This window comes from Kogia breviceps, chromosome 4 (assembly GCF_026419965.1).
Source record: "Kogia breviceps isolate mKogBre1 chromosome 4, mKogBre1 haplotype 1, whole genome shotgun sequence".
NCBI classification, from domain to species: Eukaryota; Metazoa; Chordata; class Mammalia; order Artiodactyla; family Physeteridae; genus Kogia; species Kogia breviceps.
This window is the reverse complement of record NC_081313.1, coordinates 42662148-42734236: the sequence shown is the minus strand read 5'-3', so window position 1 is coordinate 42734236 and position 72089 is coordinate 42662148. Positions and strand designations below refer to the sequence as shown.

The 72089-nt window shown below is 43.2% G+C and overlaps 1 protein-coding gene across 1 annotated transcript; it reads right to left on the bottom strand.

Moving 5' to 3' along the window:
- Positions 1 to 38213: 38213 nt before the first annotated feature.
- Positions 38214 to 64211, bottom strand: IL31RA (interleukin 31 receptor A). Its single transcript, XM_059062336.2, is given in 13 exon segments — positions 38214 to 38398; positions 38401 to 38662; positions 40223 to 40304; positions 41482 to 41575; positions 42917 to 43057; positions 44882 to 44955; positions 44957 to 45026; positions 45972 to 46073; positions 47078 to 47260; positions 52919 to 53026; positions 53029 to 53134; positions 54995 to 55074; positions 64157 to 64211. Coding segments are annotated over 13 exon segments (1542 nt in total).
- Between the last annotated feature and the right edge of the window lie 7878 nt (positions 64212 to 72089).

Here is a 72089-nt window from a genome sequence, read left to right as displayed (position 1 = left end):
CTGAAAGTAAGGGGATGGAAAAAGATATTCCATGCAAATGGAAATCAGAAGAAAGCTGGAGTAGCAATTCTCATATCAGACAAAATAGACTTTAAAATAAAAACTATTACAAGAGACAAAGAAGGACACTACATAATGATCAAGGGATCGATCCATGAAGAAGATATAACAATTGTAAATATTTATGCATCCAACATAGGCGCACCTCAATACATAAGGCAAATACTAACAGCCATAAAAGGGAAAATCGACAGTAACACAATCATAGTAGGGGACTTTAACACCCCACTGTCACCAATGGACAGATCATCCAACATGAAAATAAATAAGGAAACACAAGCTTTAAATTATACACTACACAAGATGGATTTACTTGATATTTATAGGACATTCCATCCAAAAACAACAGAATACACATTTTTCTCAAGTGCCCATGGAACATTCTCCAGGATAGATCATATCTTGGGTCACAAATCTAGTCTTGGCAAATTTAAGAAAATTGAAATCGTATCAAGTATCTTTTCTGATCACAATGGTATGAGACTAGATATCAACTACAGGAAAAGATCTGTAAAAAATACAAACACATGGAGGCTAAACAATACACTACTTAATAACGAAGTGATCACTGAAGAAATCAAAGAGGAAATCAAAAAGTACTTAGAAACAAATGACAACAGAGACACGACGACCCAAAACCTATGGGATACAGCAAAAGCAGTTCTAAGAGGGAAGTTTATAGCAATACAATCATACCTTAAGAAACAGGAAGCATCTCGAATAAACAACCTAACTTTGCACCTAAAGCAATTAGAGAAGGAAGAACAAAAAAACCCCAAATTTAGCAGAAGGAAAGAAATCATAAAGACCAGATCAGAAATAAATGAAAAAGAAATGAAGGAAACAATAGCAAAGATCAATAAAAGTAAAAGCTGGTTCTTTGAGAAGATAAATAAAATTGATAAACCATTAGCCAGACTCATTAAGAAAAAAAGGGAGAAGACTCAAATCAATAGAACTAGAAATGAAAAAGGAGATGTAACAACTGACTCTGCAGAAATACAAAAGATTATTAGAGATTACTACAAGCAACTCTATGCCAATAAAATGGACAACCTGGAAGACATGGACAAATTCTTAGAAATGCACAAGCTGCCGATACTGAACCAGGAAGAAATAGAAAATATGAACAGACCAATCACAAGCACTGAAATTGAAACTGTGATTCAAAATCTTCCAACAAACAAAAGCCCAGGACCAGATGGCTACACAGGCGAATTCTATCAAACATTTAGAGAAGAGCTAACACCTATCCTTCTCAAAGTCTTCCAAAAGATAGCAGAGGGAGGAACACTCCCAAACTCATTCTATGAGGCTACCATCACCCTGATACCAAAACCAGACAAAGACGTCACAAAGAGAGAAAACCACAGGCCAATATCACTGATGAACATAGATGCAAAAATACTCAACAAAATACTAGCAAACAGAATCCAACAGCACATTAAAAGGGTCACACACCATGATCAAGTGGGGTTTATTCCAGGAATGCAAGGATTCTTCAATATATGCAAATCAATCAACGTGATACACCATATCAACAAACTGAAGGAGAAAAACCATATGATCATCTCAATAGATGCAGAGAAAGCTTTTGACAAAATTCAACACCCATTTATGATAAAAACACTGCAGAAAGTAGGCATAGACGGAACTTTCCTCAATATAATAAAGGCCATATATGACAAACCCACAGCCAGCATTATTCTCAATGGTGAAAAACTGAAACCATTTCCACTAAGATCAGGAACAAGACAAGGTTGCCCACTCTCACCACTCTTATTCAACCTAGTTTTGGAAGTTCTAGCCACAGCAATCAGAGAAAATAAAGAAATAAAAGGAATCCAAATAGGAAAAGAAGAAGTAAAGCTGTCACTGTTTGCAGATGACATGATACTATACATAGAGAATACTAAGGATGCTACCAGAAAACTACTAGAACTAATCAATGAATTTGGTAAAGTAGCAGGATACAAAATTAATGCACAGAAATCTCTGGCATTCTTATACACTAATGATGAAAAATCTGTGAGTGAAATTAAGAAAACACTCCCATTTACCATTGCAACAAAAAGAATAAAATATCTAGGAATAAACCTACCTAAGGAGACAAAAGACTTGTATGCAGAAAACTATAAGACACTGATGAAAGAAATTAAAGATGATACAAATAGGTGGAGAAATATACCATGTTCTTGGATTGGAAGAATCAACATTGTGAAAATGACTCTATTACCCAAAGCAATCTACAGATTCAATGCAATCCCTATCAAATTACCACTGGCATTTTTTACAGAACTAGAACAAAAATTTCACAATTTGTATGGGAACACAAAAGACCCCGAATAGCCAAAGCAATCTTGAGAACGAAAAATGGAGCTGGAGGAATCAGGCTCCCTGACTTCAGACTATACTACAAGGCCACAGTAATCAAGACAGTATGATACTGGCACAAAAACAGAAATAGAGATCAATGGAACAGGATAGAAAGCCCAGAGATAAACCCACACACATATGGTCACCTTATCTTTGATAAAGGAGGGAAGGATATACAGTGGAGAAAAGACAGCCTCTTCAATAAGTGGTGCTGGGAAAACTGGACAGCTACATGTAAAAGTATGAATTAGAACACTCCCTAACACCACACACAAAAATCAACTCAAAATGGGTTAAAGACCAAAATGTAAGGTCAGACCCAACAAACTCTTAGAGGAAAACATAGGCAGAACACTCTATGACATCAATCATAGCAAGATCCTTTTTGACCCATCTCCTAGAGAAATGGAAATAAAAACAAAAATAAACAAATGGGACCTAATGAAACTTAAAAGCTTTTGCACAGCAAAGGATACCATAAACAAGACCAAAAGACAACCCTCAGAATGGGAGAAAATAGTTGCAAATGAAGCAACTGACAAAGGATTAATATCCAAAATTTATAAGCAACTCAGGCAGCTCAATAACAAAAAAACAAACAACCCAATCCAAAAATGGGCAGAAGAACTAAATAGACATTTCTCCAAAGAACAGATACAGATTGCCAACAAACACATGAAAGATGCTCAACATCATTAATCATTAGAGAAATGCAAATCAAAACTACAGTGAGATATCATCTCACACCGGTCAGATTGGCTATCATCAAAAACTCTAGAAACAATAAATGCTGGAGAGGGTGTGGAGAAAAGGGAACCCTCTTGCACTGCTGGTGGGGAATGTAAATTGATACAGCCACTATGGAGAACAGTATGGAGGTTCCTTAAAAAACTACAAATAGAACTACCATATGACCCCGCAATCCCATTACTAGGCATATACCCTGAGAAAACCATAATTCAAAAAGAGTCAGGTACCAAAATGTTTATTGCAGCTCTATTTACAATAGCCAGGACATGAAAGCAACCTAAGTGTCCATCAACAGATGAATGGATAAAGAAGATGTGGCACATATATACAATGGAATATTACTCAGCCATAAAAAGAAATGAAACTGAGTTATTTGTATTGAGGTGGATAGACCTGGAGTCTGTCATACAGAGTGAAGTAAGTCAGAAGGAGAAAAACAAATACCGTATGCTAACACATACAAATGGAATCTAAGGGAAAAAAATGTCATGAAGAGATTAGTGGTAGGATGGGAATAAAACACAGACCTACTAGAGCATGGACTTGAGGATATGGGGAGGGGGAAGGGTAAGCTGTGACGATGTGAGAGAGTGGCAGGGAGATATACACACTACCAAATGTAAATTAGATAGCTAGTGGGAAGCTGCCGCATAGCACAGGGAGTTCACCTCTGTGCTTTGTGACCACCTAGAGGGGTGGGATAGGGAGGGTGGGAGGGAGGGTGAGGCAAGAGGGAAGAGATATGGGAACATATGTATATGTATAACGATTCACTTTGTTGTAAAGGAGAAACTAACACACTATTGTAAAAGAGTTATGCTCAAATAAAGATGTTAAAAAAAAAGAAATAAATGAAGTAGAAATGAAGAAAACAATAGCAAACACCAATGAAACTAAAAGCTGGTTTTTTGAAAAAATAAACAAAATTGATAAACCTCTAGCCAGACTCATCAAGAAAATAAAGGGAGAGGGCTGAAATCAATAAAATTAGGAATGAAAAAGGAGAAGTTACAACAGACATTGCAGAAATACAAAGGATCATAAGAGACTACTACAAACAACTATATGCCAATAAAATGGACAACCTAAAAGAAATGGACAGGGCTTCCCTGGTGGCACAGTGGTTAAGAATCTGCCTGTCAATGCAGGGGACATGGGTTTGAGCCCTGGCCTGGGAAGATCCCACGTGCCACAGAGCAACTAAGCCTGTGCGCCACAACTACTGAGCCTGTGCTCTAGAGCCTGCAAGCCACAACTACTGAAGCACTCGCAACCAGAGCCTGTGCTTTGCAACAAGAGAAGCCACAACAATGAGAAGCCCACACACCGCAATGAAGAGTAGCCCCCGCTCACCACAACTAGAGAAAGCCCGGGCACAGCAATGAAGACCCAAAACAGCCAAAAATAAAAAAATAAATTTATAAAAATTTAAAAAAGAAATGGACAAATTCTTAGAAAGGTACAATCTTCCAAGTCTGAACCAGGAAGAAATAGAAAATATGAACAGACAAATTACAAATACTGAAATCAAAACTGATTTTAAAACTTCCAACAAACAAAAGTCCACGACCAGATGGCTTCACAGGTGAATGCTAGAGAAGAAACACCTTAGAGAAACACTTAGAGAAGAAACACCTATCTTTCTGAAAGTCTTCCAAAAAATTGCAGAGGAAGGAAAACCCAAATTCATTCTATGAGGCCACCATCAACCTGATACCAAAGCCAGACAAAGATATCACAAAAAAGAAAATTACAGGCCAATATCACTGATGAATATAGATGCAAAACTCCTCAACAAAATACTAGCAAACAGAATCCAACAACACATTAAAAGGATCATACACCATGATCAAGTGGGACTTATCCCAAGGATGCAAAGATTTTTCAATATACACAAATCATTCAGTGTGATACAGTACATCAACATATTGAAGAATAAAAACTATATAATCATTTCAATAGATGCAGAAAAAGCTTTTGACAAAATTCAACATCAATTTATGATAAAAACTTTCCAGAAAGTGGGCATAGTGGGAACTTACCTCAATATAATAAAGGTCATATACGACAAATCCACAACTAACATCATACTCAATGGTGAAAAACTGAAAGCATTTCCTCTAAGATCAGGAACAAGACAAGGATACCCACTCTTGCCACTTTTATTCAACATAGTTTTGGAAGTCCTAGACATGGCAATCAGAGAAGAAAAGGAAATAAAAGGAATACAAATTGGAAAAGAAGAAGTAAAACTGTCACTGTTTGCAGGTGACATGATACTATACATAGAGAATCCTAAAGATGCAACCAGAGGGGCCAGGGGAGAAGATGGCGGAAGAGTAAGACGCAGGGATCACCTTCCTCCTCACAGATACATCAGAAATACATCTACACGTGGAACTTCTCCTATAGAACACCCACCGAACGCTGGCAGAAGACCTCAGACCTCCCAAAAGGCAAGAAACTCCCCACGTACCTGGGTAGGGCAAAAGAAAAAAGAATAAACAGAGACAAAAGAATAGGGACGGGACCTGCACCAGTGGGAGGGAGCCGTGAAGGAGGAAAGGTTCCCACACACTAAAAGCCCCTTCGCGGGCGGAGACTGCGGGTGGCGGAGGGGGAAGCTTCAGAGCCGTGGAGGAGAGCGCAGCAACAGGGTGCGGAGGGCAAAGCGGACAGATTCCGCAGAGGATCGATGCCGATCAGCACTCACCAGCCCGAGAGGCTTGTCTGCTCACCCGCCGCGGCGGGCGGGGCTGGGAACAGAGCCTCGGGCGGATCCCAGGGAAAGGTCTGGAGTTGGCAGAGCGAAAACAGCCTGAAGGGGTTAGCACACCACGGCTGGCCGGGAGGGAGTTCTGGAGAAGTCTGGAGCTGCCGAAGAGGCAAGAGACCTTTTCGTCCCTCTTTACCTCCTGCTGCGCGAGGAGAAGGGTTTAAGCGCGCCACTTAAAGGAGCTCCAGAAACGGGCATGGAGCTGCCGAAGAGACAAGAGACTTTTTCTTGCCTCTTCGCTTCCTGGGGCGAGAGGAAAGGGAATTAAGGGCACCACGTAAAGGAGCTCCAGAAACGGGCGCGAGCTGCGGCTGTCGGCACGGACAACGAGACGGGTGTGGGACGCTAGGGTTGCTACTGCCGCCACCAAGAGGCCTGTGTGCGAGCACAGGTCACTCTCCACACCGGCCCTCCCGGGAGCCTGTGCAGCCCGTCACCGCCGGGGTCCCGGGATCCAGGGACTGCTTCCCCGGGAAAATGCGCGGTGCGCCTTGGGTCTGTGCAGCGTCACGCCAGGCTCTGCGGCCGCGGACTCACCCCACATCCGTGCCCCACCCCCCTGCCTGAGTGAGCCAGAGCCCACGAATCAGCTGCTCCGTTAACGCTGCTCCTTTGACCCCGCCCTCTCTGAACGAAGGGCGGACGCCCTCGGATGTCCTGCGCACAGAGGCGGGGCCAGGTCCAGGGCTGAGCCCCAGGAGCTGTGCGAACAAAGAGAGGGGGAGGTCCCTCCCAGCAGCCTCAGAAAAAGCGGGTTAAAGCTCCACAGTCAGCCTGAAGTGCCCTGCATCTGTGGAAAACCTGAATAGACAGCGAAATATCCCAGGTTGAGGAGGTGGACTTTGGGAGCAAGATATACTATTATTTTCCCCTTTTTTCTTTTTGTGAGTGTGTATGTGGGTGCTGCTGTGTGAGATTCTGTCTGTGTAGCTTTGTTTTCACCATTTATCCTGGGGTTAGACCGACCCCCCTTTTTTTTCTTTAATAGAAATTTTTCTTCTTAATAATTATTTTTTTATTTTAATAACTGTATTTTACCCTACTTTATTTTGTCTTCTCCCTTTCTTTTTTCCTTTCTTCCCTCCTTTCTTTCCTATTTCCCTCCTTCCTTCTTTCCTCCCTTCCTTCCTTTATTCCCTCCTTCCTTCCTCCCTCCCTTCGTTTCTTTATTCCCTCCTTCCTTCCTCCCTTCCTTTCTTTCTCCCTCCCTTCCTTTCTTCCTTCCTTCCCTCCCTTCCTTCCTTTCTTGCCTTTCTATTTTTTTTCTCCCTTTTGTTCTGAGCCGTGTGGATTAAAGGCTCTTGGCACTCCAGCCAGGTGTCAAGGCTGTGTCTCTGAGGTTGGAGAACTAACTTCAGGACACTGGTCCACAAAAGACCTCCCAGCTCCACGTAATATCAAACAGCGAAAATCTCCCAGAGATCTCCATCTCAACACCAAGACCCAGCTTCACTCAAGGACCAGCAACGAACAGTGCTGGACACCCTATACCCAACAAAGAGCAAGACAGGTCTACAGCCCCATCCATTAGCAGAGAGGCTGCCTAGAATCATAGTAAGGCTACCAACATCCCCAAACACACCACGAGACGTGGACCTGCCCGCCAGGGAGACGGGATCCAGCCTCATCCACCAGAACAGGGGCACTGGTCCCCCTAACCAGGAAACCTGCTTAACCCACTGAACCAACCTCAGCCACTGGGGACAGCCACCAAAAACAGAGGGAACTACGAACCTGCAGCCTGCAAAAGGGAGACCCCAAACACAGTAAGATAAGCAAAATGAGAAGACAGAAAAACACACAGCAGATGAAGGAGCAAGATAAAAACACACCAGACCTAACAAATGAAGAGGTAATAGCCAGTCTACCTGAAAGAGAATTCAGAATAATGATGGTGAAGATGATTCAAAATCTTGGAAATAGAATAGACAAATTGCAAGAAACAGTTAACAAGGACCTAGAAGAAATAAAGAGGAAGCAAGTAACGATGAGCAACACAATAAATGAAATGAAAAATACTCTAGATGGGATCAGTAGCAGAATAACTGAGGCAGAAGGACGGATAAGTGACCTGGAAGATAAAATAGTGGAAATAACTACTGCAGAGCAGAAGAAAGAAAAAAGAATGAAAAGAACTGAGGACAGTCTCAGAGATCTCTGGGACAACATTAAACACACCAACATTCAAATCATAGGGGTTCCAGAAGAAGAAGAGAAAAAGAAAGGGACTGAGAAAATATTTGAAGAGATTATAGTTGAAAACTTCCCTAATATAGGAAAGGAAATAGTCAATCAAGTCCAGGAAGCACAGAGAGTCCCATACAGGATAAACCCAAGAATAAACATGCCAAGACACATAATAATCAAACTGTCAAAAATTAAATACAAAGAAAACATATTAAAAGCAGCAAGGGAAAAACAACAAATAACACACAAGGGAATCCCCATAAGGCTAACATCTGATCTTTCAGCAGAAACACTACAAGCCAGAAGGGAGTGGCAGGATATATTTACAGTGATGAAGGAGAAAAACCTACAACCAAGATTACTCTACCCAGCAAGGATCTCATTCAGATTTGATGGAGAAATTAAAACCTTGACAGACAAGCAAAAGCTGAGAGAGTTCAGCACCACCAAACCAGCTTTACAGCAAATGCTAAAGGAACTTCTCTAAGCAAGAAACATAAGAGAAGGAAAAGACCTACAAGAACAACCCGAAACAATTAAGTAAATGGTAATAGGAACGCACATATCAATAATTACCTTAAATGTAAATGGATTAAATGCTCCCACCAAAAGACACAGATTGGCTGAATGGATACAAAAACAGGACCCATATATATGCTGTCTACAAGAGACCCACTTCAGACCTAGGGACACTTACAGGCTGAAAGTAAGGGGATGGAAAAAGATATTCCATGCAAATGGAAATCAGAAGAAAGCTGGAGTAGCAATTCTCATATCAGACAAAATAGACTTTAAAATAAAAACTATTACAAGAGACAAAGAAGGACACTACATAATGATCAAGGGATCGATCCATGAAGAAGATATAACAATTGTAAATATTTATGCATCCAACATAGGCGCACCTCAATACATAAGGCAAATACTAACAGCCATAAAAGGGAAAATCGACAGTAACACAATCATAGTAGGGGACTTTAACACCCCACTGTCACCAATGGACAGATCATCCAACATGAAAATAAATAAGGAAACACAAGCTTTAAATTATACACTACACAAGATGGATTTACTTGATATTTATAGGACATTCCATCCAAAAACAACAGAATACACATTTTTCTCAAGTGCCCATGGAACATTCTCCAGGATAGATCATATCTTGGGTCACAAATCTAGTCTTGGCAAATTTAAGAAAATTGAAATCGTATCAAGTATCTTTTCTGATCACAATGGTATGAGACTAGATATCAACTACAGGAAAAGATCTGTAAAAAATACAAACACATGGAGGCTAAACAATACACTACTTAATAACGAAGTGATCACTGAAGAAATCAAAGAGGAAATCAAAAAGTACTTAGAAACAAATGACAACGGAGACACGACGACCCAAAACCTATGGGATACAGCAAAAGCAGTTCTAAGAGGGAAGTTTATAGCAATACAATCATACCTTAAGAAACAGGAAGCATCTCGAATAAACAACCTAACTTTGCACCTAAAGCAATTAGAGAAGGAAGAACAAAAAAACCCCAAATTTAGCAGAAGGAAAGAAATCATAAAGACCAGATCAGAAATAAATGAAAAAGAAATGAAGGAAACAATAGCAAAGATCAATAAAAGTAAAAGCTGGTTCTTTGAGAAGATAAATAAAATTGATAAACCATTATCCAGACTCATCAAGAAAAAAAGGGAGAAGACTCAAATCAATAGAACTAGAAATGAAAAAGGAGATGTAACAACTGACTCTGCAGAAATACAAAAGATTATTAGAGATTACTACAAGCAACTCTATGCCAATAAAATGGACAACCTGGAAGACATGGACAAATTCTTAGAAATGCACAAGCTGCCGATACTGAACCAGGAAGAAATAGAAAATATGAACAGACCAATCACAAGCACTGAAATTGAAACTGTGATTCAAAATCTTCCAACAAACAAAAGCCCAGGACCAGATGGCTACACAGGCGAATTCTATCAAACATTTAGAGAAGAGCTAACACCTATCCTTCTCAAAGTCTTCCAAAAGATAGCAGAGGGAGGAACACTCCCAAACTCATTCTATGAGGCTACCATCACCCTGATACCAAAACCAGACAAAGACGTCACAAAGAGAGAAAACCACAGGCCAATATCACTGATGAACATAGATGCAAAAATACTCAACAAAATACTAGCAAACAGAATCCAACAGCACATTAAAAGGGTCACACACCATGATCAAGTGGGGTTTATTCCAGGAATGCAAGGATTCTTCAATATATGCAAATCAATCAACGTGATACACCATATCAACAAACTGAAGGAGAAAAACCATATGATCATCTCAATAGATGCAGAGAAAGCTTTTGACAAAATTCAACACCCATTTATGATAAAAACACTGCAGAAAGTAGGCATAGACGGAACTTTCCTCAATATAATAAAGGCCATATATGACAAACCCACAGCCAGCATTATTCTCAATGGTGAAAAACTGAAACCATTTCCACTAAGATCAGGAACAAGACAAGGTTGCCCACTCTCACCACTCTTATTCAACCTAGTTTTGGAAGTTCTAGCCACAGCAATCAGAGAAAATAAAGAAATAAAAGGAATCCAAATAGGAAAAGAAGAAGTAAAGCTGTCACTGTTTGCAGATGACATGATACTATACATAGAGAATACTAAGGATGCTACCAGAAAACTACTAGAACTAATCAATGAATTTGGTAAAGTAGCAGGATACAAAATTAATGCACAGAAATCTCTGGCATTCTTATACACTAATGATGAAAAATCTGTGAGTGAAATTAAGAAAACACTCCCATTTACCATTGCAACAAAAAGAATAAAATATCTAGGAATAAACCTACCTAAGGAGACAAAAGACTTGTATGCAGAAAACTATAAGACACTGATGAAAGAAATTAAAGATGATACAAATAGGTGGAGAAATATACCATGTTCTTGGATTGGAAGAATCAACATTGTGAAAATGACTCTATTACCCAAAGCAATCTACAGATTCAATGCAATCCCTATCAAATTACCACTGGCATTTTTTACAGAACTAGAACAAAAATTTCACAATTTGTATGGGAACACAAAAGACCCCGAATAGCCAAAGCAATCTTGAGAACGAAAAATGGAGCTGGAGGAATCAGGCTCCCTGACTTCAGACTATACTACAAGGCCACAGTAATCAAGACAGTATGATACTGGCACAAAAACAGAAATAGAGATCAATGGAACAGGATAGAAAGCCCAGAGATAAACCCACACACATATGGTCACCTTATCTTTGATAAAGGAGGGAAGGATATACAGTGGAGAAAAGACAGCCTCTTCAATAAGTGGTGCTGGGAAAACTGGACAGCTACATGTAAAAGTATGAATTAGAACACTCCCTAACACCACACACAAAAATCAACTCAAAATGGGTTAAAGACCAAAATGTAAGGTCAGACCCAACAAACTCTTAGAGGAAAACATAGGCAGAACACTCTATGACATCAATCATAGCAAGATCCTTTTTGACCCATCTCCTAGAGAAATGGAAATAAAAACAAAAATAAACAAATGGGACCTAATGAAACTTAAAAGCTTTTGCACAGCAAAGGATACCATAAACAAGACCAAAAGACAACCCTCAGAATGGGAGAAAATAGTTGCAAATGAAGCAACTGACAAAGGATTAATATCCAAAATTTATAAGCAACTCAGGCAGCTCAATAACAAAAAAACAAACAACCCAATCCAAAAATGGGCAGAAGAACTAAATAGACATTTCTCCAAAGAACAGATACAGATTGCCAACAAACACATGAAAGATGCTCAACATCATTAATCATTAGAGAAATGCAAATCAAAACTACAGTGAGATATCATCTCACACCGGTCAGATTGGCTATCATCAAAAACTCTAGAAACAATAAATGCTGGAGAGGGTGTGGAGAAAAGGGAACCCTCTTGCACTGCTGGTGGGGAATGTAAATTGATACAGCCACTATGGAGAACAGTATGGAGGTTCCTTAAAAAACTACAAATAGAACTACCATATGACCCCGCAATCCCATTACTAGGCATATACCCTGAGAAAACCATAATTCAAAAAGAGTCAGGTACCAAAATGTTTATTGCAGCTCTATTTACAATAGCCAGGACATGAAAGCAACCTAAGTGTCCATCAACAGATGAATGGATAAAGAAGATGTGGCACATATATACAATGGAATATTACTCAGCCATAAAAAGAAATGAAACTGAGTTATTTGTATTGAGGTGGATAGACCTGGAGTCTGTCATACAGAGTGAAGTAAGTCAGAAGGAGAAAAACAAATACCGTATGCTAACACATACAAATGGAATCTAAGGGAAAAAAATGTCATGAAGAGATTAGTGGTAGGATGGGAATAAAACACAGACCTACTAGAGCATGGACTTGAGGATATGGGGAGGGGGAAGGGTAAGCTGTGACGATGTGAGAGAGTGGCAGGGAGATATACACACTACCAAATGTAAATTAGATAGCTAGTGGGAAGCTGCCGCATAGCACAGGGAGTTCACCTCTGTGCTTTGTGACCACCTAGAGGGGTGGGATAGGGAGGGTGGGAGGGAGGGTGAGGCAAGAGGGAAGAGATATGGGAACATATGTATATGTATAACGATTCACTTTGTTGTAAAGGAGAAACTAACACACTATTGTAAAAGAGTTATGCTCAAATAAAGATGTTAAAAAAAAAGAAATAAATGAAGTAGAAATGAAGAAAACAATAGCAAACACCAATGAAACTAAAAGCTGGTTTTTTGAAAAAATAAACAAAATTGATAAACCTCTAGCCAGACTCATCAAGAAAATAAAGGGAGAGGGCTGAAATCAATAAAATTAGGAATGAAAAAGGAGAAGTTACAACAGACATTGCAGAAATACAAAGGATCATAAGAGACTACTACAAACAACTATATGCCAATAAAATGGACAACCTAAAAGAAATGGACAGGGCTTCCCTGGTGGCACAGTGGTTAAGAATCTGCCTGTCAATGCAGGGGACATGGGTTTGAGCCCTGGCCTGGGAAGATCCCACGTGCCACAGAGCAACTAAGCCTGTGCGCCACAACTACTGAGCCTGTGCTCTAGAGCCTGCAAGCCACAACTACTGAAGCACTCGCAACCAGAGCCTGTGCTTTGCAACAAGAGAAGCCACAACAATGAGAAGCCCACACACCGCAATGAAGAGTAGCCCCCGCTCACCACAACTAGAGAAAGCCCGGGCACAGCAATGAAGACCCAAAACAGCCAAAAATAAAAAAATAAATTTATAAAAATTTAAAAAAGAAATGGACAAATTCTTAGAAAGGTACAATCTTCCAAGTCTGAACCAGGAAGAAATAGAAAATATGAACAGACAAATTACAAATACTGAAATCAAAACTGATTTTAAAACTTCCAACAAACAAAAGTCCACGACCAGATGGCTTCACAGGTGAATGCTAGAGAAGAAACACCTTAGAGAAACACTTAGAGAAGAAACACCTATCTTTCTGAAAGTCTTCCAAAAAATTGCAGAGGAAGGAAAACCCAAATTCATTCTATGAGGCCACCATCAACCTGATACCAAAGCCAGACAAAGATATCACAAAAAAGAAAATTACAGGCCAATATCACTGATGAATATAGATGCAAAACTCCTCAACAAAATACTAGCAAACAGAATCCAACAACACATTAAAAGGATCATACACCATGATCAAGTGGGACTTATCCCAAGGATGCAAAGATTTTTCAATATACACAAATCATTCAGTGTGATACAGTACATCAACATATTGAAGAATAAAAACTATATAATCATTTCAATAGATGCAGAAAAAGCTTTTGACAAAATTCAACATCAATTTATGATAAAAACTTTCCAGAAAGTGGGCATAGTGGGAACTTACCTCAATATAATAAAGGTCATATACGACAAATCCACAACTAACATCATACTCAATGGTGAAAAACTGAAAGCATTTCCTCTAAGATCAGGAACAAGACAAGGATACCCACTCTTGCCACTTTTATTCAACATAGTTTTGGAAGTCCTAGACATGGCAATCAGAGAAGAAAAGGAAATAAAAGGAATACAAATTGGAAAAGAAGAAGTAAAACTGTCACTGTTTGCAGGTGACATGATACTATACATAGAGAATCCTAAAGATGCAACCAGAGGGGCCAGGGGAGAAGATGGCGGAAGAGTAAGACGCAGGGATCACCTTCCTCCTCACAGATACATCAGAAATACATCTACACGTGGAACTTCTCCTATAGAACACCCACCGAACGCTGGCAGAAGACCTCAGACCTCCCAAAAGGCAAGAAACTCCCCACGTACCTGGGTAGGGCAAAAGAAAAAAGAATAAACAGAGACAAAAGAATAGGGACGGGACCTGCACCAGTGGGAGGGAGCCGTGAAGGAGGAAAGGTTCCCACACACTAAAAGCCCCTTCGCGGGCGGAGACTGCGGGTGGCGGAGGGGGAAGCTTCAGAGCCGTGGAGGAGAGCGCAGCAACAGGGTGCGGAGGGCAAAGCGGACAGATTCCGCAGAGGATCGATGCCGATCAGCACTCACCAGCCCGAGAGGCTTGTCTGCTCACCCGCCGCGGCGGGCGGGGCTGGGAACAGAGCCTCGGGCGGATCCCAGGGAAAGGTCTGGAGTTGGCAGAGCGAAAACAGCCTGAAGGGGTTAGCACACCACGGCTGGCCGGGAGGGAGTTCTGGAGAAGTCTGGAGCTGCCGAAGAGGCAAGAGACCTTTTCGTCCCTCTTTACCTCCTGCTGCGCGAGGAGAAGGGTTTAAGCGCGCCACTTAAAGGAGCTCCAGAAACGGGCATGGAGCTGCCGAAGAGACAAGAGACTTTTTCTTGCCTCTTCGCTTCCTGGGGCGAGAGGAAAGGGAATTAAGGGCACCACGTAAAGGAGCTCCAGAAACGGGCGCGAGCTGCGGCTGTCGGCACGGACAACGAGACGGGTGTGGGACGCTAGGGTTGCTACTGCCGCCACCAAGAGGCCTGTGTGCGAGCACAGGTCACTCTCCACACCGGCCCTCCCGGGAGCCTGTGCAGCCCGTCACCGCCGGGGTCCCGGGATCCAGGGACTGCTTCCCCGGGAAAATGCGCGGTGCGCCTTGGGTCTGTGCAGCGTCACGCCAGGCTCTGCGGCCGCGGACTCACCCCACATCCGTGCCCCACCCCCCTGCCTGAGTGAGCCAGAGCCCACGAATCAGCTGCTCCGTTAACGCTGCTCCTTTGACCCCGCCCTCTCTGAACGAAGGGCGGACGCCCTCGGACGTCCTGCGCACAGAGGCGGGGCCAGGTCCAGGGCTGAGCCCCAGGAGCTGTGCGAACAAAGAGAGGGGGAGGTCCCTCCCAGCAGCCTCAGAAAAAGCGGGTTAAAGCTCCACAGTCAGCCTGAAGTGCCCTGCATCTGTGGAAAACCTGAATAGACAGCGAAATATCCCAGGTTGAGGAGGTGGACTTTGGGAGCAAGATATACTATTATTTTCCCCTTTTTTCTTTTTGTGAGTGTGTATGTGGGTGCTGCTGTGTGAGATTCTGTCTGTGTAGCTTTGTTTTCACCATTTATCCTGGGGTTAGACCGACCCCCCTTTTTTTTCTTTAATAGAAATTTTTCTTCTTAATAATTATTTTTTTATTTTAATAACTGTATTTTACCCTACTTTATTTTGTCTTCTCCCTTTCTTTTTTCCTTTCTTCCCTCCTTTCTTTCCTATTTCCCTCCTTCCTTCTTTCCTCCCTTCCTTCCTTTATTCCCTCCTTCCTTCCTCCCTCCCTTCGTTTCTTTATTCCCTCCTTCCTTCCTCCCTTCCTTTCTTTCTCCCTCCCTTCCTTTCTTCCTTCCTTCCCTCCCTTCCTTCCTTTCTTGCCTTTCTATTTTTTTTCTCCCTTTTGTTCTGAGCCGTGTGGATTAAAGGCTCTTGGCACTCCAGCCAGGTGTCAAGGCTGTGTCTCTGAGGTTGGAGAACTAACTTCAGGACACTGGTCCACAAAAGACCTCCCAGCTCCACGTAATATCAAACAGCGAAAATCTCCCAGAGATCTCCATCTCAACACCAAGACCCAGCTTCACTCAAGGACCAGCAACGAACAGTGCTGGACACCCTATACCCAACAAAGAGCAAGACAGGTCTACAGCCCCATCCATTAGCAGAGAGGCTGCCTAGAATCATAGTAAGGCTACCAACATCCCCAAACACACCACGAGACGTGGACCTGCCCGCCAGGGAGACGGGATCCAGCCTCATCCACCAGAACAGGGGCACTGGTCCCCCTAACCAGGAAACCTGCTTAACCCACTGAACCAACCTCAGCCACTGGGGACAGCCACCAAAAACAGAGGGAACTACGAACCTGCAGCCTGCAAAAGGGAGACCCCAAACACAGTAAGATAAGCAAAATGAGAAGACAGAAAAACACACAGCAGATGAAGGAGCAAGATAAAAACACACCAGACCTAACAAATGAAGAGGTAATAGCCAGTCTACCTGAAAGAGAATTCAGAATAATGATGGTGAAGATGATTCAAAATCTTGGAAATAGAATAGACAAATTGCAAGAAACAGTTAACAAGGACCTAGAAGAAATAAAGAGGAAGCAAGTAACGATGAGCAACACAATAAATGAAATGAAAAATACTCTAGATGGGATCAGTAGCAGAATAACTGAGGCAGAAGGACGGATAAGTGACCTGGAAGATAAAATAGTGGAAATAACTACTGCAGAGCAGAAGAAAGAAAAAAGAATGAAAAGAACTGAGGACAGTCTCAGAGATCTCTGGGACAACATTAAACACACCAACATTCAAATCATAGGGGTTCCAGAAGAAGAAGAGAAAAAGAAAGGGACTGAGAAAATATTTGAAGAGATTATAGTTGAAAACTTCCCTAATATAGGAAAGGAAATAGTCAATCAAGTCCAGGAAGCACAGAGAGTCCCATACAGGATAAACCCAAGAATAAACATGCCAAGACACATAATAATCAAACTGTCAAAAATTAAATACAAAGAAAACATATTAAAAGCAGCAAGGGAAAAACAACAAATAACACACAAGGGAATCCCCATAAGGCTAACATCTGATCTTTCAGCAGAAACACTACAAGCCAGAAGGGAGTGGCAGGATATATTTACAGTGATGAAGGAGAAAAACCTACAACCAAGATTACTCTACCCAGCAAGGATCTCATTCAGATTTGATGGAGAAATTAAAACCTTGACAGACAAGCAAAAGCTGAGAGTTCAGCACCACCAAACCAGCTTTACAGCAAATGCTAAAGGAACTTCTCTAAGCAAGAAACATAAGAGAAGGAAAAGACCTACAAGAACAACCCGAAACAATTAAGTAAATGGTAATAGGAACGCACATATCAATAATTACCTTAAATGTAAATGGATTAAATGCTCCCACCAAAAGACACAGATTGGCTGAATGGATACAAAAACAGGACCCATATATATGCTGTCTACAAGAGACCCACTTCAGACCTAGGGACACTTACAGGCTGAAAGTAAGGGGATGGAAAAAGATATTCCATGCAAATGGAAATCAGAAGAAAGCTGGAGTAGCAATTCTCATATCAGACAAAATAGACTTTAAAATAAAAACTATTACAAGAGACAAAGAAGGACACTACATAATGATCAAGGGATCGATCCATGAAGAAGATATAACAATTGTAAATATTTATGCATCCAACATAGGCGCACCTCAATACATAAGGCAAATACTAACAGCCATAAAAGGGAAAATCGACAGTAACACAATCATAGTAGGGGACTTTAACACCCCACTGTCACCAATGGACAGATCATCCAACATGAAAATAAATAAGGAAACACAAGCTTTAAATTATACACTACACAAGATGGATTTACTTGATATTTATAGGACATTCCATCCAAAAACAACAGAATACACATTTTTCTCAAGTGCCCATGGAACATTCTCCAGGATAGATCATATCTTGGGTCACAAATCTAGTCTTGGCAAATTTAAGAAAATTGAAATCGTATCAAGTATCTTTTCTGATCACAATGGTATGAGACTAGATATCAACTACAGGAAAAGATCTGTAAAAAATACAAACACATGGAGGCTAAACAATACACTACTTAATAACGAAGTGATCACTGAAGAAATCAAAGAGGAAATCAAAAAGTACTTAGAAACAAATGACAACGGAGACACAATGACCCAAAACCTATGGGATACAGCAAAAGCAGTTCTAAGAGGGAAGTTTATAGCAATACAATCATACCTTAAGAAATAGGAAACATCTCGAATAAACAACCTAACTTTGCACCTAAAGCAATTAGAGAAGGAAGAACAAAAAAACCCCAAATTTAGCAGAAGGAAAGAAATCATAAAGATCAGATCAGAAATAAATGAAAAAGAAATGAAGGAAACAATAGCAAAGATCAATAAAAGTAAAAGCTGGTTCTTTGAGAAGATAAATAAAATTGATAAACCATTAGCCAGACTCATCAAGAAAAAAAGGGAGAAGACTCAAATCAATAGAACTAGAAATGAAAAAGGAGATGTAACAACTGACTCTGCAGAAATACAAAAGATTATTAGAGATTACTACAAGCAACTCTATGCCAATAAAATGGACAACCTGGAAGACATGGACAAATTCTTAGAAATGCACAAGCTGCCGATACTGAACCAGGAAGAAATAGAAAATATGAACAGACCAATCACAAGCACTGAAATTGAAACTGTGATTCAAAATCTTCCAACAAACAAAAGCCCAGGACCAGATGGCTACACAGGCGAATTCTATCAAACATTTAGAGAAGAGCTAACACCTATCCTTCTCAAAGTCTTCCAAAAGATAGCAGAGGGAGGAACACTCCCAAACTCATTCTATGAGGCTACCATCACCCTGATACCAAAACCAGACAAAGACGTCACAAAGAGAGAAAACCACAGGCCAATATCACTGATGAACATAGATGCAAAAATACTCAACAAAATACTAGCAAACAGAATCCAACAGCACATTAAAAGGGTCACACACCATGATCAAGTGGGGTTTATTCCAGGAATGCAAGGATTCTTCAATATATGCAAATCAATCAACGTGATACACCATATCAACAAACTGAAGGAGAAAAACCATATGATCATCTCAATAGATGCAGAGAAAGCTTTTGACAAAATTCAACACCCATTTATGATAAAAACACTGCAGAAAGTAGGCATAGACGGAACTTTCCTCAATATAATAAAGGCCATATATGACAAACCCACAGCCAGCATTATTCTCAATGGTGAAAAACTGAAACCATTTCCACTAAGATCAGGAACAAGACAAGGTTGCCCACTCTCACCACTCTTATTCAACCTAGTTTTGGAAGTTCTAGCCACAGCAATCAGAGAAAATAAAGAAATAAAAGGAATCCAAATAGGAAAAGAAGAAGTAAAGCTGTCACTGTTTGCAGATGACATGATACTATACATAGAGAATACTAAGGATGCTACCAGAAAACTACTAGAACTAATCAATGAATTTGGTAAAGTAGCAGGATACAAAATTAATGCACAGAAATCTCTGGCATTCTTATACACTAATGATGAAAAATCTGTGAGTGAAATTAAGAAAACACTCCCATTTACCATTGCAACAAAAAGAATAAAATATCTAGGAATAAACCTACCTAAGGAGACAAAAGACTTGTATGCAGAAAACTATAAGACACTGATGAAAGAAATTAAAGATGATACAAATAGGTGGAGAAATATACCATGTTCTTGGATTGGAAGAATCAACATTGTGAAAATGACTCTATTACCCAAAGCAATCTACAGATTCAATGGAATCCCTATCAAATTACCACTGGCATTTTTTATAGAACTAGAACAAAGAATTTCACAATTTGTATGGAAACACAAAAGACCCCGAATAGCCAAAGCAATCTTGAGAACGAAAAATGGAGCTGGAGGAATCAGGCTCCCTGACTTCAGACTATACTACAAGGTTACAGTAATCAAGACAGTATGATACTGGCACAAAAACAGAAATAGAGATCAATGGAACAGGATAGAAAGCCCAGAGATAAACCCACACACATATGGTCACCTTATCTTTGATAAAGGAGGGAAGGAAACACAGTGGAGAAAAGACAGCCTCTTCAATAAGTGGTGCTGGGAAAACTGGACAGCTACATGTAAAAGTATGAAATTAGAACACTCCCTAACACCATACACAAAAATAAACTCAAAATGGGTTAAAGACCTAAATGTAAGGCCAGACACTATCAAACTCTTAGAGGAAAACATAGGCAGAACACTCTATGACATAAATCACAGCAAGATCCTTTTTGACCCATCTCCTAGAGAAATGGAAATAAAAACAAAAATAAACAAATGGGATCTAATGAAACTTAAAAGCTTTTGCACAGCAAAGGATACCATAAACAAGACCAAAAGACAACCCTCAGAATGGGAGAAAATAGTTGCAAATGAAGCAACTGACAAAGGATTAATATCCAAAATTTATAAGCAACTCAGGCAGCTCAATAACAAAAAAACAAACAACCCAATCCAAAAATGGGCAGAAGAACTAAATAGACATTTCTCCAAAGAACAGATACAGATTGCCAACAAACACATGAAAGATGCTCAACATCATTAATCATTAGAGAAATGCAAATCAAAACTACAATGAGATATCATCTCACACTGGTCAGATTGGCTATCATCAAAAACTCTAGAAACAATAAATGCTGGAGAGGGTGTGGAGAAAAGGGAACACTGTTGCACTGCTGGTGGGAATGTAAATTGATACAGCCACTATGGAGAACAGTATGGAGGTTCCTTAAAATACTACAAATAGAACTACCATATGACCCAGCAATCCCACTACTGGGCATATACCCTGAGAAAACCATAATTCAAAAAGAGTCAGGTACCAAAATGTTTATTGCAGCTCTATTTACGATAGCCAGGACATGGAAGCAACCTAAGTGTCCATCAACAGATGAATGGATAAAGAAGATGTGGCACATATATACAATGGAATATTACTCAGCCATAAAAAGAAATGAAACTGAGTTATTTGTATTGAGGTGGATAGACCTGGAGTCTGTCATACAGAGTGAAGTAAGTCAGAAGGAGAAAAACAAATACCGCATGCTAACACATATATATGGAATCTAAAAAAAAAGAATGTCATGAAGAGATTAGTGGTAGGACGGGAATAAAACACAGACCTACTAGAGCATGGACTTGAGGATATGGGGAGGGGGAAGGGTAAGCTGTGACGATGTGAGAGAGTGGCAGGGACATATACACACTACCAAATGTAAATTAGATAGCTAGTGGGAAGCTGCCGCATAGCACAGGGAGTTCACCTCTGTGCTTTGTGACCACCTAGAGTGGTGGGATAGGGAGGGTGGGAGGGAGGGTGACACAAGTGGGAAGAGTTATGGGAACATATGTATATGTATAACTGATTCACTTTGTTGTAAAGGAGAAACTAACACACTATTGTAAGACAGTTATACTCAAATAAAGATGTTAAAAAATAAAATAAAATAAACTGTATGACCAAAAAATGAAACTACTAAAATATTTAAAAAAAAAAAAAAAGATGCAACCAGAAAACTACTAGAGCTCATAAATGAATTTAGTAAAGTTGCAGGATACAAAATTAACGCACAGACATCTCTTCCATTTCTGTACACTAAAAAAGAAAGATCAGAAAGAGAAATTAAGGAAACAATCCCATTCACCATCACATCAAAAAGTATAAAATAGGGCTTCCCTGGTAGCGCAGTGGTTGAGAATCCGCCTGCCGATGCAGGCGACACAGGTTCGTGCCCCGGTCCTGGAAGATCCCACATGCCGCGGAGCGGCTGGACCTGTGAGCCATGGCCGCTGAGCCTGCACGTCTGCAGCCTGTCTTCCGCAACGGGAGAGGACACAACAGAGAGAGGCCCGCGTAGCGCACACACACACAAAAAAGAAGAATACAACTTTCTCAAACAGACCTGAATTTTATTGAATCCTAGTTCCATCGCTTTCTAGTGATATGACCTTGGGCAATGTCATCTCATTAGCTCTATTTTTTTTTTAATGAGAATAATAATTGAGCGTACCTCACAGAGTTGTTTTGAGGCTTAAATAAAATAAGACCCATAAAACTTTTGCATAGTGACTAGTCCATAGTAAGTACTCAATAAATGGCATTTAGCATTAGTAAAATAATATGGAAAGTATGAAGAAAGAACCCAAAACCTGAATTTCTAAGTTTTCTTTTCCTTCCCAGTATACCTCAGGAAGACTAGGCATCAATTAAAGGACACACATGGATGGGAGTTTTAATTTATCAGGAGATTAGGAAATGTTTCACCACTGTTGTCCCAAACATAATCTAAGCTTACTAGGTAGAAATATAACTCAAAGAGTTAAAAGACCACTTTGTCTTCAAGGGGGAGAAATGCTTGGGTATAATGTGGGGTGTGAAATCAGAGGCAAGGAGAGCAGTGGAGAGGCTGTTGCTCTAATTCTGGGAGAGACTTGAACAGTGACAGGGTCAGAAAGACAAAGAGGAAGGAATGGATAGTTGAGGGTATTAATGGGGTAGGACCATTAGTATGTGATCAACTGATTAGATATGGTAGGTAAGGGAGTGGGCACTCTAGCTGCTTTGCCAGATGTGAGAGGAGAGGCAGTCAAATGGGAAGAGAATGCATTGGGGAGAGTCAAGTTGGCTTCAGAAATGCATATGCAGCAGGTGAAAAGAGGAGACTGGGGCAGAAAAGATACCTGGGCTAGAGGCAAAGGCTTGAGAATCATGAGCAAAGGTGTGTGGACTAAGAATGTCACCTGCCATATCGGTAAACAAAGGATGTTGTGGCCATCAAGCCATCAGCCACTGCAGCTGCCCCCTACCAGAGGGAAATTCAGGATGGAGAAAACAGGATCCTGGCCCTAGGTAGTTAAGATGTATACCAAAGGCATGATTACAATAAGCCCAGAGTCTTGCATCTTCCCATACATAAAAAAGCATTAAATTAATTAACTTGAGATGTCTGGTTTTCGTGATTCACAGTAATCTTTTGATGTTCGACTACATAGGTATTTTTGGTTTTTGTTTTCCATCCTATATATATAATGGCTCCTCACTTATCTCTTTGGAACAGTTCCTCAGAGCTTTCTGAGAGACTGTCTCCCAGGCTATAGTCCTCAGTAAGACCACCGACTAAAACATCATTCTCAGCTTTTAAGTTGTGCATTTTTTTTTCAGTTGACAGGTGGTACCGCTTTTTCAAATTTTTTTACAAAAAAAAAAAGATATCAGTAATTGCTTTCCAAGATCTGACGAATACTGAGTGAAAAGAAGACATGAAGTGTTGAGGCGGGAACCCCAGGTCTGAAGCAGACAACCCACCTGGCTTCCGGGTTCCCTAACCTCAAAATCTCCAGAGCACTTCCGCTCCTCTCCCTCCCCTCAGTCACACAGTCTCCCCTCCCAACTCACCCACAGGAAAACCTCCATTTCAACAACTAACACGCCCCTCCTTTATCAGCTTTGCCCTCCTTCACCCTCATCAGGACCCTGCAGGTGTCTCTCCCTCCATCACATTCATCTGGAGGTCCACACCCAGGATAAACCTACTTACCTGTCTCTCCTCCATGCAAAATATTTTTCAGCAGACCAGCACCATGACCAGCCAATCACAAATGTAAAATTATTCTTTCACCACTGCAAGAACTATTTCTTACCTTTCCTTCACTGCTCAAAACTTCCATCACCATTACTCTCCTGTGAGATAAGCCTGCCTCACATTCAAAACACCATTTAAAAATATTTTTTTAAACACACAACAATAAGCATATCTCTTATTCACTGGGCATGTACTATGTGCCATGCACTGTATTCAGCTCAGAATAATCATCACTTCATTTATCTCCCCTTAATTGAATTCCATGATACTATTCCCCCCGCCCCCATTTTATAGATAAAGAAACTGAGGCTTAGGGAGGCTAAGGAACTCATGCAAGGCCACAAGTGAGCAGGCAGCAAAGCTTGGGGTCAAAACAGGTCTGCCCGGGCTTCCCTGGTGGCGCAGTGGTTGAGAATCCGCCCGCCGATGCAGGGTACACGGGTTCGTGCCCCCGTCCGGGAAGATCCCACATGCCACGGAGCGGCTGGGCCCGTGAGCCATGGCCGCTGAGCCTGCGCGTCCGGAGCCTGTGCTCCGCAACGGGAGAGGCCCACGTACCACCAAAAAAAAAAAAAAAAAACAGGTCTGCCGGCAATGCTGTTGCTCCAAGCACCAAGCTCTAGCCTAAATATTGGGGGTCATCCACCCACAGGTGAAGGCCACAGGGGAACATTAAATGACATAATCTTTGACAAACACACATAGCACAGTACTTGGTATATGTTAAATAAACATGTGCTCGGTATATTTAACTGCTAAATGTGGCCTCCCTGCCAGGGTGCCACGGTACCTCCACATCCAGCCAATTGCCCAAGCGTTGCTTCCTTCCCCTGTCCCTGTTGCTCCTCTTTGGTGGGCAGCTGGTGTCCTCGGCCTCCACACACAGTCAGAAGTGCCTGTAAAGTTACACATCCAGTGGGGAAGCCCGTAGCAATGACCGAGGGGTTTAAGAGCATAAAAGCCCAGCCCCCTTGCCTTGGCAGGGGACACACTCTGGGGACCCAGCCAATTACCTCCAGCAACTCCTCGGGGTCAGGCCGGGGCTGCCCTCAGGACCACGTCTGAAATCCCACCTTCCTTGGCTTCTTCCCCTTTTTCATCAAGCTTCCCTCACTCCTTTCCCAGTGCCTTCTGGGAACGCACTGGTGATAAATTTGTTACACTTGGTGTTTCAGGGTTTGCTTTGGGGGAATTAACCTAAGGTACCCTCCCTCCCAGCACCCTGCACAGATGCAGCTGTCACTGCTCTGACCATAATGGGCTCAGGCTTGATTGGGGTTGAGAGCAGACAGGTGTGCAAGGAGGGCCCAGGTGATGGTCGGAGGCTGACTCACTCAAAGGGTCAGATTCTCTCGCCTGTCCGCAGCCTGCCAAACTCAGAAAGTGCCCATCGAATGGCCTCTTCGTGCATTCCATTTAACAGCCGGGCGCCACTTGGAATACTGGCTGGGGGAGCCTGCTGCTTGATCCTGTCAGCCTACGGGTGCTGCCCTGCTTCTCCACCCGCAAGGAAAGCTGAGCCCTGAGCCGGCCCTCCATGTGGACCCACCCTGCCTCTGAGGAAACAGCCTTTCCCCATTCCGCTCCACGTCCCATTTTGAAGGTGCCGGCCTCACAGCAGCTTCTGATTAGCAGCCAGTTTGGCGTTTGGAGTTACAAAACACTTAGCCAGAGTTATTCTATACTCTGGCGTGAGAGGTGGGTGAGTTTTTCAGGGACCTAAGAAAATATATGTGACCTGAGAAAAACAATTATTGGCTAAAAACCAAGGAAAGAAAATTTCAAGGTTATGTAAGTAAGCTGATGCCAGACATAACATGAAATAAACTTCATTATTTTGGAATTCAGAAAAAATGTTATTATGTTGGTAAACAAGTTGCAAATTAGAATAGATGGATTTTCTCAGTTCACAAGAATCCCTAAAGATGCAGGATGACTGCTGAGAAATCACAAAACAAAGTTACATACAGTCAAATCATTTCGAAAAAAACATAAAAACCTTTCCAAAATTTTTATGGCAAAAAAACCTATAGTTAATGTGAAATGTAGAAATTTCAATATATTTGACAGTATGTGGGCTTCCTGGGGCCCACGAAAGCTTTTGGGGTGCCCAGCTTTCAACATACGCTGTACCATCCCCACCTACTTTCACCAACCAACAGGCCCCAACTCATCAGCCACAACTCTGGCAGACCAGCCAGAAATCACCCTATTCTCCATTGTGTTACAAGGGGCTGGGACATTTGGCCAATGTAATCTGAGGGGGCTGGTCAGAGCCTCAAAGTGAGGACGAGGATGGACACAACAGTCTTTGCCAAAAGGATGGCAGGGCTCTGGTCCACCGGGAGGAGTGGATACTTCTGTGACACCAGTGTCTCTCGGGGAGGATGGAATGGCCTGTGTATAAAGCCCAGGTCATCCTAGGAGATGGGACAGAGCAAACCCTGAGGTCTGCAGTCCCACACCCACCTGGCTTGATGGCAAAATCACTTAATGGTAAATGGTTAAAAGATGGATGGGCTGCAGGGGTGAAGCCAGGAGACAGTCCAATTTGTTGCTGTTGTAAGAAAAGGAATGAGCGTTCATGGGCAGTTCTCTGTGATGTGACCAGGTGTACTGAGGGGCCAGCTGGGGTCATGAGAAGCATCATGGGACCTGGGAAGGACCCCTGGAGCCTGACTGGAGGTTGATGGACCTCCAAGGAGTGGGGAGCAAGGGCCACCCTTACACTCCAGCTTTTCCAGTTAGGGGACAGGCTCCCTGAGGGCACTGTTGCAGGGCACAAGCTGGCTGACGGTCTGGGGACAGCTGGACCATCACACTCAAGATAATGCCAGCCCGAGGACATAACCTTAAAAGAGGGGACAGGCCCAGGGGCTGCAGCCTAGGGTTACCCCATCCTGGTTTGCCTGGGACTTTTGAGTTTTAGCGCTGCAGGGCCCACATCCCAGGATACCCGTCAGTCCCGCACAGCTGAGCACCCTACCCACAGCCAGGGCTGCATACAGCCCCTCAGGAGCTGGGGACACAGCAGACAGCGGGAGGGAGAAGCAGGTAGGCATGTAACCCTAGAAAAGAGGGCTTTGTTGCCAGCGTTCTGTAGTCTTGCTGGTGAGAATAAGCCAGAGAATTCCTGGTCTGTTATTGGGTCTGTGTCCTAATCCCACCAAGGGTGTGGCCTGTGGAAGCTAGGGTACTGAAACCAAGCAGGACCTCGTGGGGCTCCTGAGTCCCCCGTTTCTTGTTTGTAGGGAAGAGACTCCAGCCTCCGTGACCTTCCCTGAGTTCCAAAGGGCAGATTTGAACAGTTGCTAATCAGGGAAGGGAGGGTGTGCAGAGACGAGGGAGGAGCAGACAAGAAACTATAGCGCAGCCTTGGGGTCCTTGTTCCACCTGAACGGATACACATTAACAATATCTTTTAGCCCTTTATAGAACTGAAACCCAACAAATGGAAGATGTTAGCATTCTTCATACCAGGGAAGACCACCTGAGGCCAAATTAAAGGAAACACAGATGCTCATCAAGAGACCACCTGAGGGCTTCCCTGGTGGCGCAGTGGTTGAGAATCCGCCTGCCGATGCAGGGGACGCAGGTTCGTGCCCCGGTCCGGGAGGATCCCACGTGCCGCGGAGCAGCTGGGCCCGTGAGCCATGGCCGCTGGGCCTGCGCGTCCAGAGCGGGAGAGGCCACAGCAGTGAGAGGCCCGCGTACCGCAAAAAAAAAAAAAAAAAAAGACCACCTGAGACCAGATTAAAGGAGTGCAAACCTTGTACACACCCTAATCCTGTCAGCAACCCCACCCTTGAACTACTGCTGTAAAACTACTCACCTATCCTTCCAGGTTGGGACACATTGTTTTCGAGGGCAGGAGCCCCCACTGTGTCCCCCTTTGCCTGACAAAGCAGTAAAGCTATTCTTTTCTGCTTCACCCAAAACTTTGTCTCAGAGATTCGATTCGGCACTGGTGCACAGAGGCTGAGTTTTCGGCATCAGTACCAGAGTTCAAACACCTGTAGACTTCACAGTCACTTCCTCCCTGCGGCCCCTCACTGGCAAAGGCGGCCAGGTGCCAAAGCCAGCAAGGAGTGGGAGGAAGCTGGGGTGACCATTCACGAGCCCTGAGGATGGCTCTGCCACCACCACCCCAGGTTTGGTCCCAACTCACATGTAGAGGTTCTGATCCCAGACACCACCGTGTGCTGTCCCCAGGCTCTTGTGGAGCCTGACTGCTTTCCCGGCCTAAGAAGTCAGGAATGTGTCCATCTGTGGGCCTGTATGTCTGCTGTGCTGTGGTCAGCATAGCCATGGGTCCCCAGTGCCACCCTGTCCTCACCTGAGACCACAGACCTTGGAGGGACACCCCCCCACCACCACAAGCTCATTTGCTTGGGACTCTCCCAGCCAGGTAGAGCAGGGGGAGCACAAAGATTGATATTCAGACAGTAGGAACCCTGGGTTTCGTTCTGTTATTTTCCTTTTGGGATTGCTCTTTTTATTTCTGGTATTTATTTATTTATTTATTTATGGCTGCGTTGGGTCTTCACTGCTGTGTGTGGGCTTTTAGTTGCGGTGAATAGGGGCTACTCTTCATTGCATTGCACTGGCTTCTCACTGCAGTGGCTTCTCTTGTTGCAGAGCACGGGCTCTAGGTGCATGGGCTTCAGTAGTTGTGGCATGCAGGCTCAGTAGCTGTGGCTCGCAGGCTCAGTCGTTGTGGCTCGCGAGCTCTAGAGCACAGGCTCAGTAGTTGTGGCACGTGGGCTGAGTTGCTCCAAGGCATGTGGGACCTTCCCAGACCAGGGCTCAAACCCGTGTCCCCTGCATTGGTAGGCAGATTCTCGACCACTGTGCCACCGGGGAAGCCCATGTTTGGGGGTTTTTTGTTTCTGGTTTTTGTGTGTCTGTGTTTGGGGTATTTTTTTGGTTTTGTTTTTTGTTTTGTTTGTTTTGTTTTGGCAGGGAGAGATGAAAAAAATTGCTTTGGGCCCAAGAGATGCTGCCTTTGGGTGGAGCATTTTCCCTTTGGTTAAAGTATCATGTGTTCTCTGGAACCAGCCCTGAGATGTCACAGAATTGTCAGTTTAGGAGGCTGTTATCTTACCATTAGGAAATCAGCAACCAACAACCCTAGCGGCTTTTTCCCCAGAAGTCATATTTTTTTCCTGAAAGACAACAAAGGCTGGCTGATAAAACACATCTTGGGAGGGGCCTGAGTTACAGATTCATGCTGACTCCTCCAGAGAAAATGCTCAACTTAGCTTCTAAGAAAATATTTGCTATTCATTTGGAAAGGCAAAGGGAAGATTTTTCATCCTTTGGGTTCATCCCTGTGAAGGAAGATCTGGAATAAAGAAGCTCTGAGATGTGTACATATCACGGCATGGTTTTGACTCCCCGGCACTGGGGGTTGTCCACTAGTTGGGGTGTGCTGCCATGGAATGCCAAGCCCTGCCATGTCCTGAGAGTCAAGTTAATACTCGGAATTCTGAACAGACGTTTGTTTGGCCCGGCACTGCCCCCTCTCCCAGGGCCTTGTCCTCTCCCAGGGCCTTGCCCTTGTGGTTCTTATAAGCCAAGACCCCCAAGGGTCCCGTCAGCTGAGGGCAGCCCTAGGTCTGCTCTCTCGGCCGCTCTGTCTGGGAGCCAGCCCGTCTGGAGGACAATGCGCCCTGGTCAGTCCTCTGCCCCACAGGAGTGGGGCCTGTCCCTGCAGAGCAAGGCCTGTGGAGTCCAGCTGGGCCTGAGACCCGGTGTGTCTAATTCTGGGGTGACCATTAGCAAGCCCTCTGGGTCACAGATCTAGCGCCAGGCACTCCAGGCAGCTTTGCTGGCAATACGATGGTATGGATCTCTGTCTGGGAGTGGTCCACATCCAGCTCCCACTGGGCTCTGGTCTCAGACAAGGCTGGTCCACGGGTCAGGAACACTAAAAAGTAGACAAAGTTAACAGATGCAGAGTGAGGCTTTGGTTGGGGCCCTAATGATGTGCTTCAGGCCTCGGGCAGCGAGCAAAGGGAGATGGGACTCCAGAAGAACCATCAGAGAGATGCAACAGTGCTGGCTGTGTAGATGGAAGAGAGGGCCACAAGCCAAGGAATAAAGGCTGCCTCTAGAAAAGGCATGGAAACAGACTCTCCCCTAGAGCCTCCAGAAGGAATGCAGCCCTGCTGATGCCTTGATTTTAGCCCTGTGAGATGACATTGAACTTCTAACGTACAGAACTGGAAAATAATAATTCATGTCATTCAAGGCACTAAGTTTGTGGTAATTTGTTACAGCAGCCATAGACAACCAATACCTGTTAACTCTTTAAAAGTGTAGCACATGAGCAAATAATTTAAAAGAAACCTCGCCCATTACTATGCTAAGGAGTTTGGATGTTACCTGTGGACCATTCCATCAGGAATTAGGAAGCAGGCAAGAGGTGGAACCACATCTGTGTATAAAATCATTCTGGAGGTAATGTGGAGGATGGGTTTGTGGGTAGAAAGTAGGGCTGCAGGAAGGAAGACCAGTGAGGCACCTGCTCAAAGGTCCAGATCAAAGATGACCAAGCCGGGGTTGGCACGGGATTAGAGGGAATGGAGTAGAGAGGGCTGATGGGGAGAGAAGTTTTGCAGGGAGGAGTATAAGGATTTGGTGACCCCCTGGATGCTGGTGACGAGGAAGGAGCTTCAATGACTCCAAAGTGTCCAAGTATGAGAATGGAGAAACAAGGTCTGAAAGAGAAGTAAATAGGTTGTGGATACACATTCTTTGTCTTGGACATGTTCATTCCAAGTGGAGATGTCCAGTGAGCAGTTGGAAGTGTGGATCCTGGGCTCGATGCAGATGGAGAGTTGGGGATGACACAGATGCAGCTGAAGCCTGGGTGTAGATGACAGAGAGCTTGTGGAGCGATCTGTCCACCAGGGACTCAACCCCAGGGAACTCCGAGGTTCAAGGGGCAAGTAAGCCAAGAGGAGTCTGAGAAACAAAGAACAGAAGAGTGATTAGGGAGGAGTGGAAAGAAGGGATTAGTGGGAGGGGAAAGTCACCTGCAGAGCCCTGTTCCGACTGTCATGGGAAGCCCCCTCTTCTACCAGACCTCCCTTTGCCCTGCCCGAGGTCCCAGGGGGCTCCCAGAGTTTATCACTCTGTCGTGGCACCTCGTCGGGCTTCTGCAGCCTCCCAAGCCCATCGTGAAGCTCAGGCTCCCCGGGTCTTCTCCCTTCCTCTCATTCCCTGTGCTGAGAACATGGACATGGTGCCCGCCCCCAACCCTACCCACTCCTGGATCTGAAACCAATCTCAGGGGTCCTGGCAGGCAATGAGAGAGAGGAAGGGTCTCCAGGCCCAGCCAAGAAGAGATTCTCAAGGGCCCTCCACACCTTGGAGTCTCCACTCCCCTTTAACTCTCTCTGACCCCAGGAGCCAACTTGTTATTGACCAGAGGCAGAGTAGCAAAAGAGTTGGGAGCTTGGGTTGCAACCCACCACTCCCTGGTTGCAGAACCTTGGCCAAGTCACTTAAGCCTCTCTGAGCTCAGTTTCCTCGTCTGTAACTTGGATAGTGGTATTACCCTATCTATGGTCCCCACCCTTCTGCAAGTTGGGTAATAGTACCTCACAGCGCTGTGAGAATTGCTGGATAATGCACAGAAAGCCCTTAGCACATGCCTGATACACAGCAAGTGCTCCTAAACATTAACTGTGGGCAACCTTAGTGATGAACAGGACAAAATCTGGTAACCGCCCTACTCCAGCCTTTCTCCAACAAGAGTGGGCACACATGTGCCTTATATTTGGGTACTTAAGAGGCCAGTCTGGTGCCCTTGTACCCTGTTCCAAAACTGTCTGCTCCTGAAGCACTTGCTTTCTATTCCTCCAGAATATTTTAGCAGTGCAATCTTCTCACTACCAAAAAAAAAAGAAAAAGAAAAGGAGTTCAGCCACCTGGAGAAGCTGCTACACTAGGTGTGGCCCTTTCTACCCTAAAGCACAGGCCGGGCTGCGGGGTCACAGGTAGCAGAGGCAGGTGAAGATCGAGAAGCATCCTTTGTCCTCTTTTAAGTTGGAAGCAACCAGAGCAAGTTTAGAGGCCGAGGGGAAGGAACTGCTGGAGAGGGAGGAGTTGAAGGTACAGGAGAGGCCAAGGAAGGGATGGACGAGAGCAGGGCCACCTCTCCCTCTGAGACCCTCCCAGAAGAGAGAGGGGCTGGCAGCTCATCCTCCGTGAGTGGGGGCCACGTCACCTGCTGAGAGCAGTGAGGGGAGACTCCGCGGGAGCTCAAGGAGCTCGAAGGAGTTTGAAATGCTGCCATGAGGAATCAAGCAGGAAGACAACCACAGCTGGGCATGAGGCCTGGCTGACTCTTTGGTGGGAGGCGTGGGGGGTAACTGCCGGCGTCTGAGCCCTGGTCACCGGGACCTCTGGTGCTTCCCACAGCCCCAAGACCCCTCACGTTTAACAAAGCTAGCCTTTTCCATTTTTCCAAGTCTCATTTTAAACATCTGAGTGGGTAAAGCTTTAAAATGGAAATATAGCATTACATAAAAACGGCATTACAGCTTTATTATTTGAAAGATCAAAACGTAAATGCACTTACAATAAAGCATTTGAAAGGCTATTCTCATTACAATAACATGTTTTCATACTCTCCTTAAGACAGAGAACTTTCTTGCACGTGCATTACGTGTTGCATCAACATACAAACAGTATGTGGAAAAGACAACACGCACATCCCACAGAGAGGTGTCTCTCCTGGCACACGTGGTCAGCCTTCCTCGTTGCCATCATCATTCTGGTTTGCACATCTTGATTTCTGTCTCCAAGTCCAGGCCTCGGGACACCTTCCTGGCATTTCGCCGTACACATACAGTGAAGTTGGGCAGGACAGAGAATTCCATTCCTACTAAGGGAATCAGCACCTCGATTTCCTTGAACAGCCCCCTGCGGCTCAGGGCCGGCTGGCTGTGTGCTCTCCTGGAGGGGTCACCTCCCACCCCCACCCCGCCTCTCCCACATCTTTCTCAGCAGCAAGGGGACAGGCATCTGGACAGGATGGCCCAGCAGGAGCTCAGCGCGGAGGGCAGGGGCGGTCTCCAGGCTCTTGCAAATGTGGACTGCGGCTGTTTGTGCTTCTGAGCAAACTCTCCCCCTGCTGACCCCAGTGTCCAATAAAAGCTGCAGAGGGAAAAAGGCCTGCTAATGACCCTTGTCACTCCGCTCCGGGCCTCCCACCCAGCAAGAGCGCAAGACACGGTAACGCCACATACTTTGATTATAAATAGGCCTTGTCGCTAATGTTAATGTTTGCATAAAACAATTAACAAAATACATCAGCATGAAATTTCTTTTTAAATACCCAACAAAACCCACATATTTTAAAATAGTCAGCCAGAGGACAAAGTTCATCAATTGTTCTGACGTCCTGCTGAGTGCCTCTATTTTCTAGCAGCTCAGCTGGTCTCTCAACGCCCCTGGGAGCTTAGAAATAGAAGACTCTATAATGTCAACAGGCGGACGTGTGGACAGTAAAATATAGATGGGAAAAGTTTAGCTTCATAATGATTTAAGCAACACAAATAACTATGAAGTTTCATTGACCATCCCCAGTAAATTGACAAAATCCAATTAACAGCAGTGAAGAGCTGATTATCAGTGGAAAAGGACAAAGGATACTTCGGACACGTCTGGTGATATTGCAAATCAGTGTAGCTTTTGGGGGGAGCACAGTCATGCAGTAACCATAAAACTCTGACCCAGCCATTCTACCTCTGGAAAGTGGTAGTGAGGACAAAGGTGGGAAAAGAAAATTTTGTGCAACGAAGTTCCCTAAAGTGTCTCTCTATACGAGGAGGACATTTAAAACAATTCTTAGCAAGCCACAACACTCAGGTACACCGAGGGGTTCCATGTGGCCACCATGAGCTATATTCATACATGGAATTTTACACATGAAATAATAAGTGATAGTAAAGGGAGACTGCAATCGAATCAATATATAACTTGCAATAGATGAAAACATGTACAGGGACACACACATCATATCAGGCATGAATTAAGAATGATATAAATAATTGGTATTAAGAGATTTTTGTCATCGATGTTGTTGTAAAGTTGAGTCCAAAACAAAATTTAAATTTACAAAAAAAGAAAGAGTGACACCTAGCTCTGTATGGATGCTGAGCAGCACCCATGGCAAGTGCCGTGGGCCCAGGGCAGGGGGTAGCTCAGACCCTCAGGCATTGCCAAACGTGTGATGGTTGGGGGATGGGAGATAAAATGACCTGGGTCAAGGACCACTGGAGTAAGTGGTAAATAGCCATCAACTCTCCAGCTTAGCTATGGGCAGCGGCGGGCAGGGAGTGTGAGGGTTCTGGGGAGCCAGGGATGTGTGCCCCTCTAAGGAGGCCGTCCCTATCCCGTTAGAAACCCAGGATGACACAGTCTGATTTTTTTTTCTCATTAGCAACCATTTCCAAGTTAAAGTGCTTTGTGCAGTCTGAGCCCCATGTCTGTGGGCTACACAGGGGTGGGCCAGCAAATTATTTCTCTAAAGGGCCAGATGTAGGAGAAACTCTGTCACAACTACTCAGTTCTGTCTGTGTGCGGGTAGCAGCTGTGGGAGACACATAAAGGATGGCATGGCTGTGTTCCAATTAGGCTTCACCGGTAGACACTGAAATTGGAATTCTATGGAATTTTCACATCTCATTAAACGTTATTCTTCCTTTCATTTCGTTTTCAAGCCTTTCAAAATGTCAGGATCATTTCTGGCTCATGGACCCACAGAAACAGGGCCCAGACTGGGCCTGAGGGCTGGCTGGCTGAGCCCTGGGCTGAAACGTGCCTGCAGCGGCAGCAGTAAGTAGGGGCCGGTGGAGAGCAGGGTGGGAGGGTGCGGGGGTGCGGGCGGGTGCGCGCCCCGCAGACCGCACAGGCTTTCCCCCGCACGAGGTAGGAGCGGCCTGGGGATGGCTGGGGCCCTTTTCAAACCGCACCCCTCCCCACCCGGACCCGCCCCCCACCTGGTGCTTTTACTGTGTGTTTTACTGCAGCCACCTGAGAAAGAATGAAGGTATCATCTATCTTTTTTAACCACAGATTGGCTTCTCTGCCATTCTTTAACATTTTTTCCCCTGATATTATTGTAAAAGAAAGGCTACTGATAGGGCACTAACGTAGCTGTTTGCATGGTTCCCAGAGCCCTAGAAAACTCTAACGGGAATTTTATCAGTTTTTAATGACCTTGCTAAAACACAAGTTTTCCTGTTTGTGTCCTCTCAACGTCTCTCTGACAGTAACAGAGAAAACGCAGATGGCCTTCTCCAGGCACAGAGGCAGCACAGGACACTGGGAGTGGGGACGGTTCATGACTTGATTCCAGGAGAGGAAGGGTCACCACTGCCTTCTTTTAGGCCATGCCCTGTGATCTGCTCTGCAGAGCTAAGTGTGTGGCCTGCAGAATGCGCTTCTGGGCTTCCTGCTCCTCTTACTGGCAGGAGATGCTGACTCCTATGAAACTATCTTGGACCATCTAGAACAAAACAGAGGGCCCCGATTTCCCTAGCCCTCAAAGGTAGCAAAAGTAAATTTGGAAATCATACAAGCGGGGCTGATGGGAAGGGGAGAAAGGAATAAAAAGAAAAGAAACAAGAAATAGGAAAAAAAAGGGAAGTGTTACAAAGATGAGAAGCTGCTGCGAGTCGTGGAAAAAAAGCAGAAGACAGGAGGCAAGAAGGAAAGTGAGAGAAGGGAAGAAGAAATGAAAAGAGGAAGGGCCAGGGTGTGGTATTTGCAAACTATTCATTCAGGCTTTAATGAATAATTAAGGGGAGGAGAGAAGAGGGTAACATCTTCATCTCTGAAACCCACTCACAGAAGCCATCTGTGACCTTTTCTTTCTCCCCAGCCATCAGATTCTTGGACGTTAGGTTCAAAATCCTCACCCAGATGTGAGAGAAACAGGATTAGAGGGGCTCACTCCGGCCCTCCCCGTCCCTCAGCTGGAGGTGGCAGAGGATCACAGGAGGGAGGGAGGGGTTTTGGGGCACCAAGCTAGGACCTCCTGTGAGTTCACAAATCAGAGGCAGGCAGAAAGGGTCCCGTCTGGAACTCTGGGGGACTGGCGGCTCATAGAAGTGCCCACATCTCAACAGTCGGGGGTGGGGGAGGTATCAGGGCAGAGAGAACCCACCACAGCCGGGAGCCCATGTATCCCCTTCATTTGGTCCCTTTCCACTTCCAGGACACAGGTTCCCCAGAGCCCTGCTCCAGGCCCTCGTTATTCCTTGATTTATCAGTAGTTGCTGTTCTGTAAACTAAGAGTGACGAATTTGGGGGGTGGGAGGGTGCTACAGATGCTGGAGATTTAACGAGGAGAGAGCTTTGGGAAAGCATCCCCCCTGCTTGTGCCTGTGATAAGGATGCAGCAATTGGCTGAGGGTAGTGGCAGGTGACGGGGTGGCGGGGAGGCACATCCCTGCCCAGTGCTGGGCAGCAGACTCCATGCTGCTCCCCTGAACATCCACTGGCGTTCAGAGCCAGTCCCAGGGTGGATGGGGCACAAAATCCCAAGTGAGACCGAGTTAAAAACCTGAGGCGATGCAAATCATTGCACTGGGCCATGGCTACTTCAAAAGGCCAGGGGCTCGGGCCAGAAATTAATTTTAGTTCTAGAAAAGTAAAGTGATGGTTTTGCACACCTGAGTCGGTGGCTTGTGAAGTTTGTGCCCGCTACACAAGCACTGACTTCTCAAGCACTCTTAGGAAAATTACTGTCAGCCTTTCTTTCTGGAAAATGCTGGACTCACTGCGCCCCGCTGCCCCCATCTCACCAGGCTCTCAGCAACCTCCCCTGATGGCCAGGTGAGTCTTAGCCACACGTCAGGAAGTCATGTGATGTCACTGTGCTCAGGGTGGGAGCCCAGTGCCAGCCATAAGTCCCCAGGTATCTGCCATTAGCACTTGGGCTAAAGGCTCCAGTCATGGTTGCAAGCCCTGGGCTTTGCTGCGAAGGCAGAGGAGTCCTGGTGTTGGAGCAGCACAGGTGCTAAGCATTCCATGTTCCCAGGGCCTGCTCAGCTGCTTCTGGGAAGAGGCCTTTGAAGGGTGTGTTCAGTAAACAGTCCTGGGCTCTGAGCCAGTGTGAGGGGACAGAGTCCCTGTAAAAAGCTGCTGCAGTCTTCGGTATCTTTCTATTCCCAGGCTTGCGTCCAAGATAGAGGGGCAGCGACGGCCTCCAGGAACTGTCTGCAGGGCTGGGCAGTGGCCTGGACAGTGGTGTGGACCTGCCAGCCTGGCGAGAGTCCATTCCCCAGCGCGCTGCCAAGGCCCTCCCTCGTTCCTCCATCCCCAGCCATGCAGTGGACCAAGGGCAAGAGCCCTGGGTGGGGGTTTTGCTACAGACACTTGTTTAATGAGGGTAATGAGGCATTTCAGGCACACCATCAGGAGGGCCACACCACCTCCTACCCCTATGTTGAGAGAGAGACTTAATCTCTAAAGTGGTGTCAGTGCTACCTCAGAGGTGTAGCCTTGGAGCCAAGCAGGTCAAGGTGGAGGGAGAGAGCCTCCCCTCCTGCCAGACCACCCAAGTGCCAACTAAGCAACTGTCCTTTGGCAACAGGGAAATTCTCTCTTGGAGCTGTGAGGAGTGGCCCCAGCAAAGACTGTGCCCATGGCCCAATTCCTCAGGAAGGCCAGATATGTCCACCTCTGGTGTCCACTGTCCCTCCAAGTCAATCTGTCAGAGGCCTTAGCAAGAGCTTGTTATCTGAACAAAAGATAATGAATTGCTTTTCCTCTGCGAAGTGCTCGGGCTGATCACCATCCTTTCAATCTTTATTTTTAATTAATTAATTAATTAATTAATTAATTAATGTTTGGCTGTGTTGGGTCTTCGTTGCTGCGCACAGTCTTTCTCTAGTTGCGGAGAGCGGGGGCTACTCTTCATTACAGTGCACAGGCTTCTCATTGCTGTGGCTTCTCTTGTTGCAGAGCACGGCCTCTAGGCATGTGGACTTCAGTAGTTGTGGCATGCGGGCTCAGTAGTTGTGTCGCAGGCTTAGTTGCTCCACGGCATGTGGAATCCTCCCAGACCAGGGCTTGAACCTGTGTCCCCCGCATTGACAGGCGGATTCTTAAGCACTGTGCCACCAGGGAAGTCCATCAACCTTTCTTCTCAAGCAAGCTACACGTTTGGGCCAACCAAGCTCAACGAGTCACTCGGGGGTGTGTGAGACTTTCTCTAACACAAGCGAAATGGGGAGATGCCAAGGAAGCTTTTGTAGCCAAGTCTTCTCTCTGCGAGTCACGCACACTGAGATGTAGGGGGATTCAAGCCATGGCGGCATTTAGACTTCTCTTTGGGTTTGGTCTAGAAGTTTTTCAGACATGAGATAGTCTCTGGTTGTCACTGAATTTTTCAAGTATGGGTTTGGTGCTCCTTCCCCACAGAGATGGTCTGGCCCTAAACCTTGGGTAGGAGGGAGAGGATGCTCTTTGGCTTCTGAGCAGATCCCCTCTGGTGTTCCAGACGCAGGTGTTGCGATTCTCTTGGTGGAATATCGACTGAAACTGCGGGACAATAAGTCCCATATGGGGAGGTCATGTACTCATTCTTTTCCCCTCCCAATATATTTTCCTGACGCTTTTCAGGTTCCTCTGTGGAAACCACTTCCAGAAAATTATCAAAATTTACCACCAACCTGTCAATAAGGTCACTGGGGGCCGAACATGGTTTTAGAATCCCATCTTCTTCTGTGTTCACAGAGTCATCAAACTCCTTCAGATTTAGCTTATCCTGGAAAAGAGAAAGGGACACCCCAATGGTCATTTGGTGCCCACATATGATGTAGCCAAAAGCTATTAGGCTTGGGACACCCAAAGCCCCACCTCTGGACCAGCCCCCCTCATTCCTCTTAGAGGCCAGAAGTGGTGCCCTTCCATGGGAGCTTAGCAAGAGTGGTCCATTTCCTGAGAAGAATGCAGTGTATTCAAACAATTTCTTCTTCTAGAGAGCTCAAGGCTATTTTCCATATAATCTATATGCTCATAAAATCCCAGTGAAGATGGAAGCATCAAAATTAGAATTATCATAAAGACAAATAACTTGCCCAACATCACCAGAAAATCAAAGGTGGCCTCCTGGTGGGGGTGGTATCCAACATCTTTGTATCCCCAGAGCCTAGCTCACTGTCTGGCATAGAGTGAGTGATTAATAAGTGACTGCTACAGAGGCCAGACCTACAGATGATTCAAAAAACATTTTAGGGCTTCCCTGGTGGCGCAGTGGTTGAGAATCCACCTGCCGATGCAGGGGACACGGGTTCGTGCCCCGGTCCGGGAAGATCCCACATGCCGTGGAGCGGCTGGGTCCGTGAGCCATGGCCGCTGAGCCTGCACTTCTGGAGCCTGCGCTCCGCAACGGGAGAGGCCACAACAGTGAGAGGCCCGCATACCAAAAAAAAAAAAGAAAAAAAAGAAAAAACCAAAAAATATTTTAGACATCATACAAGACTGCCTATGAATTAGTTTACTCTCTTAAGAACTTTTGGTAAGTAGGAAATTAAATAAGGTAACACACGAATGATAAAGGAGAGAAGAAAATAGAAACAACCAAAATTTAATTAAATAAATAATAAAAATAATTTTAATGTCCATGATAAAAAGAGACTTCTGAGTTGAAACAGGGGCTAATATTAAAAATTCCTTATCAAGGAATACTGGAAACAGTCTTTCAATAACAAGGATTTAAAGGTAATATTTGATTGGGCTTCTTTCTACTTAACTGGGAAATTAAACCTTAAAATTTCAGAAGAGTTTTCAATTTTAAAATGTATGAAAATGGGAGGTTTCTATTATGGATAACTCCCTAGAAAACCCCATTGCCAAAATCTCTAATCTGAGAAAAACAATTTGATGCAGGCTGCCCCAGCCTTTGGACAGAAATGCACATTAGCGGCCCCTCCAGTCCCCAGGTGGTCTCTAGATTAACTTGCTCTTGGCTGCTTTTTAAATGGTCTCCAATCTTACAGCTGGGTTCTCCTGCTTTCTAATTAGACAGTCAGGTCCTTAAGGGTAGGGCCAGTGTCTCTTCCGTGGCACCCTTTATAGGACCAGTTTTATGCCCAGCAAACACTGGGTCCTATGAGCCTGGTAAAGCCCTTTCCTCTTGTCCAAAGAATGAGGTCAAAGTCATTCCAGGAAGGCTGATTCCACCTGTCCTGCCAGCCATTCCCTGGGACTTTTTAACCTCGAGTTCTCTTTATGTGAACTCTATGCAAACCTCAGTCCATCACCCTGTCCACCTCCCACAACCAGCCTGCTCAACAATCTCCTTAACAAAAACAGGAGTGTTTACCTTGAAATCATCTCCATGCCACGTGGCTATACTGCTTTCAGCAGGGTTGGGGACATTGGGCCAACATAGGTGCTTTAATCTGCTAATAAGAGATAAGATTTTAAAACAGGAAGTGAGTCTGAGAAGCATTTTACTTCTACTGCATGGCCAAGCCAAAAGAGCAGGGCTTCGATGCAGGGAATTGTATGGCTCCCTATTGAATAAGGGCAAGCTCACAGCCTCCTGACAGAAACTGGGAAAGCAAAGTACTTTGGGGAGTGAAATTGCAAGTCAACTATGGGACTTGACGGGAGGAGACCTTTCCCCAGGCAAAGCTTTTCTTACTCTTCCCCGCTCTCCCACCCCTGCATCTCCACCCCCTGGTCCTGATGACGGAAATCACACCATCACAGAGCCATTTCCTTGAGATTTATTCCCCACGAAAGGTAACACCCTAAGCCTTAACAAGAAGCCCACACTTCAGAGCAGTGATTCTCAAAGTGTGGTCCCAACCAGCAGCATCAGTACCACCTGGGAGCTCGTCAGATGTGCAAAATGTACGAGAATGTGTGCTGATGATTCGCTTACAACCCAAAGCTGGGAACTGAGGTTGACATTAGCTTGGCCATAACTAAGCACAGCTGCTTGGCAGAGAAGGCCCATGACTGTGTAACTTTGGAGAGAGTGGTCTAATGGGGAGAGAGCCCTTGACCCTCAGGGTAGAATGAGGCTTTCTGGGGAGAGAAAGCACAAGACCCTGAAGACAAGCTTCCTTCCCTACAGTGGCCAGAGCAGGCAGGACAAATGGCCCTCAAAGAGCCCTCCGACGCTGCGCCACAAGCAAGGGCCCGCCTGTGCTGGGCATACTCTGGCCAGTGCTCTAACTCCATGGGCACCCTGCTCCCTGCTCTGCCTGGGAGAGAGGCTGGTGGCCTTGAGGGCCCTTGCTGCTGCCACGGGTCCCCTCTAGACACACAGAGAGAGGATCTTCTCCCCAACTCTAGTCTCAGATGCCAAACACAGCAGACAAAGCCTGTGGGGCAGCTGGCACTTCCCTGGCTTCAAAAAGTCCTAGGCCCGGTGCACAGCGCTGTCGGGGGTACAAGTCCTCCTGTTTGGTTAGAATTCTGATGTGCCACAGTGTAAGGCATACAATAAATTCAATAAATATGTATCAACTCAATAAAAGAATGGACACCCCTTAATGGCAGTGTGCCCTCTTCCACCCATGGTGTCTTCCACCCCCGATTTTGAGGGCCCACACTTGTCTACAAACTCACTTGGGTTTTTTGAGATCATATGCCACCGTCAGGACAATGAGAATAAGAAGGCCCCCTCCAACCAGAGAAGTTATAACGAAAATCTCAAAGACGCCTTTGAGAAAAGGAGAACAAAAGTCAGTATCAGGTTGAGCCCCTTACTTTCTTGACAAAAATCAAAGATTAATGTTTTCTTCCAGTAGCTTCAGCAACATATAACCTAAACATTTTCTTTCAATTTAATTCAAATTCATTCAATTTCTCTTCTCCCTGAATAATACTGACAGAAATTGTGTTCCCCAGGTTCATCCTCCAACTTCATTCATCTCGGGCTTCCCTGGTGGCGCAGTGGTTGAGAATCCGCCTGCCGATGCAGGGGACACGGGTTCGTGCCCCGGTCCGGGAAGATCCCACATGCCGCGGAGCGGCTGGGCCCTTGAGCCGTGGCCGCTGAGCCTGCGCGTCCGGAGCCTGTGCTCCGCAACGGGAGAGGCCACAGCAGTGAGAGGCCCGCGTACCACACACACACCACACAGAAAACGTGATTTTAAAAGATTTTAAAGAGCAATATCAAAAAGAACTCCCAAAAGACAATGTTAGTCAATAAAAACAGAACATGTTTTCTGGGTAAAAACACATGCTTTACTCACATTTTCCAGAACCATAAGCTATTTGTATTCTTTTGGATGTGTGATGAACAGGAGAATTTCAAGAATACTTTGACTATTTATAGTTTTATTGAAAATTTTGCAATGTTCCTTCACTTTTAAGCTTCATTTTTTAAAAAAAGTGTTAGTATATCCTTAAAATCAAACCTCTGTCATTCAAAGACAGAGATTTCTGTTTCTCCCATTCTCCTTCCTTCTTTCTTCTTCATCTCCCTCTTCAGCCTGTCTTCTTTCCCTCTTGAATATTCCCCATAACCATCGTATGAATCACATTATATTTTACATTATTGCTGTATTTATTAAATTTTTCTTGCTCCCATTTTTTAATATAAAAGCTGATTAGTAGAACATATTATACACTTTTTTACTCAAAAAACTCCACAAAAAATGAGGTTAAGTGGGCCAATGGTGCTTGATCAACCAAGGTTTTCCCTTGCTTGACACACAGGGACTGGTGACTATGAACTTGGGGATAGCCTTGAGGTGAGAGCTGGTTTGGAGTGACGGTGAAGTTGGCATTAACGTGATCCCTCCTCCCTAAGAAGATTCGGGGCTACCCAGGAAGAAGCAAAATGACCCATCTTTCCAAATTCAGCTCTCAATTTTCCTGCTCTCCCTCCACCCTCCTCACCCATATGCTTTCCAGGAAGGCCAGTGAGTCAGAGAGCAAATGGTTCTTCTCACTTCTCCCTTTCATTTGCCTTCCCCCTGCCTTAGGGAAACACCATCTGTGACTAGCCTAAAGGAAATGCCAAGGAGACATTCTCAGGGATTGAAGGAGTACTCACTAACTGACAATGTCTTGAAGTTTATCCTGGTGCCACTAGTTCCCCCAGCACTGGTGCTGGCCATGACCTGAGCAGTGTAAGAAGTCTTTCTTGGCAGGGACTCCAGGCTATACTGCAGGATGCTGGAGTTGACTGTCTTGGCTAAAGGAAAAATATAAAAGTCAAACACCACAGCCAAACCCAAGTGAAAACTGTGCTTTAGTGGCACTGAAATAAAAGCATTGGAACCTGGGCTTCCAAGCTTGGCCACCTCATAACCCAATCTCTCTATTCATGCTCTGATTAAAATCAGCCTATCAAGATGGATCAAAGACCTAAATATAAGAGTTAAATCTATACGATGCTTAGAAAACATAGGATAAATCTATATGTCCTTGAATTTGGCAATGATTTCTTCAATATGACACCAAACACACAAGCAGCAAAAAGATTAAACTGAACTTCATCAAAATTAAAAGTTGTTGTGCATCAAAAGACATTATCAAGAGAGTGAAAAAACAACTTACAGAATGAGAAAATATTTGCAAATCATATATTTGATAAGGAATTTATATCCAGAATATGTTAAAAAAAAAAACAAATCTCTAACAACTCAACAACCGGAAGAGAAACAACCCAATTTAAAAATGGCAGAGTCTGAAAAGACTTTCTCCAAAGGAGATACACAAATGGCCAAAGAGCAAGTGCAAAGATGCTCTACATCATTAGTTATTAAGGAAGTACAAATCAAAACCACACTGAAGTTAAAAAGAAAAAAAACCACATTGAAATAGCACTTTACACCCACTAGGATAGCCACAATTTTTTTAAATGGAAAATATCAAGTGTTGGTAAAGATGTGGAGAAATCAGAATTCTCATATATTGCTGGTAGAAATGTAAATTGGTATAGCTGCTATGGAAAAGAGTTTGGTGGTTCCTAAATAAGTTAAACTAGAATTACCATATGAGCCAGCAATTCTACTCCTAGTAATATACCCCAAAGAATAAAAAGCAGAGATTCAAACAGATAGTTGTACACCAATGTTCATAGCAGCATTAATCACACTGTCTAAAAGATGAAAACAACCCAAATGTCCCATCAACTGATGAATGGATAAACAAAATGTTTATCCATATAATAGAAAATTATTTAGCCATGAAAAGGAATGAGGTGCTAATACATACTATCACATGGATGAACTTTGAACCCATTATGCTAAGTGAAAGAAGCCAGGCAAAAAAAGGCCACATATTGTATGATTCTGTTTATATGAAATATCCAGAATAGGTAAATCCATAGAAACAAAAAGCAATTTTGTGGTTGCCAGGGACTGTGGGACAAGGGTAAGGTAGTGACTGAATGGGTACAGGGTTTCTATCTGGGGTGGAAATAGGTAGTGGTAATGGTTGCACAACATTATGGTTGTACTTAATGCCACTAAATTGTACACTTTCAAATGTTTAAAGTGGTAAGTTTTGTGCTATATGTATTTTACTGTAACAACAACAATTAGCCTAAACGGGAATCCAAGCCTAGCCCAGAATTTAGGATGTTAGGCAATATTGTAGACGCAAGAAAAAGGCAGTGGACAGTAGGAGTCATGGTAAAGGGTCCTGCACTGAAGTAAGTGCCACCAAACAGGGTCTGTCCCCCTCCAGCCTTTAATCCAGGTTTTGCCCCACTCTGGAATAAAGGTCAAGAAGCTCCCAGAAGGCCCACCTGTTCACGGCCTGACAGGCACAAACTATATCAAGCCCTCTGGTTCCTACAGGACTCTCAGGTACAGTCATTTCACTCTCACTTGACTCTAAAAATCTCAAGCGGTGGGTGCCCTTGGCCCCATTTTCAGAGAAGCTCAAAGAAGCTGAGTGATTCCTGCAAGGTGGCAGGGCACCAGCCATGGGAGTCACCCCTATAGCAGGTCTATCCATAGCATCTATCTGGGGCTTGGGGTTCTTTCAACTCATCTATAAGCTCACTTACAGAATTCCTTTCCATCTTCAGCTTGGTAAAATATGGTACAGTTGTTGACGAAACCATTTCTCTGACTCTTGGGACTCCTTCCATGTAATTGTGACCGTCTCCACGCCAATGTTCTCCGCCTTTGTCATGGGACCTGCTGATGGACCTTTATAGGAGAGGGAGATAAATAACAAACACCGAATTACACACCAGCAGATCCTCGCCCCACAAAATCTCTGGCCAGTCCTCAGACTGTAATCAGTGCTGGGAGTGGGAGGTGGGGGCAGAGGAGGGAACTTATGGATCAGTTTGTCTGAGAAAATTGTTGTCTAGAATCATCCATCTTGAACAGGAAGGGAAGCAGTGTCAAAGACCAGAGAACAAGACCTCTCACTCTGATTTGGAACCCAGCTCTTTCACTCACACCTGTAATAGCTATTATCAAACAATTAAAGAGTATGCCTCCATGGGCTACCTCTGAGTGACAGGATATATTTCCTAAGGTTGAATCTGGAAGATGTTAACTTTCAAAAAGATAAAGTCTGAGTGGTTTGCCAATAAAACCTGGCTTATCACTACACAATTAAAAATAATTTTTTAGCATCTCCAAGTTACGAATAATTCTTAGGGTCCCTAACTTGGTCTTAGCTAAATGTTGTTTCTGCTTACAGCACTATTTGCACTAAGTTTCTCTGTGACTTTGGGCAAGTTTTTTCACCTCTCTGAGCCTCAATTTTCCATTTGTGAGATGAAGGGCTTGGACTTGATGATCTCTGATGTCTACTCCAGCTTTAAAATTCAGTGAATCCAGGGACTTCCCTGGTGGTCCAGTAGTTGAGACTCCACGCTTCCAATGCAGGGGGCGCAGGTTCGATCCCTGGTCGGGGAGCTAAGATCCCACATGCAGCAAAACGCAGCAAAAAAAAAAAATTGAGTAAATCCATACCGTGACCACAACTGGGTCAAACATACATAGCTTACTACGAGCTAAGGTGCAGCACGGATGGGCACTAAAGCAACTGTTAACAAGCTATAGGCCTTCACAGCCTTGTGTAAATGTTGGACAGACCCCAGTGTTTCCTTTCCTCAACAGAAACTTGTCCATACGTACCACCTTCTTTGACATAAGCCTGGATAGAATATGGCTCACCCACTCGGTCTTGCAACATTGGATACACAGAGATGTTATAGCAGCAGAAAGGTTTTAGTTCATCTGTGGAAAAAGGGGAGGGAGGAGAGAGAGAGAGGGAAGGTGGGGGAGGGAGGGAGACGGAGAGGAAAGGAGAGGGAGAAAGAGAGGGGGGAGAGAGAGAGTGGGGGGAGAGAGAGAAGTAAGCATTAGGTGCAGAGCATGGCATAGAAGACGGAAAGCTAGACTAAGACTTATGGCCTATGACTTAAAGAAGATATTTTATTTTTCTATAGTTTCCACATATGGAAAATAAGGAAGTTAGGTTGGACGGTCTCTAATGTCTATTCCAGTTCTAACATTTTAAAATTAATTCTTAGAACTAAACCTGCACCACTCTGACAAAATGACAGAGCCACCCAGGAGGGGAGAAGTAAGAGCTCCAGTCTCTCCTCCATCACTGATTTTGTTACATGATCTGGGGGCACTACAGAATAAACTTAACCCATCTTTCAATAGCATATCACCCTAGAGAACTCAGGTACCATAAAACTGTAGCTCTTCTGTCTGCTTCCCTACATTAGCATAACTCTTCATATGGATGCTATTAAGTATTAAGAAATGGTTGGACTGATAGGACTGGGAGAGTAAAGCCTCACTAATGTGTCTTACGCGGAACAGGGGCTTTCTTGAAAAGAAGGCTATTCCCTGTATCCATCACCTGGGGAAGGGGCCTAGATCTTAAACAGGCAACCAGAACTGAAGGAGGTACCCTGGGTGGGACAGATGGGTTACAAACTCTGGTGTTATCCACATGATCAAGATATCTGGGAAGAGCTCTCTGATGGTGGGTGTCAAGATAGTGTTTTCCACCTGGAAACACGCCAGCCGCCTGGCCTGATACCCATGGCTTCCTATTCTAGTATTGCTAGGAAATGCCAAGAAGTACACTACCTTAAGCTTGCCCTAGCTTGTCAAATTCTGTTACTTACATTTACAGCTTTGAAGTCAAAGTTAAGGATTTAAAAACTGATGAAAATGAAACTGAATCCTACACAGAGGGAATTTGTGGGCTCCGCACTGGCTACCCTGCTGGATTGTCCAGTTTCTGGTCTGGGACACAGATTCCCAGGAAGTGGTCGAGGACTCTGAGTCCAAATCTGGGACCCGCTCAGTCATCCATGTATCCACCTCCAGAGCAGAGCTTTGCCACTCCACGACCAGCTGGTCCTGAGTGAAGCAGGTGTACATGGCCTTGATGCACTGAAATGCTGAGAGGAGAAAAGAGGACTGCTTCACAACACCCAACTCATCCTCCAAATGCACCAACAACATTAACATCCATTCATTGCCCAAAGTGTAAAGAAGGTCAAAGTTCAGGATCCCCACTGCAGCCTTCCCCTGTGATACTGTTTTTACTGCTTTTATTGTGTCCCTTTTCCTTACCCTCAATATATGATGAAATGTCTTCTTCATGTTTTGTTATCTTCCCCAATTTTACCTATTTTCAGCAAAGAATCTTACTAGAAGGGTGATGACTAAGATGACTTACAGGGTAGCTCTGATGTCTCTGCAAGTCAAAAGGAAAGCAAGCCTGAGATAAAGAATGAATCTCTAAAGGTAGAATTTCAGGCACCTGTAATTCTGTGGCTGGGAAGCTGGAAGGTGGTGACCCTAAAATCATACCAGGGAGATGGTTTCAAATTTCAATTGTCTAGGCTGGCGCTATACAACCTGGCTACGGAGTCCTATCCTCAAGGTAGAAAGAATTGTGTCTGTAGCAGAAAGATACATCCATCCAAAGCACCTAGGTGTGGACCAATATGTAAATGACTACGTTTTCTGCAGGCCTAGCAAAAAACGCAGGTGGGGAAACAGTCCACAGGGCTCCTTTAATAGAAAAGTTGAACACGTGGCTTCAAATCCCTTACCTGGGATTTAATCAAATCAGAGAGCTCCCTTATTGAAAATGTTCTGAATACACAGAAGAGAGGACTAGTGGAGGTGTGGGGAAGCAGGGAAGGAGGGCATGAAGGAGTGGGGCTCAGAAGACCACAGCGTGTGGCTCTTCCCTTCATCTACTCCTCACCACCTACAACACATCTGAGCCTACAAAATTGGAATCCACAGGAAGTATGTTTAAATGAACATCAAAGATGGTCCTGGATGAGGGCAGAAGAGGAGACGGAGTCCCTCAAAATAACCAAAATTCCTCTTGAAGCTGGAAGCCTAGGCAAGGGTAGAGATTTGATGTAGGGGGCCGGGGGCTACTGAATTCTGCTATTTCTATGCAGCAAGCCCCGGTGGGGGTGTGTGTGTATTTAGGAGCTTCTGTTCCTGAAGGCCACAGTTGGTGGATCCTTTCCCCAAACCAGGCCTTTATGAGAGACTCCAGCTTCTGGTTTAGAAGTAAGGCCAGAGAATTTGTCTACCTGAAAGGGTAGCTCTGAGGAAGAGCAACTGAGGCATGGGGAAAATGTGAAGCTGGAGGAGGGGCAAGGAGCACAGAGCCAGGAAATCAACCCCACCTAAGCCTTAGGGCTCCTGCTTTCTCCTCCCTGCCCTCCCCTGCTCATAGCCTCTAAGCAGCCTTAGTCACTGTTCCAGTCAGGCTGAAAGTCAGTACTTGGGCATTGGAACCTTACCCAGCCTCTTGGAGCAGAGAATGTTACTGCTCCCTGATCCCCTCAGATGCTTTCTTGCTGTTTTTATACGTCACCTGGTTGGGATAACTTTGAGATGTATCTTACACTTCAGAGTCCCCTGCCGGATCAGGCTGGAACCACCCTCCCCGGGACTGTCAATTCAGATGACACTTATTATGGGATGAATTCTGTCCCCGCCCCAAAAGATATCCTTAGTACCTCAGAATGTAACCTGATTTAGAAATCAGGTGAGTAGTTAAAATATGATGGGGGCCCTTAACCCAATATGACTAGTCTCCTTACTAAAGTGGAATTTGGATGCAGAGACAGAGGACACACAAGAAGCTGGCCATGTTAAAAATGAGTCAGAGATTGGAATTATGCTGCTCTAAGCCAAGGAAAGCCTGAGGCTTCTAGAAGCTGGAATAAGTAAGGAAGCATCCTCCCTGAGAAGCTTTTGAGGGAGCATGGCCCTGCCAACACCTTGTTTTCAGACTTCTAGCCTGCAGAACGATGAGGCAATGAGTTTCTGTTGTTTGAAGTCACCCAGTCTATGCTGCTTTGTTGGGAAGATCTAGGAAAATCAATCCGCACCTTTGGCTCGGCCCCCTCTTCCTCCCCTTCTTTGGTCTTGCTTCCTCCACTTCCTTTTCTGGTCTCTCTAGAGGAGTTTTCTTAGTAAACCACCTGCACCCAAATCCTGACTTGAAGACAGGAGTGAGTGTTGGCTGCTAACCCCACACTCCTTCTCTTAACCAACACTGGGGCTCTGAGGAGGAGAAGTCAGGTTGAAAGACGAAACAAGCCCAGGCTCTGGACCACAAGTGGGTGTAGAATCAAGTCATGAGTCAGCCTTGTAAGACGAAAGGGCCTGGGCAGCATTAAGGGTGCTGAAAGAAAAGTTTCCACATCACCATTCTACTGAATGTCAACTAACTGCCTCCATCGCTCGACAAGAACTTTTTGAGCAATTTCTCCCAATACAATATACCCCTGGGTGTGGTAGGAATACAGATCCCTCCAGGGAAAAGAGGAAAGGGATTTTGACCAAAAACACTATGAATTTTTTTGTGATTTGCATGAAGGCAGTCACCCTGGGCCTATCAAATACCGTTCTCAGAAGCTGGTAGTGTCTCACCTTTGCCAGCCATCCTAGCCCGACCTGAACTCTACCTCAACTCAAGTCCCAACCTCCTCCTCAGCCCCTCATCACACAACTGGCCATGTTTTGCTAGGTCTTGCCTCAGACTACTCCATAGCTACCTGCTAGCTAAGGTCACCTAGAACTCAGAGGACGTTCAGGTCAGAAGGAACTTGAAGGTGTATCTATTCCAATCCCTTATTTGAAAGATGGGAAAATAGAGGCCCACAGAGGGAAATAACCAGTTCAGTGTCACACAACAGCTGTGTCCAGATTTCTAAGTCACTTTATTAATACCAAGTCCAAGGCTCTGGATAAAGTACATTGTACAAGTTTGGAATCATGTAGACCTGGGCTTGAATTCCACTTGAGAGACTCTGAGCAAATTACTAAGCTTTCCTGAATCTCAGCTTCATCAGCTATAAAGTGAATCTAATAGCACCTACCCCATGGGTCATTTCAAGGCTAAAATTAGATTAACCTATATCATCTTAGCACAATGATATATCCTAATGGACAATATTGGATAATTACACTTACTTAATGATGGTTAAACTTACAATTATTATTATAACTATTCTCCAGTTGACTCTACTTTATTAAACAAAATTCTGTAGAGCATTACTTTCTTATATATGTCTAGGACAAGGACCTGTAAAGAGGTCTATAAAGGGCCAAATATAAACATTTTAGGTTTTGCAGGCCTCTGCTGCAACTACCCAGATCTGCCATTGTTGCACAAAGGGAGACATAGACGATGTAAAAACAAACAGGTGTGGTTGTGTTCCAATAAAACTTTATTTACAAAAACAGGTGTCTGGCCAGGTTTGACCCACAAGCTATAGTTTGCCTACACTTGGTCTGGAACCATTATAACTGATGATTGTGCCAATACTTGTGACATAAAGCAAATACCTTCAGAATTGGGAAAAATAAAAACTCTGTGTGAATTTAGAATAATCTTAAAGTATATTTTATGATATTTTTAAAGTTGATAATCCATGTATAATAGAAATTCAATTAGTTAGAAATTTTGTTAAGAATCACAATAATAATAATTAGCACTGGACAAAGCATTCTATACACAGTCTCATTTAATATTCACAATAGCCTTATGAGGGAGATATAACTAAAAGCCCATTTAATAAGTAGCTAAGGTTTAGAGAGGTTAGATAATTTGCCCAAGGTTTATGGTATCTAGTGAAAGAGCAAAGATTTGAATCCAGAGCTGCTAGACTCCAAAGCCCATGTTTTTATTCCCTACCCGTTCCTGCCTCCCACTACAGGGCCACACCAGGAAACTGCAATTACTATTCATCAGCGCCTCTGTTAACACAGAATGCGTGTTCAGTGACACACACATTTGTCGGAAACTTCATCACCAGGGGTATTGGATAGGCAGGAACTAGGATGCCAGGAACTAAGGGCTATGGCAAACACTGACTAAAACAATATCAAATACTGACTGTAGCTCAAAATACACACACACAAAACATATATCTAGGAGTTCTAAAATGAGGCAAAAGAAGACATGGGTTAAGTTTAAGAAGAGAAAGAAGGGGGACTTCCCTGGTGGTCCAAGTGGTTAAGAATCTGCCTTCCAATGCAGGGAGTGCAGACTCGATCCCTGGTCGAGGAACTAAGGATGGCATGTGGGAACTTCTCCCACATGCCATGGGGCAACTAAGCCAGCACACTGCAACTACTGAGCCTGCGCACTTTGGAGTCTGCTCGCTCGCTACAACTAGAGAGAAGCCTGTGCACTGCAACGAAGAGCCCACGTGCCGCAACGAAAGATCCCACGTGCCTCAACTAAGACCCAACACAGCCAAAAACAGATAAATAAATAAATACTTAAAAATTTAAAAATAAATAAAAATTAAAACTACTACGATAAAAAAAAAGAAGAGAAAGAAGAAAGCACAGGCAGACAAGTCTAGCGCTGGTAGTGTAAATGCCTGATATAATTCTAGATCTAAGCAAACAGAGAGAGATGGAGAATTGGAGAGTGCATTCCCTAGCTATGGTGTGTTTCAACAAATAGTTACTGAGCACCTTTTCTATGCCAACTTCTCTATGTTTACTCTAGATTTTGGAAATGGAGGAGGAGGAGAGGAGGATCAAGAGGAGAAAGAAAATGAGAAGAAGAGAAAAACAGACCAAGAAAAAAATCTCTGTCCTCAGGGAACTTGCATCCTATTGATGGAGAGATAGGTAATAATCAAAATAAATGAGAAAATTTATAGAATGAGGAATAGTAAGATCTATAGAGAAAAATAAAGCAGGGAAGAGGGAATCCATTGCTTGCAATTCCTTGACTAAGACTCAAAGAAGCTATTTTATTCCAAAACAGAATATAAAATATGAGTTTACCTGGGAGCAGTAACTTTTTTTTTTTTTTTTTTTTTTTTTTGTAGGCGGATGTCTCACCGTTGTAGTCTCTCCCTTTGCGGAGCACAGGATCCAGACGTGCAGGCTCAGCGGCCATGGCTCACGGGCCCAGCCGCTCCACGGCATGTGGGATCTTCCCGGACCGGGGCACAAACCCGTGTCCCCTGCATCGGCAGGCGGACTCTCAACCACTGTGCCACCAGGGAAGCCCTGCAGTAACATTTTTAAAATTACTTAATTAAAGGTGTAACGAGCAATTTATTGTAAAGTATAAACATTAGAAATTTCCCTAACTTGATAGTCAAATGGAAGGGAGAAAAGGAAGAAAACAGGAGTGAGCAAACCAAGCCTGGGATGCAGTCAATCCTGTGAGGGGAAGATTTCAAAAGAGAGGTTTCAGCCACTGAGGATAAATGTGGCAGATATGACAGATTTTTCTGACTTAACCCAGCTTATATTGACTCAGAACAAAACAAATACAAGCTGCATGTAGAACTTCTAGGCTCATGACTTTGTATCATATGATTTATGAAGTCTCTGATTTTCAACACAGGCTTTGTTCCAAAGGAACTTTATTTCAAGAGCTTTGTGAATTACTCAAAGATTATGATCACTCCCCCATAACCTAAAAAGTCCTCACTTCAGAATCATTTTGACTCTAGAGAAACAGCAGCTTCTGAGAGGATAGGGACTACTCCTTGGACATTTGGATGGGGTCAGGCATCTAAGTAAGAAGTTTATGTTATACTTACACTTTTCATCAATAGCTGGAATCCTAAGCGTGGCCACTGGAGACTCCCCAAGAGAATTGTAAGAAATCACATATACCCGGTAGGCCTTGCCTCCCACATACATATAAGCTGCTGGTTAGTGGCGCTCCTTGTCTCTGTGAGGTTAGTGTTGTTTTCTGGAAAATACCATAGGTTGTAGCCAAGAGTTTTCTCCAGGACCGGGGCTCCTTTTGCCTTCTGAACACAGAGAAAACAAAATTTATTGCCAAAAGCAAAGAAAGAAAGGCATTGAGACAGTCATAAATGGTGGGAATCAGGGCTGGGAGGTAATATTAACTATAAGGTGCTAAACTACAATCAGGTAATTACTCTTCCAGATGCATAACATACCCTGTGCCAATAACAGCTTTATTGAGATATAATTCACACACCAGAAAATTCACCTTTTTGAAGTGTACAATTCATTCATTGGCTTTTAGTATATTCACAGAGTTGTGTAATCATCACCACTATCTAACTTTAGTCCATTCTTTTTTAAGCAGCTCTAATTCTTAGAAAATTCTCCTATTGAAGCAAAAGGAAGACCAGCCACCAGGCAAGGGGAAGGAGGGCATTGAAGTCCATCTCACCTACTTCACACGTTGGCCTACTTGACCCACGTGGGTCTGGCCTCACGTGGTATGTGCCATTGTTTACTTTCCTACCTCAAAAATATGTTGACAGGGTTTCTCTGGTGATGCAGTGGTTAAGAATCTACCTGCCAATGCAGGGGACACGGGTTCAATCATTGGTCCGGGAAGATCCCACATGCCACAGAGCAACTAAGTCTGTGGCCACAACTGCTGAGCCTGCTTTCTAGAGCCTGTGAGCCACAACTACTGAAGCCCATGTGCCTAGAGCCCGTGCTCCACAACAAGAGAAGCCACAGCAATTAGAAGCCTGCACACCGCAACAAAGAGTAGCCCCCACTCACCGCAACTAGAGAAAGCCTGTGCGCAGCAATGAAGACCCAACACAGCCCAAAATAGATAAATAAAAATAAAATCTATTAAAAAATATACGTTGACAGAATCATTCGTTTTCACACTTGATAACTGAGAAAGAACCCACAACATCTGGGATTGATTCTCAAAGATTTCCCAACGTCACTGGCTGTGCTTTCCCTTTCCTGCTGCCTGCTGCCTCTGAGGGTGTCCCTCAGTCCTTAGGGTGGGAAGGGAAAGAAGAAAGGTAGAAGAATGCTCCAACCCTGAAGTGATTAGGATTGGAATGTCATTTGGAAAAACAGGGTGATTTCTCCATTTTCAAAAGGATTTTACACTTCCCTGACCTTGAGCAAGTATAAGATAACCCGATGAGTATTACCTGAGAATTCTGGAGACACATCAAAGAGTTTTGGCATCTCACTGCTCTCCTCCCTCTCTTCTTTCCCCCAGCTCCCCACCTCCTCTCTCCTATTTCCTGGCTGTTTTTTCCCTGTTTGCCCTTTTCCTTTCCTGCTTCTTCCCCTCCTTTTCTGTCCTTTTTCTTACCATCTCCTCATCTCTTCCTCCTCGCTCATCTCCTCTGCATTACCCACCTGGCTCCTCCTTTGTTTCCCACTCCCTGGCCTCCATCCTACAAAGGACCCTTCTTCTATCCTTGCACCCCACTATCCCAGTACTCAGGAAGTCACTTGTGCAGTATATGTTGGCAGTAACTTCAGGACACACTAGTAAGCTCACCGCAAGCCAGTGCTCTTCTCCACTGTGGCAGTGGGGCTATATAATTTTACATTGCCTTCTAGTGGAGGCCAGCCAGTGACAGTCTTCTCCAGAAGGTCAAGGTGCCTTCTGCACTTACACTTTGTACCTGCCCCAAATGTTAAAATTTCAGACCAAAGAAGAGGGGCCAGGGTCTGTAATGCACATTTAGGCCATCTACAAAATGACTTATAGGGCTTTTTGGAGGTGGGAAACCATTGTGAGATTTGGGACATCAAAGCCTCTAGGGAAGGAAATTAAGGAGGTAAAATGCCAATAATCACAGTTCTTAGAGGCATAAGAGGCCAAGGCTTTTAAACAGAAATTGTAAATAAATAACCCAGAGGGAGGTCACCTTCCACAGCAACTGTACTGGCCTTCTTCCATCCACCTCGGCTAGTCCCAGGACTCGCCACAGATCCAGGCCATGTGGAGCTGGAGGGAACAAGAGTGAGGTGCTCAACACAGACCGGAGGGAGTTGCAGCAGTAGATGGTGAAATTAGCTAGGCTGCCTGTTTAGAAAATGCAGTTGGAAAGGATTTGCTTGAGGGAGGCAGCGGGAGTGAGGGACAGAGTGGCGGGATGGCAACATTGCAATGATGTCTTCATTTCGTGACTGCAAGACTGGAATCAACCAAAGGTCAAAAGTAACTAGCAATCTATAAAATCAGTATCCTATATATAAATCATTCCTCCCCTCCAATGAAAACGTTGGGATTTTCTTGTGTTAGACCACGACTGTAATGTGGTACAAAGCTTTGTACTTTGTGAAAAAATAAAATCACAATTATTTAGTGCAAAAGTAAAAATAAAATAAAATAAATAAAACTGCCCTTGGATCTGATGACTAAAGGTAACGTAAAATAAAACTACAATAGACCCCATCATAATATAATTTATCGCTCAAATCTGGATTGGAATGTGACATCTCATGTCCTCTAAGATATAACATTCACATATATTAAAGCTGGGAATGACATAGATAACTGATAAAGAGATTATAGAGAGAGGAACCAAGATGGTGGAGTAGAAGGATGTGCTCTCACTCCCTCTTGCGAGAACACCAGAATCACAACTAGCTGCTGGACAATCATCAACAGGAAGACACTGGAACTCACCAAAAAAGATACCCCACATCCAAAGACAAAGGAGAAGCCACAATGAGACGGTAGGAGGGGCACAATCACAGTAAAATCAAATCCCGTAACTGCTGGGTGGGTGACTCACAGACTGGAGAACACTTATACCACAGAAGTCCCCCGACTGGAGTGAAGATACTGAGCCCCACGTCAGGCTTCCCAACCTGGGAGTCCGGAAACGGGAGGAGGAATTCCTAGAGAATCAGGCTTTGAAGCCTAGTGGAATTTGATGGCAGGACTTCGACAGAACTGGGGGACACAGAGACTCCACTCTTGGAAGGCACACACAAAGCAGTGTGTGCATCGGGACCCAGGGGAAGGAGCAGTGACCCCAGGGGAGACTGAACCAGACCTACTTGCTAGTGTTGGAGGGTCTCCTGCAGAGGCGGAGCGTGGCTGTGGCTCACCATGGGGACAAGGACACTGACAGCAGAAGTTCTGGGAAGCACTCCTTGGCGTGAGCCCTCCCAAAGTCTGTCATTAGCCCCACCAAAGAGCCCAAGTAGGCTCCAGTGTTGGGTTGTCTCAGGCCAAACAAACAACAGGGAGGGAACCCTGATCAGCAGAGAAGCAGACTGAAGTTTTACTGAGCTCTGCCCACCAGAGCACCAGTCAGCTCTACCCACCCACCAGTCCCTCCCATCAAGCCTCTTAGATAGCCTCATCCACCAGAGGGCAGACAGCAGAAGCAAGAAGAACTACAATCCTGCAGCCTGTGGAACAAAAACCACATTCACAGAAAGATAGACAAGATGAAAAGGCAGAGGGCTATGTACCAGATGAAGGAACAAGATAAAACCCCAGAAAAACAACTAAATGAAGTGGAGATAAGCAACCTTCCAGAAAAAGAATTCAGAATAATGATAGTGAAGAAGATCCAGGACCTCGGAAAAAGAATGGAGGCAAAGATTGAGAAGATGCAAGAAATGTTTAACAAAGACCTAGAAGAATTAAAGAAAAGACAGAGATGAACAATACAATAACTGAAATGAAAACTACACTAGAAGGAATCAATAGCAGAATAACTGAGGCAGAAGAACGGATAAGTAACATGGAAGACAGACTGGGGGAATTCACACTGCAGAACAGAATAAAGAAAAATGAATGAAAAGAAATGAAGACAGACTAAGAGACCTCTGGGGCAACATTCAATGTAACAACATTCACATTATAGGGGTCCCAGAAGGAGAAGAGAGAGAGAGAAAGGACCAGAGAAAATATTTGAAGAGATTATAGTTGAAAACTTCCCCAACATGGGAAAGGAAATAGCCACCCAATTCCAGGAAGCACAGAGAGTCCCATACAGGATAAACCCAAGGAGAAACATGCTGAGACATATAGTAATCAAATTGGCAAAAATTAAAGATAAAGAAAAATTATTGAAAGCAGCAAGGGAAAAATGACAACATACAAGGGAACTCCCATAAGATTAACAGCTGATTTCTCAGCAGAAACTCTACAAGCCAGAAGGGAGTGGCATGATATACTTAAAGTGATGAAAGGGAAAAACATACAACCACGATTACTCTAACCAGCAAGGATCTCATTCAGATTCCATGGAGAAATCAAAAGCTTTACAGACAAGCAAAAGCTAAGAGAATTCAGCACCACCAAACCAGCTGTGCAACAAATGCTAAAGGAACTTCTCTAAGTGGGAAACACAAGAGAAGAAAAGGAACTACAAAAGCAAACCCAAAACAATTAAGAAAATGGTCATAGGAACATACATATCGCTAATTACCTTACACGTGAATGGATTAAATGCTCCAACCAAAAGACACAAGTTTGCTGAATGGATACATAAACAAGACCCATATATATGCTGTCTACAAGAGACCCACTTCAGACCTAGGGACACATTCAGACTGAAAGTGAGGGGATGGAAAATGATATTACATGCAAATGGAAATCAAAAGAAAGCTGGAGTAGCAGTATGCATATCAGATAAAATAGACATTAAAATAAAAAACGTTACAAGAGACAAGGAAGGACACTACATAATGATCAAGGGATCAATCCAAGAAGAAGATATAACAATTATAAAAATATATGCACCCAACATAGGAGCACCTCAATACATAAGGCAACTGCTAACAGCTATAAAAGAGCAAATCAACAGTAACACAATAATAGTGGGGGACTTTAACACCTCATTTACACCAATGGACAGATCATCCAAAATGAAAATAAATAAGGACACTGAAGCTTTAAATGACACAATAGACCAGATAGATTTAATTGATATTTATAGGACATTCCATCCCCAAACAGCAGATTACACTTTCTTCTCAAGTGCACACGGAACATTCTCCAGGATAGATCACATCTTGGGTCACAAATCAAGCCTCAGTGAATTTAAGAAAATTGAAATCATATCAAGCATCTTTTCTGACCACAACACTATGACATTAGAAATGAATTACAGGGAAAAAATTGCAAAAAACACAAACACATGGAGACTAAATAATACGTTACTAAATAACCAAGAGATCACTGAAGAAATCAAAGAGGAAATAAAAAAATATGTAGAGACAAATGACAATGAAAACACGATGATCCAAAACCCATGGGATGCAGCAAAAGCAGTTCTAAGAGGGAAGTTGATAGCTATACAAGCCTACCTCAAGAAACAAGAAAAATCTCAAATAAACAATCTAGCCTTACACCTAAAGGAACTAGAGAAAGAAGAACCAACAAAACCCAAAGTTGGCAGAAGGAAAGAAATCATAAAGATCAGAGAAGAAATAAATGAAATAGAAACAAAGAAAACAATAGCAAAGATCAATTAAACTAAATGCTGGTTCTTTGAGAAGATAAACGAAATTGATAAACCATTAGCCAGACTCATCAAGAAAAAGCGGAAGAGGACTGAAATCAATAAAATTAGAAATGAAAAAGGAGACGTTACAACAGAAACCGCAGAAATACAAAGCATCCTAAAAGACTACTACAAGCAACTCTATGCCAATAAAATGAACAACCTGGAAGAAATGGACAAGTTCTTAGAAAAGCATAGGTTTCCGAGACTGAACCAGGAAGAAACAGACTATATGAACAGACCAATCACAAGCAATGAAACAGAAACTGTGATTAAAAATCTTCCAACAAACAAAAGCCAAGGACCAGATGGTTTCATGGCTGAATTCTATCAAACATTTAGAGAAGAGCTAACACCTAACCTTTTCACACTCTTCCAAAGTATAGCAGAGGGAGGAATGCTCCCAACCTCATACCACAAGGCCACCATCACCCTGATACCAAAACTACACAAAGAAAGAAAACTACAGGCCAATATTATTGATGAACATAGATGCAAAAATCCTCAACAAAATACTAGCAAACAGAATCCAGCAGCATATGAACAGGATCATAAACCATGATGAACTGGGGTTTACCCCAGGAATGCAAGGAATCTTCAATATATGCAAATCAATCAATGTGATACACCATATTAACAAACTGAAGGATAAAAAATCCATATGATCATCTCAATAGATGCAGAAAAAGCTTTTGATAAAATTCAACACCAATTTATTTTATTTTATTTATTTATTTATTTTTCTGTGGTATGTGGGCCCCTCACTGTTGTGGTCTCTCCCACTGCGGAGCACAGGCTCCGGACGCACAGGCTCAGTGGCCATGGCTCACGGGCCCAGCTGCTCTGTGGCATGTGGGATCTTCCCGGACCGGGGCACGAACCCGTGTCCCCTGCATCGGCAGGCGGATTCTCAACCACTGCGCCACCAGGGAAGCCCAACACCAATTTATGATTAAAAAAATTAAAAAAAAAACCTCTTCATAAAGTAGGCATAGAGGGAACCTACCTCAACGTAACAAAGGCCATATATGACAAACCCACAGCCAACATCATTCTCAGGGGTGAAAAACTGAAACCATTTCCTCTAAGATCAGGAAAAGGACAAGGTTGCCCACTCTCACCATTATTACTCAACATAGCTTTGGAAGCTCTAGCCACAGCAATCAGAGAAGAAAAAGAGATAAAAGGAATCCAAATGGGAAAAGAAGTAAAGTGGTCACTGTTTGCAGACGACATGATACTATACATAGAGAATCCTAAAGATGCTACCAGAAAACTACTAGAGCTAATCAACAAAGTTGGTAAAGTAGCAGGATACAAAATTAATGCACAGAAATCTCTTGCATTCCTGTACACTAATGATGAAAAATCTGAGAGAGAAATTAAGGAAACACTCCCATTTACTATTGTAACAAAAAGACTAAAATACCTATGAAAAAACCTACCTAAGGAGACAAAAGAACTGTATGCAGAAAATTATAAGATACCGCTGAAAGAAATTAAATATGATACAAACAGATGGAGAGATATACCATGTTCTTGGTTTGGAAGAATCAACATTGTGAAAATGACTATAATACCCAAAGCAATCTACAGATTCAGTGCAATCCCTATCAAATTACCAATGGCATTTTTTACGGAACTAGAACAAAACATCTTAAAATTTGTATGGAGACACAAAAGACCTGAATAGCCAGAGCAGTCTTGGGGGAAAAAAATGGAGCTGGAGGAATCAGGCTGCCTGACTTCAGACTATACTACAAAGCTACAGTAATCAAGACAGTATGGTACTGGCACAATAATAGAAATATGCATCAATGGAACAGGATAGAAAGCCCAGAGATAAACCCATGCACATATGGTCACCTTATCTTTCATAAAGGAGGCAAGAATATACAATGGAGAAAAGACAGCCTCTTCAATAAGTGGTGCTGGGAAAACTGGACAGCTACATGTAAAAGAATGAAATTAGAACACTTTAACACCATACATAAAAATAAACTCAAAATGGATTAAAGACCTAAATGTAAGGCCAGACGCCATAAAAGTCTTAGAGGAAAACATAGGCAGAACACTCTAGGACCTAAATCACAGCAAGATCCTTTTGGATCCACCTCCTAGAGAAATGGAAATAAAAACAAAAGTAAACAAATGGACCTAATGAAACTTAAAACCTTTTGCACAGCAAAGGAAACCATAAACAAGACCAAAAGACAACCCTCAGAATGGGAGAAAATATTTGCTAATGAAGCAACTGACAAAGGATTCATCTCCAAAATATACAAGCAGCTCATGCACCTCAATATCAAAAAAACAAAAAACCCAATCCAAAAATGGTCAGAAGACCTAAATAGACATTTCTCCAAAGAAGATATGCAGATTGCCAACAAATACATAAAAAGCTGCTCAACATCACTAATCATTAGAGAAATGCAAATCAAAACTACAATGAGGTATCACCTCACACAAGTCAGAATGGCCATCATCAAAAAATCTACAAACAATAAATGCCGGAGAGGGTGTGGAGAAAAGGGAACCCTCTTGCACTGTTGGTGGGAATGTAAATTGATACAGCCACTATGGAGAACAGTATGGAGGTTCCTTAAGAAAAAATAGAACTACCAAATGACCCAGCAATCCCACTACTGGGCATATACCCTGAGAAAACCATAATTCAAAAAGAGTCATGTACCATAATGTTCATTGCAGCTCTATTTACAATAGTCAGGACATGGAAGCAACCTAAGTGTCCGTCGACAGATGAATGGATAAAGAAGATGTGGCATATATCTGAGTAATGGAATGTTACTCAGCCATAAAAAGAAATGAAATTGAGTTATTTGTAGTGAGGAGGGTGGACCTAGAGTCTGTCATACAGAGTGAAGTAAGTCAGAAAGAGAAAAACAAATACTGTACGCCAATGCATATATATGGAATGTTAAAAAAAGAAAAAAAGAAAAAGGAAAAAAACGTTTCTGAAGAACCTAGGGTCAAGACAGGAATAAAGACGCAGACGTAAAGAATGGACTTGAGGACACAGGGAGGGGCAAGGGTAAGCTGGGACGAAATGAGAGAGTAGCACTGACATATATACACTACCAAATGTAAAATAAGATAGCTAGTGGGAAGCAGCTGCATTGCACAGGCAGATCAGCTCGGTGCTTTCTTACCACCTAGAGGGGTGATATAGGAGGGTGGGCGGGAGATGCAAGAGGGAGGGGATATGGGGACATATGTATACATATAGCTGATTTACTTTGTTATACAGCAGAAACTAACACAACAATAACTGTAAAGCAATTATACTCCAATAAAGATGTTTAAAAAAAAACAAAAACAGGAGTACTGGCAGTACTCCTCAAGACTGCCAAGGTCATGAGAAATAAGGGAAAACTAAAAAACTGTCACCGACCAGAAGTGACTAAGGAGACATGTCAGTTCAATGCAATATGCTACCCTGAATTAGATCCCGGAACAGAAAGAACATTAAGGAAAAACTAGTGAAATTCAAATAAAGTTTGGAATTTACTTGATAGTCATGTGCTAGTATCAGTTTCTTAGTTTTGTCAAATATACTATGGTATTATAAAATAGTTAACAATGAGGGAAACTGGATGAGGGGTGTATAAGAATTCTTTACACTATGTTCACAATATTTGTGTAAATTTAAAATTAAAACAGAATGTTGGGGCTTCCCTGGTGGCACAGTGGTTGAGAGTCCGCCTGCCGATGCAGGGGACACGGGTTCGTACCCTGGTCCGGGAAGATCCCACATGCCGCGGAGCGGCTGGGTCCGTGATCCATGGCCACTGAGCCTGCACTTCTGGAGCCTGTGCTCTGCAACGGGAGAGGGCACAACAGTGAGAGGCCCACGTACCACAAAAAAAAACCCCAAAACATCAGAATGTTTATTTTTAAACGTGGACAACTGAAGTCTAGATTTGCCCCTCTCACACATCTATCCTTCTCCCACTTCTTAAGAAAAAACATATAACCGTATTTCTACATTTCTAGAAATAACTATTTCCCCTATTTTTAGAAATAAGGAGAAATAGTCATAACTTTCCTGTAAGAAAGATAAGGAGAATGTTCTTGCTTATCAGAGAATTTCCCACCATGCAAAAGGAATATTTTTCAAAATTAAAAAGCTGTTCTTGATCTCCTTTCTTCCCTCTATGCTCATTATCACTTTGGTACTGTTGTAAAGTTAGTGTTTGTCCTGAAAAACGTCTTGAAATAAAAGAAGGGCAAGGCTGAGACCAAGGGAAGAATAGCCTAGAAGGGAAGTAGTATGGAAATTGGAGTCAGTTATGTAGGAAATTATTAAGTGGAACATGGTAAGAGAAGACATAGATCCAGGATCGAAAAAGACAAGTCGAGGGGAAAGGTGTCATGATGCTCATAAGCAGAACTTTAAATTGGATAACTGGGAGCAACTATTGACTTATGAGGTGGCCAAAAGAGGCTGAATGAGACACAGAGACAGGCCTACCTGCCTGTATTATCTACAAAGCTCTGGAGGGAGCTGCAGGGCAGGCCAGGCCAGGCCAGAGGTCTGGAAGACGTTCTCATTATCTCCAGATCACAACTGCCTTCTGGGTGACCCCCAATTACTACATGTTATGGGCTGAATTATGTCCCTCCCCTCAAAACTCACATCTCTCTGCCAGTACCTCAGAAGGTGACTACATTTGGAAATAGAGCATTTAAGGAGGTATTAATTAAAATGAGGCCATTAAAGTGGGCCCTAATTCAATCTGACTGGTGTCTTTATAAGAGGAGATTAAGATACACAGAACGGATGACCATGTGAAGAGGCAGCAAGGGGATGGTTATCCACAAGCCAAGGAGAGAGGTGTCAGAAAAAATCAACTCTGTAGGCACCCTGACCTTGGACTTCCAGTCTCCAGAACTGTGAGAAAATAAACTTCTGTTGTTCAGGCCACCCAGTCTGTGGTATTTTGTTATGGCAGCCTGAGCTGACTAGTACGTATACTACATGTCTTCTCTACTTCCCCAGTGCCCAATCCCCACTTCTTTTAATCTGGTCTTAATTTTTTTTTTACCATAATATGTGATCAAAGTAATACATCTTAGATCTGCAAGGTATTGTATGGGTATTAGGCCCATAGTTTTGAGTTGGACTATTGTAGGTATATGGTGTTTCATTTCCCTTTTTATCCTTGAAATTTACGGCAAATGGTGTGAAAATGGTATTTTTTTATGTGTGTGTCTTATATGAAACCAATGCACTTAACACAGAAATTATCAAGATAAGCACCTACCATTACTCTAATAAAACAGTGAATCTTGATCTTTTGGAGGGTTGTAGCTCCCCTTGAAAATACGATAGACCATCTTGCAAAACTTGCACATGCATAAATATATATCAACATGCACACAGACCCCCATGCAAATTCAGGGAGCCCACAAATCCCCCAGTGTCCATCCATGTGTGCCTATATGCAGGTGTCATCCCTTTGTTCTCAAGTTAACAATTCTTATCCAAAGAAGGCAAAAAGAATCACATAATCCATAAAAGGGCACCGGCTGACCTACCTGCCAGGCCAAATCTGGAGAGTAGAGGGAGCATCCACAGTGTCCAGCCCCACATTGTCCCCAAGTTAATGCAGGGAGGCTGGGAAGAAAACTGAAAATATCATCAGTCAAGAATGCGTTTGCTTCCTATCTCTTTTCAACAACTCTATTTCCAGTGACAAACAGATTCTGGGAATTTTGAGGAAAGGTATTTTATTTTATATATTTTATATTATATTTTATTTTGTTTTATTTATTTGGTTATCATCACCCAGATCCCTTCATAATTACTCCATTAACCCCAGTCAACATTTTATTTCGTCCACAAGTCATTCTACTATATAATACAGGAAGTGCACCAGCCACCAAGAATATACTCCAGAAAGAGTACAGTCCTCCAGCTTCTGCTTTAGTTCCTGAGCACTCCAGCCAAATGGGACATCTCATAATTTCCCAAAAGCACCCTGCAATTTCGCATCTCCACACTTTGTCCATGTGGTTCCTTTTGCCTAGAATGTCATTTCCTCCTTATTCCTGAAAATTAATCCATCCTTCCAGACTCAGCTCAAGGTTAACCTCTAAACGCCTTCCCTGAACTCCCAGATGGACTCAGCCAGCCAGTCCTCCCCTGTGTCCCACCCACCCTCCATGCCATCTGTACTGTGGCACACGGCACACAGAATGGTGTTTAGTAGTTTATCTGTTGGCTTCTCTACAGATAGGGAGCTTCTGAAGAGTGGAGTTTCTCTAATGCCTCTATGAAGTATTAGTGTTGAAGGCAGTGCCTAGTATATGGTAGACATTCACTACTGTTCGTGGAATAATTAGAATAAAAGACTATTGGCACTGGCTCCTCATCTCACCCCAGATTAGATGGTGAGATAATCTAAGTATAAAGCAAATGTAAAACAATACCTCCCTTTCAGGAAGAAATAAATGATGCTACATTTTCAGCTGACATATCATCATGGGGGGGGAAAAGGAGAGTTCTCAACAAAATAAATCATTTTAGAAAAAAATCCCATGCAGCATTTCTGGACAAAACCACAGGAATAACATTTTCTCACACACAAACCAAGTCAAATACCTAATTGAAAATGCCTAAGGCAAAATAAAGCAGAATGAGACCTTGGATCCATAATAATAAAAATACCATCATGAAACAATAAGAGACTGGTTACATAACAGCAATAGTTAATGCCCGTTATTCAAGAGCTATAGCTAGTCTCTCCAAAAATAACCATTTTGATTGAAATGAGTATAAAGCTTAAAGGGAAAAATTTTTAAGTTTTCCAGTGAAGAATAAATGTGTTCTTTGAAAATTAATTATAATGGTAATAGCATTTTTTTTTTTTTTTTGGCCATGCAGCATGTGGGACCTTAGATCCCCAAGCAGGGATCGAACCCGTGCCCCCTGCAATGGAAGCGCAGAGTCCTAACCACTGTACCACCAGAGAATTCCCAGTAATAGTATTGTTAATGTCTAACTATTCACAATGTTGTCTTAATTTTCTCTAATTCTTAGCCAAAAGACATGCCTTTACAAGTTCTAAAAGCATATTGGAAAGGGACGAAGGCCCAACCATGTAGGCTGACATTCTCAGTAATTGAATAAATAAATAATTATGGGTGCTAAAGCTCAAACTGTTATTCCAATACAGGATTTTGCATTTAAAAATCTTATCAATATTAAATATTGAATATTTTTATGTATATAAAATATTTTAATTAATTGTAGTTATTGCTTGCTTCCTTTATAGTGAGAATACTCACCTATTATTTGTGAATTTTTTTTAGGCCTTAAGAAAAAGCAACAGAGCTTCCCTGGTGACTCAGTGGTTAAGAATCCACCTGCCAATGCAGGGGACATGGGTCCAAGGCCTGGTCTGGGAAGATCCCACATGCCATGGAGCAACTAAGCCCATGCACCACAACTACTGAGCCTGTGCTCTAGGCCCTCAAGCCACAACTATTGAGCCTACACACCACAACTCCTGAAGCCCATGTGCCACAACTACTGAAGCCCACGCACCTAGAGCCCATGCTCCGCAACAAGAGAAGCCACTGCAATGAGAAGCCCGTGCGCCACAAGGAAGAGTAGCCCCCGCTCACTGCAACTAGAGAAAGCCCACACGCAGCAACAAAGACCCAATGCAGCCAAAAATAAATAAATAAATAAATTTAAAGGGAAAAAAAAGAAAGAAAGAAAAAGCAACAGTACTAAGTTATACCCAGAGACAAAGTTGGAAAAATTGCAGAAGAAAAAAGGCTTGAGGACCAGTGATCTACTTGCAGAGACAGAAGCATGGACAGTAATAGAAAATATCACCTGGTAAGTGTTGTAATTACAGTAGTACAAGGAGAGCACAGAGTGTCCATGGAGAGGAAAGAGCTGACGACTAGGGAAAGCCAGCAAGCATTGCTAGGATGATGATAATACCTATTTGTCCTCCAGTGCCTTTTCCACTTCCCCTCACACAGCAGAGAACCACCACATGTGACTGCTTGTTGGTAGTAAAGGCGAACAAATGTGAGGTGCCTCCCATGAACTCAGAAATAAGTTCAATTGAGAGTTCAACCAGCAAAATCTGTGCACAAAGGCTATCCTTTGTGTAAATCAAGAATGTATTGGTAAAAGGGTAATTGAAGAACTTGAATTCACTCCAAACTCCATGCAGGGAAGCCTGGGTATAAACTCAAGAGAGTTGGATCTGGAAAATCAACATTGCCATTTAGCTGCATGAATCTATTCAACTAATTGTATCCTAAATGGAAGGAGATTTTAGGAACAGAGAGGTCACCACAGAATGTAAAACACTGATGTTTAAAGAAGACAAAAGTTGGCAATGTTCATCCAGTACAATCCGTGGGAGGAAATGATGAAGTTTTCTGTTGCTGGAGCAATATACAGTTGACCTTGAAAAATGTGGGCTTTAGGGGCACTGGCTCTCCACACAGGCAGCAATCCACTCACGTAACTTCCTTCCACATATGTGGTTCCTCCCCATCCAAGGTTCCGCATCCTTGGATTCAACCAACCACGAATAGTGTAGTACTATAGTATTTACCATTGAAAAAAAGTCTGCGTATAAGTGGACCCACACATTTCAAACCCATGTTGTTCAAGCGTCAGCTATACTCTATAAGAGGGCAACTTTATAGACCTCAGACTTCACCACAGCCTTGATGAAATATACCTCAAAGCCCAAAATCTCCATGATTGCTCTGATTCTATGAAGCCTTTTCTGATTACTAATTTAGCAGAAGGGGAGACCCTGAACAATGGATATAAACCTTCTAGTCATTAGAAAAGAATATCCCGCCTTTGTTTAAATACATAAGTCTCATGAAGTCTTACATGAGGTGAATCAGCCCCCCCAAATCTGAGCAATTCTGGGTGCAGCAAGACTATGGGCTATAGAAAATTCACAAAGATTATAGGAAATTATAATTATATATATAATATATAATATATATATATATATAATTATATTATATTATAGGAAATTCACAAATTCACAAAGATTATCCTGTGCTCTTAAGAAGAACCATTTCCTTCATTGCCTGGGTTATCAGCCCTAAACTTTTAAAATGCAGCAGCTTTGAATAACTGGTCTTCACTAAGAGGGCACTTCCTGGAAATATACAGTTTCTCATTACTGGTGCCTCATTTGAATACAGCATTTAATGGAGTCCTGGAATTCTCAAACAACACTATGAATATTCCATGCTGAACCAAAGGACTCTTAGAATATAAAGTGATGCCACTTAAGTAATTTGTGGTGTCTTATCTTCAAAGTCGGAGCTACTGTTTGGAGTAGAATGACTGGAAATAAATCCAAGTAATTACTGCTGGCTATAGCAGTGGCTGGAGGCAAGGTAAGAGGGAGAAAACAAAGGAAGAGACACTGCCCCTGCCAGCTGACATTAAATTATCCCTGTCTCCTCACATCCTGTCTCATATGACCGAAGCAAAAGCAATAGCATGGCTGTTCTGCTCTCTAGCAAGCTCCCATTACACAGACAAACAACCCCCCTACCTCAGCTGTCCTTTGGCATTTCAGTTCCCACTCAAGGCTGTGTCCTGGATGCTGTTTTATCTGATTTCACTTGTACAAAAATGTATCACTATGTGATTTTTTCCAGGGCTGACCTTACTTTCATTCATTCATTCATTCATACATTCACTCAATTAATGTATGTTGATACTCATACTGTGCCACAAACTATGTGGAGTGTGGGACTGGTCTTTAAAGGATGAGCAAAGGAGTAAATTCTAGGGAGAGCAATACACTTTTACGTTGAATCATACAAAACTGCTATTTTCATAAGTCTAAAACAGTTAAATACTGGCAATTTCAGCCTAATAAATAATATGATCCTTTCTTTTTGGATTATGTACCTTGCCCAAAATGAGATTAAGAGCTATCAACATGGTGACTATAGTTGGTAATACTGTATCGTATATTTGAAAGTTGCTACAACAGATTTTTTTTAAGATTTTTGTTTTTGATGTGGACTGTTTTTAAAATCTTTATTGAATTTGTTACAATATTGCTTCTGTTTTATGCTTTGGTTTTGGCCGTGAGGCATGTGGGATCTTAGCTCCCGGATCAGGGATTGAACCTGCACTCCCCGCATTGGAAGGTGAAGTCTTAACCACTGGACTGCCAGGGAGGTCCCACGACAGTAGATCTTAAAAGTTCTCAGTACAAGAAAAAAATTCTGTAACTATGTATAGTGATGGATGTTAACTAGACTTATTGTGGTGATCATTTCACAATATGTACAGACATCAAATCATTATGTTTTACATCTGAAACTAATATAAGAAGTCAATTATATCTCAATTATTTTAAAAAAGAACTGTCAGATAACTACATTCAATTTCAAAGCCTATAAACTCATTTGAGGTTCAGGGTACTTTCATACAATGAACATTTTGAGACAGCCAACAGCAAGATTGGCAAAAACACAACCATGATACAATAGTGAGTCTACAAAGTGCTGATTACATTACACATTACATCTGTCCCTCTTAAAATCTCTGTAGAGTTGGTATTATTATCTCCACTTTACAGATATGGAATTTGAAGCTCAGCAATATTATGTAATCAGTCCAAAAATCTTATAGTTTGTAAATGGCTTAGCTGGATTTGAACGTATGATTGTCTTATTCCAAAGCCTAGACTCTTTCCACCAAAATTAAGCAGTAACTATTAGTGATTTACTCTCCCTCAGTCCTCCTGCCACAAAACACCAATACACACAAGAATTTTCCTCTGAACCTCCTAGGTCTAATTTTCTATAGCCTAGAGTTTCCAGAAAGAAATATCCATTATGTTCATATATTTTCCCCAGACCCTGACCACTGTCTTCTATGATTTCCCACTCCAGTCCCAGCATTTTAAAATATTTACTGCCAAAAGATTAGATTCCCTGTAACCATCAACAACCAGTCTAAGGAGCAATTCTAAGGTGAATTCTGACCCATAATTTTACTGAAGAAAGCAGAAAAACACCCTTACATAATAGAAGAAGAGACCTAATCTGCTAGTGTTTGGGTTATCAAACTCTGCAGCAACCACCTCCCTGTATCAGATGATGTCCCACACATGTCCAGCTGGTTCAAAGGATCTGAATCAAAGGTATCTGTCCCCTACAGCACAAGTGAGAACAGGGAGGGTGGTCTGTAATTTATCCACATAGAGCTATGTGAATATTTCCTCTCTGGTTATTCAGGGGCTTTTCCTTTGCTTTTAAGCCCAGCCCAAGCCAGGGTGGCACTTAACCCACATATGCTGGGAAGTAGAGTGCATAATTGCAACTTAAAAAAAATCACTTCTGTGAGACCACTCAACTTTACAGGAAAAGTGCCACCTGAAAGTGCCATAAAAAAACTAAAAGGAATGACTAAATTTAAAATTTTCTATTCAGGGGAAGTCCTTACAAATGTGGTAATGGGTGAAATGCTAAGCGTATGTTTAGCTTGAAAGAGGACTATATCATCATGCAATCATCTTTAAACAAAGGAGATGAAGGAGAGAAAATAACCGTAGCTAACTTGGAAAGAGGTTTATAATTCCTAAGTATGTGTTAAGCGTACTAAACTGAGAGGCTACAGCCCAGCTAAACTACTAACTTAGTGGCTTATTATGATAATTAAAAATATATGGAACATCAATGGAAGAGGATAGAAAGCCCAGAGATAAACCCACACACATATGGTCACCTTATCTTTGATAAAGGAGGCAAGAATATACAGTGGAGAAAAGACAGCCTCTTCAATAAGTGGTGCTGGGAAAACTGGACAGGTACATGTAAAAGTATGCAATTAGAACACTCCTTAACACCATACACAAAAATAAACTCAAAATGGGTTAAAGACCTAAATGTAAGGTCAGACACTATCAAACTCTTAGAGGAAAACATAGGCAAAACACTCCATGACATAAATCACAGCAAGATCCTTTTTGACCTACCTCCTAGAGAAATGGAAATAAAAACAAAAATAAACAAATGGGACCTAATAAAACTTAAAAGCTTTTGCACAGCAAAGGATACCATAAACAAGACCAAAAGACAACCCTCAGAATGGGAGAAAATATTTGCAAATGAAGCAGCTGACAAAGGATTAATCTCCAAAATTTACAAGCAGCTCATGCAGCTCAATATCAAAAAAACAAACAACCCAATCCAAAAATGGGTAGTAGACCTAAATAGACATTTCTCCAAAGAAGACATACAGATGAGCAAGAAGCACATGAAAAGCTGCTCAACATCACTAATTATTAGAGACATGCAAATCAAAACTACAATGAGGTATCACCTCACACCAGTTAGAATGGGCATCATCAGAAAATCTACAAACAACAAATGCTGGAGAGGGTGTGGAGAAAATGGAACCCTCTTGCACTGTTGGTGGGAATGTAAATTGAGACAGCCACTATGGAGAACAGTATGGAGGTTCCTTAAAAAACTACAAATAGAACTACCATAGACCCAGCAATCCCACTACTGGGCATATACCCTGAGAAAACCATAATTCAAAGAGAGTCATGTACCAAAATGTTCATTGCAGCTCTATTTACAATAGCCAGGATATGGAAGCAACCTAAGTGTCCATCAACAGATGAATGGATAAAGAAGATGTGGCACATATATACAATGGAATATTACTCAGCCATAAAAAGAAATGAAACTGGGCTTCCCTGGTGGCGCAGTGGTTGAGAATCCGCCTGCCGATGCAGGGGACACGGGTTCGTGCCCCGGTCCGGGAAGATCCCACGTGCCGCGGAGCGGCTGGGCCCGTGAGCCATGGCCGCTGAGCCTGTGCATCCAGAGCCTGTGCTCCGCAACGGGAGAGGCCACAACAGTGAGAGGCCCGCGTACCGCAAAAAAAAAAATAATAATAATAAAAGAAATGAAACTGAGTTATTTGTAGTGAGGTGGATGGACCTGGAGTCTGTCATACAGAGTGAAGTAAGTCAAAAGGAAAAAAACAAATACCGTATGCTAACACATATATATGGAATCTAAGGGAAAAAAAATGTCATGAAGAGACTAGGGGTAGGACGGGAATAAAACACAGACCTACTAGAGCATGGACTTGAAGATATGGGGAGGGGGAAGGATAAGCTGTGACGAAGTGAGAGAGTGGCACGGACATATATACACTACCAAAAGTAGGGTGGATAGCTAGTGGGAAGCAGCCGCATGGCACAGGGAGATCATCTAGGTGGTTTGTGACCACCTAGATGGGTGGGATAGGGAGGGTGGGAGGGAGGGAGACGCAAGAGGGAAGAGATATGGGAACATATGTATATGTATAACTGATTCACTTTGTTGTAAAGCAGAAACTAACACATCATTGTAAAGCAATTATACCTCAATAAAGATGTCAAAATATATATATATATATATATATATGTGGAGCTCTTACTATGTGTCAGGC